The 61114-nt window shown below is 42.6% G+C and overlaps 1 protein-coding gene across 1 annotated transcript; it reads left to right on the forward strand.

Annotated features, from left to right (window-relative positions):
- The first annotated feature begins 32651 nt into the window (after positions 1-32651).
- On the forward strand, positions 32652-60732 carry BFSP1 (beaded filament structural protein 1). Its single transcript, XM_026055959.1, has 8 exons — positions 32652-33022; positions 42636-42696; positions 50288-50383; positions 51351-51443; positions 52144-52251; positions 54857-55077; positions 57630-57715; positions 59786-60732. The coding sequence occupies exons 1-8, from the start codon at positions 32652-32654 to the stop codon at positions 60730-60732; spliced, it is 1983 nt and encodes a 660-aa protein (XP_025911744.1).
- Positions 60733-61114: the final 382 nt, after the last annotated feature.

Genomic DNA, 61114 nt, shown 5'->3' on the forward strand with positions numbered 1-61114 from the left:
AATATTTTACCTGTCCATATTTTGTATGTATTAAAAATAATAAACATGCAATAAGTATAAATCTGGAGAAATTTAGTAGAATGAACTAAGATTTCAATGTACTGTTTTATAAGGTTATAAAAGAAAGTCTAAGAGGAAAACTTGATTTTCAGGGTAATTTACCCAGTTCAATGTAGCACAAAGAAAAAGCAAAGCAATTCATTTAAATCAGAGTTTGGTCCTGTGCCACTCTGAAATCAATCCAAAGCTTTCCCCCCTTCTTCAGGGGTGATAAAATAAGAGGTTTTGTTCGACTCAGCTGAAAAGGCAAGGGCAGTCATAATAGACAAAGGTTTGCATATCATCTTCTTAGTGGAAAGGATGAGGTGTTGGCACTGGGAGTTTTGGCCCACAGCCACCGCTAAGCTAAAGCTGTCTAATGAATATCTACCTCATGGCATGCCTTCTGGACGGCCGCACATAGGTACTTCATCTCAACACCACTTCACAGCCATCATAAATCAAGCAGTCCCCTTCTCCTTCCTTGATGTTTTATAAGTGGTAGAAGTGTGTCGCACGTCCCAGATCAGCTGGAGAAAAAGGCTCAAGCCAGGGCAGCGCAAGGCCGGCCAGCCTTCAGGAAATACCCGGCGGCGTGCAGCGGCCGTGGTGCAAGCAGCTGCGGTGCAGCGCTGAGTGACGACAGCTTCGTTGGCAAGCAACTTCAGCTCGAGCCCCTGCAACCAACAAGCTAACAGGCAGCTTCTCCGCACGGGAGGGAAAGGGATGAGTGAATTAGCCTCGCATGGTGGTAATTAACGGCTGGCTGTGAGAGAGGCCGGCACTTGACAGCTCAGTATTACGGCTGAGGTGCCAGCGCTGCCCAGGCGGGGTAACCCGCCTCTCGTGGTAGTGGAAGTGGGGAAGCACGCTGCTGTTCCGCACTGATCTGTGCGCTGCAGTCTCGACAGGTAAATAGGTTCATTCTTCACTTTCACGAAATGTATCCTTCAGGCTACCATTATGAGGAACTCACTCTGGAGCTCTAACACTGGCTTATCATGAAAAAGTACCCTTAATGCTGGGCTATAAGCAAAATAAATACTCTTATAAAATATAAATGGGAAATCATTTTAGCCCTTGGTAAAATAGCTGAAACAGATTCTGAACACTAAAACTTTGCTTTCTGAAATGGGATTCATTTGAGATCTCCCCAACATGTGCACACACACAAGACTAATTTTATACTGTTGCTGAAATTACCCATATTTAATTTTATCTTCTGTGACATTACAAATAATAAATTGATTAGGGCTCGATCTTCCCTGTCAAAGTTACAGGGGTGCTTTCGCTCAGATTTCAGTAAGAGCAGAACTGAGTCTTATTCCTAAACTCTCAAAATCTCCTCTCAGAAAAATGTAGCTCCCTGCTCAGTAAAAAGAAGAAGGGGTGGGGGGGAGAGAAAAAAAGAATGGTAGGCATATTTTCTCCAAGCCTCACCTCGTTGCTGCCTTATTTTTATCCTTGGGAAATCTCACCATTTTCAGTATAGTTTCTCCTGGGTTTACATCCTTGAAGGCAGAATCAGACGGCATTCATCTTCTATTATGTCCAGATAAATATATTATTTCCTGTATCATAATTATAAAGCACCAGCATTTAACAGGCATCATTCCTTATTATTAACCAGCAGTTATTTTTACCGGTTCCATCATACTACTCATTTTCTTCCTTCACTGCTGGGAGCAAGCGGCACAGTGCAGGAGCCAAGACCCGCAGGACCAGGTGCTAATTTCTGAAGCCGCGGATGCAACGAGCGGCTGGCTGGGTGCAGGACAGCTCACCCGTGACTGCTCGCTGCTCCTGCCTGCTGTTTCCCCGGGGCAGCCCTGCCCTTTACCAGCAGAAGCTCTTCCTCGAGAACATATTTGTCCTGCAAAATGCTTCTCCCCCACCCCAGTCTGTGATTCAGTTACAAAACATATTTGCATCTTTGATAACTGCGAGGACATGAAATACTTGTGTCCCTAACAGCAGGCAGAGGTGAAGTACTCCCTTTCAGAAGCTCCCTATCTCCTAAGTGTAATGAAATCTAATGCATAAAGGGCATGACACCCCCTTCATACTAGATTTCATTAATCAATTTTATTATTATGGAAAGAATAAATCCTTTACACATGCCCTCTTGCTCTTCTTTTCCCATCCCTCGCTTCCAAGAAGGTAGTGCTAGTTCAAATTTACTCAGAGTTAAATACAGTCATAAATCCCACATCCCTTTTAATGGAGCACTGAAGAAGTGAAAGAGAATTGAATTCAAAGCAGTGACCAGAAAATACCAAGTGCTTCTGGGTATTTTTAAGCTTTGTTTTATGGAATAAACAAACATAATAAACATTTCCTGGTGGCCTCCTGTGTCAAAGTGACCGATACTTTTTGTGCTTCTAGGAATGTAAAACTGAAGAAAACATCATTCACTTGGACATTCATTATGTGACTTGTTATTGTATATTAAACATTTATATCTTTAAAATAATGGCCTGGCTATTATCAGCCACAAGATTCCCAGTTCTTACTTTAGTTCAAAGATCAGGACACAACTGAAGATCTAGAAGGGTGACGCTGAATACTTAGGGGATTGTTTTCAGTGGAAAATATTTGTGTTTTGCTTGTGTCACAGAAAACATATGCCTTTTCTTTTCCAGACAGTATTCCAGTATTCATTAAGCAGTGAAGACTAACAGTGCAGTCCTTAATCATTCAAGCAAGAACTGAAGAGAGTGGGTAAGGGTCCGCAGAAAAGCCAAGGATGATGTTTTAATGTATAATCTTTATCTTGCAATTTTTTTTACTTAAAGTTATTCAGAATCTAAAGCCAGGTACCCCACACCAAAGGGAGGAAGGATATGGGGAGGCAGTGGGAGAGAAGAAAAGGAAGCGGTAGCTGAAATAATGTAAAGATACCTTTACATTTCCTCCAAGCTAATGGAACCAGCAACACCTCAGACTGAAACTGGGCTACCTAGAGGCCTTGAAGTCTGGTACACTGATAGATCAGACCTGCTCTGATTTATCGGAGTGGGACAGAGATCCAACAGTGCAAGCTCATGCCATTGTCCCAGTAGAGGACTCATTACCCAGGAAAGACAGCCTAGAAGTAACACTACATTAGACTGAGGCTGCCACCACACAAACTGGTTTTCAACTGAAAACTGGTTTTCAAACCAGTCTAGTCAGCTTTTGGATGGATTTGCAAAAAAAACCCCCAAAAAACAAAAAAAAACAACCCCCCCCCAAAAAAAACCCGAAACACACACACAACACTACACACATACACGCCCAAACAAACAAAAATCCTCACAACACAAAGTTGACCTTTTCTGGTGTTTTCTGAGAGGAGGAGGACATTTATTTGGGAGGATAGACTAGGACTGAGGGGTCCCCAGGCATGAAATGGTATAGCATGGCCAAGGGAAGCAGTGGGATCACAAGGATGGATCATGTTGGAGAAGGACTCTTCCACCTCGAAGAAGCCAAGAGCTGAGCTCAGCACCACCCAGACCCCATGGCGATACCTATGGCTGCACTGATTAATCCTGCCCAAAGTGCTTTTGCTGCAGCAGGTGGGAAGGACCCAGACAGGTCACCTGGTCTGGGTGTCCTGCTTGGGGCAAACAGATCGCCACGATGCCAGAGCCAAGTGCAGAAGAGATGCCAGAAGGAAACAACTAGATTAAGAGGAACTGCAACCACAGAAGCTGGTTTGGCTTAGGTGCGGGATCCGTGTCTGCTGCACCTTCTTTCATCAGACAGGATCTGTCATAGGGCCGCCTTGTCAGCTGCAAAGGTGGGCCTCCTGCCCAGCTCTTTCCATTCCCATCCTCATCACACCACTTACAAACCTGCAGTTGTTGGTCACTTCAATGGCAAAATTCTGTAACTGGACATATTCTCATCTTCAGTTACTATGTGTGCTTCTGCAATGTCCCCTGCGACTTCTCTAAGATAAAGTGGAATTAATCAGTCATGGTTCCCTGACTCACTAGTGAGGGAAACACTGGTTGTGGTACAAAACCACCCATTTGAGAGTGCATGGAGAATCTGAATATCTTCTTTCTCTCAGCACTAATAGGAGACACTGTCTGAGAGTGATACAGTTCAGTGTTTCTTATTCACTGAACACTTTGCAAGGCAGAAAATTTTTTTTTAATCCACCACAGTATTAAAGTGCTCTTTTTAATATGCTGGCTTGCATACTAGAAATGAACTCAGAAGAGATGAGGGCAGAAGTCGCACAGAAGGGAAGGCAAGAACATGTTTATTCATTGCCTGAGCTGTGGATATGCCAGAAGTGTGCTGAAACCTGTAGAGGTACAAGACAATCTCTCTTCTGAGAGCAGTTGAGGGGCAACCTCTCACAGCCCTGTCATTAGGGAGCGTGCAGCTGCATACAGCGGGGCCCTTCATGTTTCCGGACTACTTCCATCACCTCAGCTTCCTTCCACGCAGCCCAGTGATACAGCTGTAATACAGAGCTCTAGGACCCAGCACCCCAGGCACCACTTTCAGCCGAGCTTTCTGCTCTCTGTAGGGTGACGGTGCTATAGTCTCAACAGTACTTCCTTTCACCCCCTTCCTTCTTTGCATAAACTGCCATCGGGACTTCCCGGTAATATTTTAAAATATTAGAAGGGATCAAACACACATGAAGTATTTCTGAAGGAAAGGAAGGGAGCCTGCAGCACTGGTAAAGAAGATGGATTTGACTATCGTGCAACTTGTGCTCTTTCTAAGGACTTCAGCTCATTGCCTGTGCCATTCCCACAATTGCAGGGGACAGCCACAGAATGGAAAAAAAGGTGGGAGAGACAGTGTGGGCAAAAAGGAAAGAGTTCCCTGGGAATATTGCATCTCACTGCCAGTGAGGAGTGAAATAGCAGCAGTTTCTTTCCCAATTTCCCTTGTATTTCACAAGAGCAAAGCACAACCAGGAGTCATGCCTGTTCAGATCCCAAGCCCCAGACATTTCTTGCCTCTACATGGCACAATCCAACACTGCGTCTCTGGTCTGGAATATCAGCCCTGTAACACAGAAGCATCAGAGCTCACACCCTGGTTTCAGATTTTGAACAAGCTCAAGATTTATGTAGAGAAGCAAAGAATAACATTTGGACTTCCAGAGCAGACTCTGCTGTAGCACAGTTTTTGCCCTCAAGGGTTACTGCTGCTCCATCTCAACAACCTTTTGCATAGGCATAGGCTCTGAAGCCAGCATTGCAAGGAAAGGGCCAGGGAACAACCAAGACTAGTGGAAACCAAGCCCCAGGGAAACAGATGCTCTCTGCACGGCCTGTGCTATAACACTCTGCCATCCTCCAGAGMAGAGCCTGAGGAGAGCTTATCCCAGGAAATGCAGCTCCCATTAGAACAAAGAACTTAGAGTCTCCAAACAGCACTTTTCTGCTATCTTCTTCCCCTTCACCCAAATATATCGACAGAAACATTGATGGTCAGAAGTCTCCTCACCCTCCATGCTCACCGTGCAGCCACAGCTGCTCTGATGTCTGGGAGGCAGAGCACCCATTCCCATGCACTGCGACTGCTTCATCATCCACAGGATTTCAGGAGAAGTTCAGCAACCCTTGCACCCAAACTTGGGCTAATGCTCCAAGGCCACAACTGCTGTTTTACTCAGAAACCTGTGACAATTCTGCTGTCAGCTCTCCACCAGCCACAGATGGGTGGGAAACGGCACACAACTGAATGAACTCTGGATTGCTTAAAGAAAAAAACCTATCACAAAGAGCTAAAGTTTTCTGCCTGCTGCAGCTCTAAAATACAGCCATTCTTGGAAAGGTGAATGATAGCTAATTGTCAAGTACTATGAAAAGAAAAGATCTAGGAAAAGAAAACAGAGCAAATGCATGTTCTTACAATTAGTACAACAGCACAGGCTATGCCTCCAGCTCTAAAGGTACATCTTTAAACTCGCTACACTATACTGTGCACTCATAATACCCAATATATTTAGTCTTACACAGATGAATGGCTAAACTGAACCCGTGGTTCCAGGGAGAACAGGCTTTTCAAGAATCTAATACATGGTCCATACTAAGCTTTCTCCTCTGGCAGGAGTGGAAGAAAGACCGTGTAATGTAATATGTATTGCAGATGTCATATTATAAGCCTTGGGGAGATCCTCTAGAGATAGCATATATAAGGAGAGAGAAAAGGGGGATCTGAAGGGGTTTGCAGTCATTGCTCCAGGTCTCTGTTGCTGTGCCAGTCCCTAATCATTTCAGTAGGCAGCAGGGGCCTTTCCTATAGGGCAGTCTACCCAGGGAAAGAGCCATTACTATTATTATCTATCAAGTGAGTAACAGTGCTATTCTAAAGCGCATAGCGTGCCGCAGATCTTCTCTGATGTACCCAGACAAGACCAATGGGATGACAGAGATCCTTTCCCTCCTCAGCAGTAGGGTGCAGGCCATGTGGGGCTGCCTCCCAGCAAGAGCAGCCATCCTCCATGCTAAGAACTACTGCAACAGATGCATCAACAAAAGACAGGTGGTACCTAGCACATGAGCATTTGATTCAGCTTTCTCCCAACATCCCCACAGAGCAGCTATATAGTTTTGGGGAAAGTGGAAAGGGCCACCAATGGGCCAGTGGTGGGTGGGTGGGAGGCAACTGGGTGGGGGCCTCAGCTGAGTGTCCTCAAGGTGTTTGATGCCTGTTGTTGGCCTCCTTTCCCCTCCAGCTGTGCTCTCCACCCCTCGCAGGTGCTTGCTGTGGCGGGAGCTGGTTGTTGGGGGTGTCCATGGGGCTGTTTAGGCATGGAGGGTCCATGCATGCCTGATGAGCCCACATCGCCCCTGGCATTGCTTGAGGGGTGAGATGAGATGCGTGCAGGTCACAGGGCCTCAGCCTTTCCTCCCACGTATCTGATTATACAGGACTGTGGGCAGTGGGATAACGTCCCAGGGCCCCTGAGTGGTCCGTGCCTCTCCTGCGGGTTGCTGCTGTCACCAGCAGGGTTGCGGTTCTCCACCAGCCCCGATCCTGGCAGGTTTTTACACTCATGCCATAAAAGCAAAAAGTCCATATGAGGTCCAAGATACCTGGCTACATGCACTGTGGTCTTTCTTCCATCAAATTTTCTTCTGCAGCATTCAATGAAACAGTTTAAAACTCCTGGCCTAAACTTCCAAGTTGAAGGGGGGGGGTCATTCCTTCAGGTAGGGAATGCACACATATGGGGTGAGATGCCTCTCTCAAGGAGCAGCTGTGTTTCTGAGGAGAGAGGGCATTATAACACCTGAAAGTGATAGAAACATTTTCTACAACTGGTGTGGAAATGTATGCTAGAGGCCAACCTGATGTCTAGGTTTCTAGAATTATCTTGTTGTGGTTTGCAAGCTGGCTGGATATCTCTCAACAGGAAATAGCATTAAGAAAAAGGGCCTATGGAAGGCTTAGTCAAAGGGATTTTGATTTTATTTATCTTTCCTTGAAGAAAAAAATGACCTCACAGCCACACTTCTATTTAATGAGCAGTATCCAAGAGATTTCTGAACTGTCTGAGACAGAGTGCTGTAGTGACATTAATGAATGGTGTGAAAATCAGGTTTAGCTAAAAGTAGAATTAAAGCAAGTCCGTGCTTACAAATGCCTCATACAGACATGAATATAGTGCTAAAACTTCAAACAAGAATAGGTTTCTCTACGGAGCACACGCAAACTGTAATAGGAGCAGTGCTGTCAGAAAAAATCCTGATCTCCAGCAATCGACCTGTATGAAATGACATCTGCTAAGTGAAGACCCAAGCCACTTTTGCTGGTGCCAGCCAACCATGCAACTTGAGAACAGCAAGCTGCTGTGGTTTGCTGTATCGACAATGGGGCTCGTGTCCAGAAGCATTAAACTAAAGAGCACAAGTCCAGTCAGACAGCATCAGTGAAGTCATCATGGAAGAAGAATAAGGCCACATTGGTCCTGCACAAACACAGAAATACCTCATTAAGAAATATTTTTATTTGTCAGTGCCATTGCTGAGGAGAAAGCTTTTTGTTACATACCTTAGACAAGAATACCAAATGCAGGGTACATTAGGCCTGCAAGTATATAAAACGCTGCCCACCATGCAGCATTTGCTTTCAAATAGTAACAAGCAGTGCACAGCATGATCTGGGCGAGAGTCAAAGCAATGACACATATTAATGCACTTTACTGGTAGAGGCATAAGACTTAAAGCCTTAAAATAGCCTTAAGACTTAAAACAGTGGACGCCTTTTATTTTAAACTGCAAGCTTCCACTTTCTGATTGAAGGCATGATGAGCAAGAAGCCCAAGCCATTGACCCTAGAGATTGTATTTACACTGGCATGCCTTTGGGCAGCTGCACTCAAGCCTTGCTTTGGTGCAGGGTTAATCATCACACACCTCTGCTCACCTCTTGCTTTTCATTATGCATCCATATGTCCAGGTAATGGGTCATATTCCGGTGTTAATAATCCATTCCCCACCAATCTTTGTCTAAAGAGCAAATTGCTGCAAGGTTTCCTAAAGTTCTTTTTCTTTTTCTAAAGTAGAAAAAATCAACTATAAACAAGGTAATTTAAAATACTAAACTTTCGAAAAGGTTAGTTTTTGTAGCACTGTTGCAAAAGTACTGGCTAGCACTTCCACTCCCTGTCCTTGAGAAACTCTGGACAATAGATAAGCAAATCTACTCCTGGCTGCTTATCCAAAATTGAAGGCATGTTATTATTAATATTGCTGTAATAAACAGCAGATATTATACAAAGGGAGACTTTACATAGAGAGATGGGGAGGAGTGAAAGAAAGTGCTTTTTGGAGTTCTTGTCCCCATCAAATAACCGAGGAGACAAAAGGGGAAAAACACCTCAAAGCCACTCTGAATTCAATGCGCAAATAGGAATAGGCTCAGGAACCACATGCTGTGAATTTGCTGTTTGTTTAGTTGAGCGCTGGCTTACATTTATGCTGCAGAGATATGTAAGACAACAGAAGCTGGGATGATCGACAAAGGATGGACATCTGTTGCCAGGCTTCTGACTCAGTAATTAGCAACGCAGATTTTCAGAAGGACTGGGCATCTGACAGCTCCAGCTGGCTTCTGTCATAGTTATTAGATGTTCAAAATCTTGGAAATGTTTTTCAGTCCATCCCTGCGTTTAGAAATCTAAGTGTTGGCAGCAGTTTTCTAAATGCTCCCTGACCCGAAGAGCTCAAGGGCTAAATCAGGTAGCACAGTATTGCTATAACAACCGGTGTGATAAAACATATCGACACCTGCACAGGAACAGGTCTGGACATGAGGGCTTCTGGTGCTCTTCTGCCGGGTGCCATTGGAGAAGGCTGCTCCAAGAAGCTTCAGCTGCTGCTCTTTGTTGCCTGCTTATGAGAAGCTTTCCATTTTAATGCTCTGCCTCTGTCTCCTGGTCCTGTTGCCCTTTTTGTCTGCTTTTGGAGGCCTGGTACTGTTGTGACTGCAGCGAGGTGTGCTCGTGGCTGTCTAGCTTAGGTTGGGTAAATCGTATACCCATTCACCAGGAGAAGAGCCCAAAAGGTCTCCAGGGAGTAGGTCAAAGAGCTGGGGAGACAGCGGGGTCTGGGCGCAGCACTGCTGTGGCCCTCCCGTCCACACAGGCCTGCTTAGCCAAGCTAGATACAGTTTTGGGACCGTCTCCACTGCATGTGGATGCAGTGAATGCATGGTGCGCATACCACAAAGTGGTTCCTAGAGAGCTTCCCGCTAAGTTCGTTTCTGACCTTAAGCCTATTCAACTGAACATTTTTAGCTTATGAGAGCTTAACATGCAAACACAGCAGATGGCAGAATAGCTGTAGCAGTCCTAACAGAGGTTTGTAGTGACTGAAAACCATGAAAGTAGTTAAGCTAATGAGTTCTGTTTGTGTCATAGCMCATCTTCTTTATACTGTAATTTTCTCACAGGCAAGTAGCAATACTTCTAAGAGAAGCCCACCAGGACTACACACCCCGCTACTATAAGAGAGCCAAATAAACCATCAGTCACTGGCATGAATGTCCAGAGAAAGCATCAAGAAGATAGAAAGCATCATTGCCAGTTTTTGAAAGGGTGAAGTAAGAAGTAGATAGACTCTTGAAAAAGCCTTATCTCAAAGATACCAGCAACACTTCAGCAGAATAGAATGAGGAACCAATGGCTGGCTAGACAGCTTTAGGTCATTTATCTGTCTTCGTTATGTATTCCAGACAGAAAATTCAAATATGGTAAATTTCTTAACAGAAAGGGAAGACACTGAGAGCAAAAATAGAATGGCTAATAACTTTTTTTTGCTGTAGATTGACCTGTATGATTTCTTTCATTAAAGTTGCTAAATATTTCCCATTGTAATACCACAGCACATTTGGACCTGCTATAAACTTCAACCAAACTTTAGGCATTTGGGATGAAATTTGCAGTGTGGAACTCTACCCTGAGCTAAAAATTGAGAAAAAAAAAATCTAAGCCAACTGAAGTAAGAATTGTTACTATACATTTTTTTATCTAGGTTTTTGCTTTATGACACATCATCCTCTTTGAGGACATTATGGCTTTTGCATTTAATAGTCACAAAAGTGGCAGAAATACCAGATCTAGACAATGAAAAACCTTGCAAGTTTACGGTCATTCTCTTGTTGGTATCCCTCAACTTAGCAAGGAAATATCTAGTTCAAAGCTCATGGAGTCCCTGAGCAGTTGAAAATCTATTGATGAAAAAGAGCAAGTTATTACTGAGTCTGTGTGGGAAGATATCAATCCACCTTAGCTTTTCTCATGTGAATAGAATTAAAGCTATAATGAATTGTTATGCAATTATAGATGCTGTAGCTCCAGGGTTCTTGGCTTGTGACACTGTTAACCCAATTTCAGAGGTGCAGAGTGCTCAGCTGCAACCCAGGGCAATTTGTTATACCAGGCAGACAGCGATATAAGTGGTTATCCTTCTGATATCTCTGTGGTGGCTTTATCTCCTCTAGCAAACAGCGAGGAACAGAATTCTATTTAAATATGAACTCAGAAATTTTTGAAACAAAAGTCATGGGTTTTGGCACCTCAGTGACAAGACATGAAACCATACATTTACTTTTAAGCTCTTACTGACATTTAACATTCCCTAAATTCTTTCTGAAACCATTGCCTGTAATAATTTCTGAAATCATTGCCTGAAATAAATTTGTTGCTTGCTCCTGTCATTGAGACTTATATTAAGATAGCAAAGGCCAGTTATGTTTTTCAGTATGATGCAGTGTTATCAGAGCTTCAGATCTTAAACAGGAATTTAGTTAACAAGTCTGTCATTCTAGCCTATGCACTGTAAAAGCTGGTTGGTCCTGTAGAAAGAAGATGACTAACATGAGTGAAAAAGATTAATTATAAACTGGAATTACAAAATACATGAAATTCCAAGTATACTGTCTCTCTGTTCCTTGGGCTTCTTAATGAGCCACAACCATAATGATTAGGGTCAACAGATCTTGTGCATATAAGAAGCAACAGCACACATTTAACATTGTCACATCTCAGAGTATAATTGAATGTTAATGCTTATGTTATTAATGAATGCCTTTTTTATGTCTTGCTGGTGTCCTTTTTTATGCTGTGGTACCAAAACTACTGTAAATTTCCCAAAGCAGAGTAGAGGGATTCTGAGATTAAAATTTTTGCTCTGAAAATCATATGATCAATTGCTGAAATGGCATTCAAACAGAGCTCTTTTAACAGTTATGCATCAGTTTTTTCACATCCATCATGCAAAAAGGTTTAATATCCCAAGTATATCAGAAAAAGGCCCTGAACTTAGACTTGGCCATATCAATTTGCAGCAGTTCATTGCTTTAACGACCCCAAGGCACCTCCAAGGTCCTTTTCAACTGTAGTAAACTCTTAACGCTGGAATAATTCCTAATTGGGAACCCAGGTTACTGTTCAGGCAGAGGCCACTGCCGCGGGACATCAGTAAAAGCTGCTGAGATTGTGAAGTCAAACGTAAAGGTCAGGTAATGTCAGAGAAAAGGTTGCTTGTGCAGTGCTGATTTGTTCCCCTCTTCACGTGTTCTCCGTATAGCGCGGCGTGCACCAACACCGCGCAGACGAGCGTCCTGGAGTTCGCCGTACCTGTCTCTGGCTTCCACAGCTCCTGCCTCCTTGTCTTTCCCACTCGGCACCAGTGCTCTTGAGAGCTGGCCTGCCTGGGTCACACTAGAAAGAGGGACCCAGAATATCGTCACCAAGTTTAATTTAAGCCCTACCATCCTGAATGTGGAGTTTTCCCTGCCGTCTCTCCCCCCTCGGTCTCCTTTTGTACTACAACTGGGTTTTTTTTTCAGTCTCTGTTTAAAATGGGGAGGGTGGGAATAGGAATTAAGAAATGTAACCAACTTAACTCTGTTAGAAGGAGAGATAAAGTAAAAAACAAAATTGCTAGACTGAAATCTTTACTGAAGTGTTTTACGCTAGCTACAGAGTAATTCCACTGTCTCTCTTCTTTTGATGTGCCTTTAATTTCAGCTTGCAAAGATTTTAATTAGGGTTATTTTCTTTGGGAGCGAGCAGGCTGCAGACTCTGATGCGGAAAGTCCTGAAGCAGGTCTAGTGGTTCACTGTTAGGTGGTGCTAAAGTCATGGAAACATTTTGGGCAGCGTGACCCTGCGCACAGTCAGAACCGGCTGGTGCCTCCCTTGCCGCTGTATCCCTTGCTCTCTGCCTCTGGGGCCCTGTGCTGGGCCGTGTTCAGCCACGCTCCTCACCCGGATCGGTTTGTTCTGATCATGTGCAATCTGTTTTTTCAAAGACTTTTAGGAAGAAATATTCAAAGCTTTTAGCAATGTGTGTGACCTCCCAGTGAAATTTCAAAGTATATGCAAAGTATATGAGTTTGCCAAAAAAAAGGTTGTTTAATATCTTTATAAAACATAGTCAAAAACAGCATCTCACTCTGAAGATTAGCTGAAATAATAACAAAAAATCTGAAGTGATGTAAGTATTTGGCATTGAGCATTTCAACCTCAAAGAGTTTCAATTTTGGCAAAAATGTAAACAGGTAAAGACAAAGTCCTTTTATAAGAAATATTAAACACCTTTGATAGGAAGTGTTTGCACCTGAGCTACTTATAACTGAATTTCATTAAGTTATTTTATGCAATAGCTCATGAAATATTCACATTGGCTGACATGAGAAGTTTGTCAGATACATTGATAAACTGCTGAAAGACTCGGCAAACATCTCTAACACATCTCTAACATCTAAAACGTCTCTAGAGAGATGCTATGCAAAACAATAATAGTTCTTGTCCTTTCTAACACCTCCCCTAGTTAAAAGGAAGAGATAGTACAGAGCATGTTGATGAAACTGCCAGGGGATCCCATGGTGCACCTACCACTATGAATAGAAAAAATTCATGCAAAATGAAGACTGGCAGAAGATACAATCAGCTTCAGAGTGGAAAGGGGCAGAAATATGCATGGGGCAGGGGGCAGTGGAGAGACAGGAAAAGAGTAGGAGCTGAGAAGTAGCAGAAGACAGGAGGTACACATTGACAGATTTTATTATTGGGCAAAATGGAGTTGGGGACCCTGAGGAGCAAATCTGTTTCTTTTTTCATATGTATAAAAACAGCCCCCGCCCCCCCCCCAAAAAAAAAAAAGAGTATAAATGAAACACACAAAAATGCCTTGCAGCAGACAGAAGAGCAGAAGGGAACAGACAACTGATTAGGCAGTGGCTTCATGCATGCATCACAAATTGTTTTGAGTCCGTCTGCACAGCAGTCACCCTGGAACAACACAGTAGTTTTGGGCTATCTAATTGCCATGAAAACACTGACAAGTTGGAGGATATTCTGGGAAGAAAAATAAATACTTTGAGAAGGCTGAGGGAGGCTGATCAAACTGATTCGTGACACACTACTGAGAGAGAGCGAAGTACGGACTTTCTGAATAATCATTGCAAAAATGGCTAGCAATGAAAGACCTCTGAGAAGATAGGCCTGGATGGCCTTGTCCCTTTCCAGTCAAAAAAACATCAAACAGCATCACATAAGCCACACTGGTTATCACCAAAATGGAAAGCGGAGACGGCCATCCCTCCTCCTAGCTTTGCAAAGCCATGCATGGCAGGGTCAGTATGTTTCTTTCCCAGTAAAGATTTGGGAAAGAAAAGGGCCAGACTGCACTGGAAGCCCAGCACACCGTTCGCTGAAATCCAGGCCAAGCACAGCCTAAGGGCACGTAGCACTGAGTGATGAGACGGAAAGGCATGAACCCATCTCTGATGTCTAGCTTGTTACTCCAGCTGCCCAGCACCAAAGGGCGGCATGTTTCCTTTGCAAAAGTGATCAGGCCACCACGCTGCCAACATTGGTCCGTTCTGAACAGGAGCATCCTCTTTAAATCCAGTCAGTGTTTTCTTCACTGCATGTTAACATCTCAAATTACTTAGAGCTTTTCAGTACCTTCCTACCTGCTTTTCTGTCATCACTTCATCAGTTTGAAAGTGTCTTAAAATGAAGTTATTTCCTGGAGGAATTCTTGCACATTTTTCCCCCAGCAGTTCAATATTCTTATCTATTATATTCATTGTCAGGGGGAAGGTGATATTTCTTACATGTGTTGATCAATTTAAACTATTCTTCTCCTTTTTATTGGGGGGGGGAGGTTTAGTTATCCACTAGCTCCTGCCAAGTTCTAGCATTTTACTTTTCTAGAATTTTGAATTTTTCTCTCTTTATCATCATCCAGATATTTGTTTTTCAGATAATTTGTTCCTGAGTGCCTCTCTCAATCTTTACTTGACTGTAAGTATGTAACAGCATTGTTGATTATTGCATTTTTAGGTCTCCCCTTCTACATCAAAAGAAAACAATCTTTTGCTAACTCCCTCCACTGTCTAAGAAACAAAGGAACCAAAAATCAAATGAGAATTGTTTGAAGTATGTCCTGCTGCAGTGACATATACGTTTAGATGTACATTCATCAAAATGCAGGCCTCTGTCATGAGATGCATGGCATCTGTCAAGCCATGCAATAAGCATCTTGCACTTCATATGACTGTCTATATATCRTCCTAGGGTTAAGGGGTTACTTTCCAGGGAGGACATAGAGATCAGATTATTCCTTTTCTCTCTGGAAATCTTTTACATTCATGTAAAGATATATGTGGAAACTGTTATTAGTCACCCCTCACTGCTCTGAACATCCAACAGTCAKGCATCATGTCCCAGTACGATGTTCACCTTTCTTACAAGCAGGAGGGTACTGTTGACTCCTATTGAACTTGTCGGCCCTTTATCACCATCAGTACTTTTCTGCAGAACCGTCAGCTAGCTTCTTGCTCTTCATCTCACGTTTGGGCAGATGATTACTCCAAACTAAATGTAGCATCTTTACATGTTCTTTTTCTTGTTTTTTTTGCACTTCTTTTTCAGTCCGCTCCTGCAACTTGTCAAGATTATTCTGAGCTTTGTCCTAAACTGGCCTAGAAAAGTACATGCAAAATGCACTTGAAATAAGAAATTCAAGGAGAATCACCACCACGGGAAAGAGGAGTCATTTTTAAAGGGTAGATGGAAAGCCTAACAACAAAGATAAGAAAAACTCAGCAAACCTAGTAACTAGGGAGCCACAGTTGATGAAATGAAGTTTCTAAGTACAATATTTATATAAACAAAAATAAGAAAACAAGAGGTGGCAATAACAGGATACATCATCAGAGAAGAAAGATCAAAACCGCAGTCCATCTGCATTTTTAATTATACTAATTAGAAGTTAAGAAAACAGAAATAAAAGCTTGATTGATGGAATGTGCACTTGGAATGAATCAGGATAGACATGAAAATATTAGAGAGGAATGACATTTCTGAGAAACTTGCATATATTAGCTTTGTTAATGAAGTTTGGAGTCACGGTAACATTCTTCTGCTTCATGAGAGCTTGCTTTCCGTGGCTTTTCTAATTGAAATATGTTCAACCTTTCCAGCAAACAGACAGCAGAGGAAAAATGAAACTACTCTGATGTATGTTTATTGACAGCAGTACAGATCCAAGATATACTAGCGGAAGAGGACCAAGCCATGTCTTTGCTAAGCCATAGACCATGTAGTAAAGAGCTTTCTTCTAAAAGGAAAAAATATCTAAACAAAGATATGGTAAAATAAATACCATGAAAAATAAAGGTAGATGACTTGAAAGTCATGTCTACAAGATCACTGATGTTGGTGTATTTTCACTGCACAAAGTTAGTATATGCTCTAGAATATTTATATTAATATATCTTTCAAAAGCAATGATCCAATTGGCATCCTTCCTCTCTAGCTGAAAAAGGAACATCTGCTGACTTCTGAAAGAAACCAGCATACAAGGCCCCCAATGATACCTGCAAGAGAAAAGAAAGCACTAAATAAGGTGTTTTCTGGCTTGCAATTCCTAATTTATGGAACTATATGCTGTTTATTGTTGGCAACATTATTACTTGTTTTAAATAGTTTAATTTGTTGTTATTTGAGGTTTGCTTGTTCTTGGGAAGGAAAGGCATCATTATATTAGGAAGTAACTGGTGAGGAAGCAGCAGTTGAATGATTTAGGGAAAGGCTGTGAACCAGTTTCTTCTGCAGAACAGCTGCTTTGGAAGGGCTTTGTCCTATGCACTAGAAGGCAAGCTCCAGATCTACTTCCATAATAACCTCTATTTTTCTCTCCTCCTTTTCTGAACTGTAAGTGTGTGAGCAAGCTTGGAAAACATAGCTCCAAAAAATCCTCACTATCATTTCACCTGAGGCAACAAAGCACCAAAATGATACTACCTGAAAAACAGAGATTTACAAATAGAGATATCAATAGAGATATACTTGTGTTATTAAAGAGACACTGGAAAAAAAGGGAAGGCTTAAATATAGGCAGATTTTTCTTTTAACAGAAATCAACAAAAAACTTTTTCTCCAAAAAAAAAAACCCCACCTCAAGTAATTTGTGCCTCAAGCCTTGAAAAGAACACAGTGGCAACCTAATCACTGATTAGAAGAAAACCGAATCCCATCACTGCCAGGGTTATTTAACAGCTAGGACGAGGCAGCCCTGACTACTCATTCTCCCGCACTTGATATGGGCTGAAAAGCAGAAGGCATCCTTATGGGTTCCACATTGCAAATTACTCTGCAGACCTCTGCAAAGCCGATTTTCACCCTAGCCGCTCTGTTTAGTGAGACACTCCTTCGGTCCCTTTTGTAAGGGGAAGTGAGAGCATGTCCTTCATTAAGGCTATTAGATGAGGGACCTTTTCACTCCAAAGGGGTGGATAAATAACAGGGAAAGGGACAAATAAAAACACACAGAAGCACAAAGCAATAATGGAGGCATGAATGAAGACTAAAGCCCTTCAGCCAGTAACTGATGGGGCATTAAGAAACTACAGGTATAGCCTTGAAGAGGGTCAATCTGGACTTTGTAATACAGAAGAAGGGGGGGGGGGAAGACAACCATGAGGATTTGGGGTATTCGGGGAGGACGATGCAGAATTAATTAAGGAATGTTTAGGGGAAGGGGCAAAGGTCAGGAGAAACAATTACCATGAACAAAACTAGCCATAAAGGGGCGTGTGTCATCAAAGATGCCCTGTAAATCAGCTTGTGCCGTCAGTAACACCCTGTATTTCTAGCAGTCACTACCTATTAGCCCCAGAGTGACACTGGCCTACCCCTTTGATGTGACTGAGCTCTGCTTCAGAGGCAGCTAATAAATCAATTGCAAGGGAAATGCAATCTGCCAGTGTGGACATGCTGCTCATTCCAAGCTCATTCGGTGGTGGCCTTTGCGGGGGGGAGTGGGGAGGGGGGTGGGAACAGAAAAAGATAGCAATTACCTGAAACACTGCACTGTTTTGTGCATGCTGGACAGGACAAGAGAAAGGGAACAGCAAAACCCAGCAATTTCTGCAGCGGCTTGAATGCAGAGCAGTTTTGCTTTTTACAAGGACAGGAGTATTTGCCATTAGAGCTAGTCTCGAACCATGACACACGCAGTAATGTGGCGCTTAGAAATGCATGGAATAGCTGTTTTGTGGATTCTTATGGATGTGAAGTCTTCCACACAGTGGCGGACACCAGTCAGCTTTACCCAAGGCAACCCTGGGTGTGGTTCGAGGGACAGGTCACTCCCAAACAGCAGCGGGATGTGACTGCACCAGAATTGGCTCTTTCCGCCTTACACCACCCTCCAGCACTATGTCACCACGCTCTGGAGCCTCTGACAGCCTCATGCTCTGCACCCGAATGTGTGCAAAACATAGCTTGGTTTCATGCTATAAATACGACTCTGGGTGGCTTGCGACACACCCCTTGCAGGATTTCAGATACTTTCAACTGGAAAAAACATATTAAAAAATTATATCTCATGGCACTCACACGTGGTCTTAGGCAGCAGGCTCACAGAAAGGGCGCCAGTTCTTTCACAAACCATAGAACAGCTGCAAAATAAGAAAGATTACCCATAGTGACATGTGAAAAAATATTTTCCATGCACAAATAGAGTATTTCCCTGTGTCTTTACCAAAAACCACCAACTAAACCTTGACACACCTTGGGATTATTTTGCTCTCTGTGGTGGAGAACAGGAAACTTTGCTCCTGTTAAAGGCAGTGGTAGCTTTTGCATATGTATTTTCCTTTTGTTAGTTTTGGTCTTAAGGATCCTGTGTTGGAACGGATGCTGGCAGCAATGAAACCACTCCATGTTAAACACTGTGCTTCGGCTTTGCCTCTCTTATGCAGATCTAGCTGAAAATAGTCTTATGACCAAAAAGGTGATCTGCAGAGTGCACCTGCCCACAATTTAAATAAAACCCAGGAACTGGAGCCCACTATTTTTCCAGGGTGAGCCTGGTGTTATCGCTCACACTGTAAAGTCCCAAAGTGTCGAGCTGGAACCAAGCTGGAACACAGCTTGAAGTGTTTACGCAGATTATTTCTTCCGGGAGCTGTGCATACCAGAGACTTCACTGTTATCGCCAAAACACAGTCCCTGATCTGTTTTCTTATTTTCCTTATATTACCCTTACAGGGTAAAGTATTATTGCATTTTACCCTACTCAAAAGAACAAACGGGGGCAGTGCACACGAAATCTCTATATATGTTCAGGCACAGTTTTGCCATCCTGGAGCTACATTAATTTACATTATAAGACATTACATTGCAGCTAGCTGGACATAAATTGACAGTTAGGCATAGCTGTGGGCAACTGGCTTTTTGTACACACACGCAGTCCATAATTTAAATAATTTCTTATGCTATTTTGTTGTCAACTGTGTCAGATTTTTAACATTCGGAAGTCATTCAAAATGAAAAGACACATACAGGGGAGTTTGTTATAAATGTGCCTCAAGATGCCATTTAGAATAATTATGATGCTCCAGCCTGCGCAAACCTTTCATGGTGAAGAGATAAATACACTTTATTAAAACARGAAATGTCCATAGTGGAAGCCAAAATTAAATGACTGCAGGAAACAACAGAAAAATTACTTCTTTCAAAATTCAGTGCTTTCAGATCCATAGCATCCACAGCATAATTTTGCCTAAGCACTGGATACTGAACTCAAGAGAAATTAGTTAAGGAAAAAAGTACAACCTGTCAATTATATATGAAAATCAGCATCCATTACTCAATAAGATGCTTTGATACTGATTCTGTAGGAGATGCTTCAAGATCAGGCTATGACTTGGAAATACTCTCTGAGTTTGTTGACTGCATGCTTCTTTTCCTAAAAAAACATGCTATACTCCAAAACAGCTTTTATTCTACTTGCAAGAGAGAAACTGGCTATAGTGGATAGTGGAACCTTGTCTTTTTGTAGCTTTTGATTCTGTCAATTTCCCTTCTTTTTATCATTCAAAAATCTAAAATCCATTCTTCAGAACTGCAAATCTTAAACAAGTTAGGAATATTATGGAAATAAATTTCAGTCACTAATTTTTAATCTTGCTTGGAAGCTCATCTGGATACAAACCTAAGGAAAAATTTTAATCCATTTTTCTGTTCACAAAACCTCTTAATGGGGCCAGGAACATGGGAGAGAGCTATATCACAGAGGATCTCTGCAGAACTCCTACTAATAACTGTTCTGTAGTTTCTATGCATCTTATGGAAAACTGGTCTTACAGCTTGATACTCTTCTAGCTTCCAGATAGAGTGAGAAAATATTTGCAACGATAGAAGGGATAATATGGAGCCACCAGTTCAGTTCAAACAGGACCCTGTTTGTTTGGAAACATTCAATGAAGCCATTAAATAAATTACATGGGCTTTGCCTGACCCTGGTTACCCTCACTGGGCCTGATCTAGACCCCGACCCTTGGCTTGGCCCCGGCCCTGTGGCAGTGCCCAATGCGTGGGGCTGGGCCTGCCCCCGGCTGCCCTTCTCCCTCACAGGGCTGTGCAACAGGTTCCCACCACCGAGGTGGGACAGGTTCCCAYGGGCTCCCAGGAGCTGCCAGCCCTCGTGGCACCTTGATGCTCAGCTCCYCAAGGCTTCTCTTCTTCTTCCACTTCTGAAAATGGACATTCATCTTGTGCAGGGCAATGTGGCTACATCCTGCCACCACTTCCCATCACTGCGGAGTAATAGGAAGGGCTGTGGGAGCCATCAGAGGTGGCGGTTTGCAGCGTCCAGTTGTTGACTGGCAGTGACTGGCAGGCATCTCTGTAGTGGTGTGCTGGGTCGCGCTGGCTGCTCAAATCCTTTTCCTGCTGCAACAACAGTGCATTCCAGTCTTCTGAGCATCCAGAGACTCACTGATGTCCCAGCAGACCTGGAAGAGACCTTGCAGCTACCACAGTCTGAATGACCAGCTAATATGGATGAGCATAGCCTCACCTAAAAAGATGCTTTATGGCCACGTGCCAAGAATTGACATACCACAAATATGCAATAGGCTGAATATTGGGAGCCCTGATTCAAAATATTGCTCAGATTAGTGAATTCCTTTCTAACTGGCTTCAGGGTGATGAGTAGTGAGAGACAGTGAGGCTTGGAGGTTGGAGGTGAAAATAGCAAGAGTGATCTAGATGTAGCAAAATGATACACGTGAGAGGCTGCAGACAAAAACAGCCAGTCCAGCCCTGGGTTAGAGAGAAATTCTGAGTTCTAGAAAGCAAAGGATAGAGTCAAAACAGAAACTGCATAGTCTTAGAGCAAAGAACACATGGTGAGGTAGAGAGGCGTATGCTAAAAACAAGTGACCACAAAAGGATAAATTAGTGCAGACACCTCAAGACAACTGGCAACATGTTACTTGGATGCCGTCTATTCAGATGTGAAGAAGGAGTTAGAAGATAAGGGAGCTATAGATAACAAGCGACAAGCAGTGTTACCCCTTTCACAARGACAACAGCAGTACAACAGTGACAGCCAGGACCAGGATTCAGTGAGAGGAGCAGCACCTGCATCTACAAACTCCAGCTCTGCAGGGCCAGATCCTTCCCCAGGGAACTGTAATCAGTGGAGGCCATGCCCGACAAGTATGACAGAAGAACTGTACCTTATACTGGGGAACTACCAGCAAAATTTACAGGTCACTGTCCCCCTTATCTCCCTTGACTCCCATTCTCCCTCCACAGCAATGGAAATTCATATCTTCCTGGTACAGCTCTGCAGATTCTCCCTGATGCCTTGACTCAAACTGTCAGATGTCAAAGAGAAATCATTGGAGAGCTGGAGACTATTTGTGATGCTGTGGAGAGAATTTATCCCAAAACACATCTCATCACGTGATACTTGGTGTCCTTTCTTCCACTTGTCACTGGGGATCTCTCTGTCCCAAATACACCTCCTTTAAATCATGCATAAGATTTCATAGCAACAACCACTTCCTATATTTGTATTCGGAGGTCATAAAATAACACAGTGTTTGGAGGATCTGGCAGCAAACTAGGAGTAATTCTTCAYGACCAGGGCCGGAAAATGCATGTTCAGTATTTAGAAAATCTTTTTTGAATGGTGATACACTGAATTCAGAAAAAAACCTATAACTAAGCTCCTTTTGTCAGCTTTTAGTATAGTTCAGGGGGAAGTTATTTCATACGGTTCAAAAAGACTGCTCATAGCACAAAACTTTGTTCTATGAAAAATACTTGGAAGTTAGGCAGAGTCARTACAGGAGGCTACTGAGTAATGCCACAGTGAACACCGAGTGGCATTTTTCATGCTTTGGAAACCACAGGTCACAACATTAGGAGCGTTGCTTGTTGTTACGGCGCCTYGCTGCATGCTCAGTCTGTCTGCTTTTGTTCAACGCAGGCAGGACAGCGTTGCCCTTCTGAAATAGGGCCTCTCCTTGACTGAGATCTTGACACTGCTTCCTTATTCCTCAAATATAGCCTGCATCATATATTTAATCTGACTTGAAGGATCCCAGCATTTTTGCTTTCCCTGCCATCCCCAGAGGACCGAGGATCACAGTCTTTGTTCTCGCCCAGAATCAGTGCTGCTGCCTACATTAATTCTACAACAACTAGTCCCTCACCAGCTGCAAACAGCTTCAACTTGACCCTAGGATTTATCTGCGTAAAGACCTGATCCAATTTGTGCTGAAGTCAGTAGTAGCCTTTCTTGATYGTAATGGCCTGTTTGAGCCTTTCTGTGCACCTTATTAACTGTATAAACATGCAGCAGATCATGCTCTGTGTTWCTGTTTGCAGTCTCAGGCTGGATGATTTGTTATGACACAAGTAGTTTCTGTTTTAACATATAGGACTTTTTTTGTTCTAGAAGTTTTATGGTTAGCAAGTATTCATGGAGCAACTTGTTTTTTACAGTATGGGTCTAATCATGCAAACAAGCAATTATTTTTCTCAACACAGAGCAGTGATTTGAATGTATTTTCACAGTATAACAGGCACCTTGATAAACCCAATTAGAGAAATACTTGTATTCTAATAGTCTACATTTTTCATATGTCTGGTCTTGCAGGAAAAGACAGGCTYTTTTTTTTCCTCCCCCTTAAAGAAACTGTCTTGGTCTTCCTCTTTTTATCTGTCTGGGCATCTGTCTCTGGGGAATCTTGAAAAGGAAAGAAGACAGTGGTGGTTTTCACAGTTGAAAGGAATTTTCTGATCCTGGCTGAGTTCATTTTGGAAGCATATTCAGATTACAGCAGTCTCAGGCTGCTACTCTACTTATTGCAGTTGCAATTTAGAGGCAATCAAGACTTGAATCTTGATGACGGCCACAAGTAACAGCAAGGAAATCTCAGATGACTCAGGCTACAGCAACACTCYGTCACAGGACAAAGTCAGTAAAAACCAACAGAGCACTTAAAAGGCTAATTAGGACAATGCCCTTGAAAAGGCATTTTCCAGTACTGTTCATTGATGATGAAGCTACATAGAGATGAAGGTACACACATTACATTACAAGTGCTACTCCTAAGTTTACAAACAAGCACCTTGTTTGGAAAGTACAGTGGCTTTAAAGTGGCTTTTAGTCAGACAGGCAGTGAGGTATTTAAAGCAGATGGTTCACAACAGGCTGTACTARGACAAAAAACCCTCAAAGTGGTCATTTATTTGTGTGATAAGTAGGCAGCAACTGTCAGACAAGGTAATGAAATACCTCCTGGTCACGTCGACCCTTTCCCATCCTACCTCCAAGTATCTGCACTTCTCAGAAGCAAGTGCAATATTATATTCAAGGACTGACCCCCTGCTCTGCATTGCAGAAGAGTGATTATAGCCTTGCAGATCAGTACATACTGTCTGAAGGTAGGAGAAGAAGGTACCAAGATGAAACCTGAACTCAGGTCTGCTTCTGCTGCACCTTCTTTTCAAGAATATGTGAACTTGTAGGCTGGCCTTTTTCTTTTTATGTCTCTACCTACATGGATAAGGTTGCCTTAAAAGCTGTGCTCTGGTCACTCAGTGGCCAGAAAGGCCTTATTACAAGTTGGGAGGGAGGCTTGCTCTTTATTGCTCTGCAGAGGGACCTGCTCAGGTCTCCTCTGTCCAAACCTTGACATAGCGTTCAGTGACTCTCTGGTGGACACATTGCAGAAAGACAGGGCAGACACACAACGGGAACCACTTGTTTTCAGGACATTATGCAAAGGCTTTGGCAGCTTCTCAGAGTCTCACATGCCATGGTGAGACACTCCCTTGTCCTGCTGCAATAGTACCAGCACTGAATGTTTTTGTCTGGTGCTCCTGGTTGTCCTAATGCACCAAGGGATCACATAGCAGGAGAAGACTGCTGTGCTTCCTCAGTGGCAGGAAGCTCCAATAAGCCTGTCTAGAAAGCACCCCCTGCCTTGCTTTCCACACATGCATGTCCCATAACAGGCYTTGTCCTCACATGTCCTTGTACACTGTGAGTTTTGCTTGGCTACAAGAAGCTACAGCAGCTACTGAGGCTGCTGTGCAGATGTTGTAGCTCTGTGCACACCGTGGGGCAGACATGCTCTGCAGTGCTCCCCCTAGTCCTGGCACCTTGATTGTCCAGACCAGGAGAGCTACTGCAGCACTTTGTGGCTTCCTCTTCCAGTGGAGAGCAGGGCTGGGGGGAGGTGGATAACACCACAAGCTGAGGGTGAGGAGCGCAATTGCCCCAGCGTGTACCCCTAGCTAACACAGAGGAGGAGACAGACAGCCTAAGAGACACCCAGTGTCTCCAGAAACTCACTCTTTAAATATCCAGAGACCAATCAAGACTATCCCCCAAAATCTGAAATAAGCAACTGATGATGAGCATTCAGATGAACCCTGAGAAGACAGTAACGGTCTGGGAAGCGGAGGCCTGCTGAGCAGAGCGCTCRCTGAATGCCCAGGCCCTACCGCCGCTTCCTTCTGCACCAACAATTTACCACATCGACCATTTTCCTCCCATACCTTTCTGGCAAGCTGCCTCCAGCAGGAACGAACCAGAAATAGAGGRGGATTAAATATGACTCTCATTTTTGCTTCAGTGCATGTGGATGTCGTTGGTTAATGCTGCATCCATGGGAAACATCTCCCTGATGTGGGCAGTCAAGGAAGAGGTGAGCAAGAGACTTTGTAAATGGCAGTATAACACAGAAACTCTGAAGAGCTAATGTTCTTCCCCAATTTACATCAAACTGATTACTTTCTTTCTGTTTTTATAGTATGCAAGTCCTTTAATCTGTCTCATGCCATAACGACAATAACAAGCTGATTGCTGTATCATTATTTCAATCAACATCAACAGCAGTGAACAGATGCATTGTTGCATCAACAATAGCAGAGGTTTCATTTCTAAAATATATTATTTAGTATTTTACTCCAGTCACAGACATTATCTTTCATTTTCTGAACCTTTAGTAATGGAGAGCTAACAAAGCACTTTATAATGTTTTCTGTTTAATGGCATTCATGGTAAACAGGACTGAAAGGCAATACTAGCAGAAAGGAAATAATTTTGTTTTCAGCTCTTATGTGCTCAAAGTTCCTTAATTTGTCCTGCTACATCTATTGCAATGCAGTAACATTTTCCCTTTAATTTTCAGTGAAAAGGAATCAGGAAAAGGGCTGAAGAAAGCATTCCCCATGGGCCTGGTGGCTTTTTTCCACCTTTTGCGGTGCTATCAGTTTTATTGTTATCTGCACATTCTCAGATTCCTGCTGGCAAGACACAAACCTCTGGTTTGTTTACTTCTGCATATCTGAGTTTGTTTGTTTGTTGGTAGACTGCTTTTGACAGCTTTGAGAGGTTGAGTCATTGTCCAGAAAGACAGTGTAGGTTTTAAAAATTGTTTTTCGATTTATAACCTGTCTGGTTTGCTCTCATGATGGTTTACCAAAGACAAGAAAAATCAGCCTCTCTCAGTWCCTTTCATTATACATTTGCTACCAGAGAGAATTCAGGCATCTTATCTCGTTTTATTGACTTCCAGAAACTTAAGGCAGGAATTCTGTAGTTCTCTACTAATATTCAAGGAGAGAAAAAGAAAAATCGATGGCATGTGTTTAAAATTCCCAGTCTTCTCTACGCTGAACATGTGTAATACTTCATTTCATTTTGGGTCTGCGGTATTCAGCTCCAGCATCATGATCAGACATCAGTGAGAAGTGTCAACTAGTAACTCTCCAAAGCAAGCGAACACCTCACCTTCCCCTCTCACCCTGCCACGGGCAATTGTTCAGCATCTTCAGTACTTTCCAGGACTCAGGTTTTTAGGATTCGCCTCTGCTGGCAGCAGCCAGCAGCGATTGTATATCCCCTTTGGCTCTTGTCTTCCTTGTTCATTCACAGGTACTTGGTTACAGAAACGCCGATTATTGCCTACAGGGCTCAAGTGGATTCCGGATTAAGTTCAGCTAACTTTTCTCTCTTCCCCCCCCCCCCTCCTTAGGAAACTAAACACAGAAAACACAGCTTCCTACTCTGTTTTTTTCTGGGTGGAGGGAGGGGCTATGCTGTTTACCAAGCACACTATGTCTTTTATCTTTCCTCGTACTATAAACTCTTCAGGAAAAAAACTGCCTCTGTTTTCCCTCTTCTGCAATGTGAAGCATGTTATTGGCCCCATCAAAATTAACATACTGAGTACAACTTTTTTCCTCAAAAAAAGGAAATGGAAAAACAGTGACCTTGCAGGGGAAAATTTGGGTTGAAATATTTCATTTCAACTAGACAGTCTGAAAACTAAGGAATGTTCAAAAGAGTTATTTTGTTCTGAAGTGCCACAAAAATTGTCATAATATTTTACCTAAAATTTTCTGAGTCACGTCTTACACAAATTTTGCTTCTACAAAATTACCAATTTTTCTGGGCTGCCCCCAGCTGCCCTGGTCCCTCGCGGGGCGGTGGGACAGCCCTGGTTGGCAAGACCCTGCCCTATTGCCACTGGCAGCCCCCGCACCTCCTGCTGCCCCAGCACACCCGGAGCCACCAGCCTGCACAGCCCCCTGGCACTCTCCTCATTTTAAAAACTGCAAATGAAGACCAATTTTCAGTTTGCATAATAGGCTGCTGTAGCTGAACTATCTTTATGGAGAAGTTTCCTATTTGAAGTCCCAAACATTAGATCTCATTATACCTCTTCTAAATTAATCAGAATCTGTCTGTCAATCATAAATCTTCTTTCTTTCTTTTTGATAGCTATGGACTTACCAGCCTCCCCCTTCACATTCTCTTTGCTGAGCTACGTGGGAGCATTTGCTTCTTTCAGATCTTCTTTTCTTTCTGATGGCTCAAAATTCAGCACAATCTGCTTTCGAGAACTTAACCGTTTCTGGATGAAAAGGTGGCAACATTTTCTATATACTACCTTCTTTTAACACATCCGCCCCAGAGTCAGGTTCTAGGCAACGACAAAAATGGGTTCTTTTTTATTACTGTCATTTTGGCAGATGTTTTCACGTTAATTCTGGGCTTCTAGAATACAATTCCCTACTCTGTTCTACTGGCTCTGTTCACCAAGGTCTTACTTTAGGTTTGCATGTAAAAATGTATCTTGTTGAATCCAACTTTACAGCATTGGGACTATAATATCAATTACATATCTGATTTATTTTTCTTGATACCATGTACTGGTTTGTATTACATTGTTATCCTCGGACAATAGAAGTCCCATATTACTTAGGAACAATAAAAATAGAAAATACTATTCCACAAGAGCAAAAAAGGAAAAACATGAGATATTTCAAAGGAAAGTGGGGCTTTTTTTGGTTTGTCTGTTTTGTTCGCACTGGTCCCAAAGTGGCACTTTCCTATTACAGAGATCTTATGATAAAGCCATACTCTAGCCCAAAAGTCAGTTTGTTGCTCTTCTTATATGATTTGTGTCCTAACTAACGTGGTTACTATAGCATTTTCATCAAGGAAACCTTCAGCTGCCATATCATCATACAACATCTGGTGCTTAACAAGCAAAGTTACAGGACTTTATTCAGTTACCAAGCACCAAAAAAGTTTCAAGGAATACTGGTAAATCTGCTAAACATAGTTTTGCAGAGCCATAGTTCAGGGTTCATTAAAAGTATGATTTTATAATCTGTATTTTTTCTTAAACCTCCTCAGAATTTCTGTTCACACAAGAATAAAACCATCAGCCTTAGTATGGGGCCTTAGTATCAGCCTTAGTTTGGGGCGAAGGAAGCTGTGCAAGGGGACCAGAAGCTTTCCTTCAGATTCACGTGGCACTCCAGCAGCAGAGGTTTGGAGGCAGCCTGGAGGTAGGCTGGATGGTGTGCATGGTGAGGATCAGGCCAGCCAGTGAAATGAAGGCACAGAATAACTTGTCTGAAGATTATGCCTAATTTTGAATTTTTATGCAGTCATTACCTTGCTGTCTCCTCTATCCAATGTATTAAAAAAATCACCTTTACATTAAAATGGAAAACAGAGAGAGAGAGAGAAAGAAATCAAGGTTTTGAAATGATTTTCATTAAAAGCTGTCACAAGAATTCATTTCTGCAGTGAAAGCTACAGACTATTACAGTGACATCCTCCAGTATCCCTACTATTTTTCAGGGACTTCTGTCAAGTTCTTTTCTCTATTTCTTAGCAGATAGCTGCCCCTTCTGCTTGCTGGCAATGATATATCTGACTAGCTCTTTGCAAAAGGAAGCAGATACCCAGGTTGCTGCTGCCTTAGAGACCGGCGTGACTCTGCCTGACCGGCAAGGTAGGAYGGTCAGGCAAATATCTCATTTTTGAGAGCAGTAATGTTCAGTGTTAATTGATGCTGGCGTTAATGGGCTGGGCTTAGCACCAGTTGCTTAACTCCACCGGGGGAAAAAATCACGAAAGCAGGGTGTAAGTTGGTATCCAGCTGCACTGCACTGGAAATCACGCACCAGAGATTAATTCCTAAAGCAACCAAATGCAAAGACTGCAGACAAGAGAAATGAGAGGGCAGCTCCCATAAGACTGGAAGACACCTCCTAAATCATTGTCCAGGCCCTGAGGGCACTCCCAGTTCCCCCATCCCTGCCCACCCCCCAGACCTCCCCCCCATCTCTGCCCAGCCTGGGGCTGCCAGTCCCGGCCCCGCGGCGCCGCAGCAGTGTCGGCTCCAGCCCTGCGACCACCCTGCCTCTGCCCAGCTACACCATCCTCCTCATAACTCACCCATATCCTGCATGGCCCCATTTAAACCCATTATTTCTTGTTCTATTYATCACAGACATGAAAAAGAAAAAAAAAATCATTTTGGGGGGGTACTGGGCTCTTACATATTTGAAGATACGTCCCCTTTGAGTCTCCCTTAAAGTTAACCAGCCCTCATTTGTTTTATCTTCCTCCTCAGCTGGGTTCACAGAGAAGTTGTGCTGGGAGGGTCCCTCACCGCAGCTCCTTCCAGGCACCGCCTTTCAAGGATCAGTTCTGAAAATGAAGAATAACTTCAATTTCCTTCTAATGAGACTTTGCCACGAAATGACCGTGACCCRTTTCATTAGCCTGCACCGCCTGCGCTGAAGCTTGGTTCTGGGCTACAGGAATATTAAACTCGGGGCTGAAGAATCAGTCCCTGAACAAAGGAAAATAACCCCAAGAGACAGGAATGGCAAACGGAGTTCTTCAGCTGGAATATACTGGTAGAGCCCCACTGTTGTCTGTGATCAAGTTATAGCAGCTAAACAGATAAGCCAACGAGCTGTTACATTATCACCGAGGAAATACTAAGCTTGGAGGATTATTTTGAAAGCCCCGAGCAGGCTGTCTGGTAGAGCTGTACAGTTTGTTGCCTGTTTTTGACCCACGGATGTCAAAAGGGTTTTCCTCCCTTTGAACAGGGATTTAAAAGTTGTATGTTCAGCTTGAAATGCCAGAAACTAGACCTCTGCCTTCTCAGAGCCGGAAAATCGACCCACACTTTATCAGGCAATTTTCAGAGCAGAATCTCAGCTGTCGGCCTGACAGACCAGAACTAAAGCTGTACCTGTTCCTAGCAGAAAGATAAGGTTCAGTTTGGTTTGGTTTATTTTTCATTTGGTTTGATGTAGCATGAGAAACTCGTGTTGGCTTAGCTGAGCAGCAAGGAATACCAGCAGGCTGATGGTGCTGTCAAAATACGTTGATATAGTGCATAAGGGAAATAATCAAGTCAGACGGCAAGGGAGTTTACCAATAGAAGCAATCAAAGAAGAAACAAACCACCCACTTTAACAGGGAATTACTGAGCTGTGCAGCACTGGGTAAACACCTGTTTGGGACTATGATGATGAATCGCCTAGCGCATTTAAACTGCAAAAAMTAGCCTTTGGATTTCATTCTCACAAGAACAGGATATGCATGTTCTGGGGGCAAAGAAAGAAAGGTACAAATTGTTTATGTTCTTTCTTATTTATACTGCAGGCGTTAGATCAAAAAGATTACAGGATTTGTACAGARCACTTTTGTATGCGCACCCATTTAGACCCAAAAAACTTTCAAGCAGCAATTTGTCCAACTTTCCGTTAATGGGCAAATGGATAATCTTCCAGTCTGAGTCATCTCTGAAGAGGATGCCTTTGTGTGAAGGATGCCTTTGTAAAGAATTCACCTTGGTGGTCCATTAGATGAGCCAAATAATTCAGTGCATAACAGGAGCAGCCTGAGGAACCACACTTTAAAGATGCTATAGCAATGAAGAATTTCTTAGTAGAAAGGGTGGGGTAAGTTTTATTAATATAAGAGGGCATGGCAAGGGTGCCCCTCCAGGCAGATCTCTCTGTTTAGGGACACTGTGGGTCCCTACGTGGCCTCTGCAGAAATCTTCATTCTATTTCCTGAGGAATTAAGGTGTGCGTTCARCATGGAGTCAGTGCTGCTTCTAGAATCAACCTGCAGCAAATGCCATGCCCAGAGACGGACAGGATAGTACTGACGTAAGTTATTATTGTACTGAAAGGGTACCTAAGGCCTAAAAAGCTCTTGCCATGAAAATACACTGTCCACCAGCCAGCAGAATCTACTAGCTGATCTCTTCTGGAAGACTAGCTTTGTAAAAAGCTCAGCAACAGCTACATTTTTCTGCTAGGCAGGCTTGTCCAGCTCAAAGAGAGCTGCAAATACTGACGTGTTTGTTCTGCACAGAAATCGGTGCTTTCAGGTCCAGAGAAACTGCTACATAAAGATTCCAAGCATTTCTAAAAAATCTGCCCCTATTTTGCTGTTTATATAGTTCTGATACTGTACGTGGAGCCGAATAGTATAGGTGCAATGCCTGCTTTGATTTTTTTCTGGAAGATTATTTGATCTTTCCCTGTTGCACTTCCAAATAGAAGACCAAATTTTGAGCAGAGCTCAGACTGGGATAATAGAGTAACCTGGCTGTACTGTCAGAAAATATGTCACTGTACTGTTGGCAGGGTTAAGGATCCAATCCTGCACAGGATAATTTGATGTAAAATGGGGGAGATGCAGCAAACTTGTAATAAATTTTTTGTTCTTTTAGATGAAGATACAACAACACAGAACCCAGATTCTAGAGTCATCTGAGCAGCCAGTTTCTTTCTTATCCTTTGGCATCTCTGTTAGTGATGCCACTCTCCATTAAAGTTCAAATTAAGATTCAAATTAGATGTGTCCATTAAAAAATAGAATGACTTTTGCATAAAGGAATTACTAACAGTGGTAATCTCAGTATTGGACTCTCTTGATGTTGGGCTTTCTGACTGTGAGAGTAGGGGCACTTCTGGAAGAACAGGTGCAAGAAACAGTATTTTGCAAAGGGAAAGATGAAAAAAACATACTAAAGGATATGCATCCAGCACTTCCAGAGAATTTAAAGCCCTCTCAGGGAATGGCATTGCATGAGACACCATTACAGTGGGGGGTAAAGAGAAGGAAGAAAGGAAGAAGGAAGCAAGCTCCCCATGGGATCATAAGGTATGTGCACCAAGTCATATGAGAGGACATGATATTTAGCTGTCCCCAAAGAAATTTACTTCACAGCAGGGCCAATTTAAGCGTGGGGCTTTTAGTACCACCGYGTGTCTCCTGCTTTGATGCCCTTCACGCCTGGTAGAAATAACCTGCAGAAAAGGCTGAGGCAGAGAAGTATGAGGTGTGAATCAAATGACCAAATCTTACGCTTTGAGCAGGAGTTGCACTGATTTTTTGTACACCATAAATTCCTCCTAAACAACTGCAAAACTGTCAGAAAAAAATTAAGCTGTTCAGTGTGACGGTCATCCACTCATGACAAAAACCTGGCTCAGCAAAAGGACTCCATACGCTGCCTTATGACAACGAAATGGAACAAAGCTCTCTCCCATAACACAGCCATGAAAGGCTTTGAGCTTGGCCTCTGAAACTGCAAAGCACTCGTTTTGTTGCCTGTGGATAAGATTTTAATCCACTGAGCAAAAGCTGGACATTGCTCTCTTTTATTCTGGCCATTCACAACTGCAATGCTTGAAAAGAAAACATCTCCTCCCCCTTCCCTTTGCTCCTCCRAACTGCTGACAGGCCCAGGAAAGGCAGCACCAAGGCGGAGCTATTGGGTTTTATTTAGTTCAGTGCAGCGGATGATGCGTTTAGTGCCACAAACTGCCCCAGAGTCAAGTCCTAATCACCTGGGGGCTGATTATGTTCTTTTCTTCCTCCCCAAGCCCCCCAAACATATTTCCAACCCGAAGTGGAGAGACAGGCACCTACACCAGAGGGGACCACAGGATCCCACAGCCATCCTGAAGCCATGCACAGGAGCAGTTTCCTTCGCGAAGTGCGCAAGGAGAAGTACGAGCGGTCAGATACCTATGATGAGCTGCGAGGAACCCCCGAGTTCGACAGCTTGGCCCGGGCCCAGGGCCTGGAGAACCTGCAGGAGCTCAATGAGCGGTTTGCCAGCTACATCAACCGGGCCCGCGTGCTTGAGCAGCGCAACACTATCCTCCGGAAGCAGCTGGAGACTTTCCAGCGCATGGATGAGCTGGTGGGCTTGGACGAGGCCTTTGCTGGGCAGATTGAGTTCAGCCGTCAGCGTATGCGGGAGCTGTCATCTGACCGAGCCAAACTGGAGCGCGAGAAAAAGGACGCCCAGCGCATGCTTGATGAGTACAGCAACAAGTAAGGTGACTGGCGCTACGGGGCCAGTTTATCTCCCACGGTAGCTAGCAGATCAGAGGTACCCACTTCATACAGGCTCCTTCTGCCAGCCTCTCGGTCCAGCTGGATGCATCTCTGGGGGAGGACAGAGAGGTATTCCTAAGCAGTATTGCTTTCAAACGCTAACAGGATAGGAGCCCTTGCCCAGCTACCCAAGGGAAAAGCTGGCTGATAGTAGTATGCATTCAGTAATCAGTGAGAAAAGGTCAGTAAAAGCAGGCCAGCATCAAGCAAATGATGCACAGCTGCTTGCTTGAAATCCCTGTGCTTGAAAGCAAGTAAATCCTTCAGTGGGAGCCAGGGCAGTCACCTGGGGAAGGATGTGGCTCTAGACTGTAACAGTTCATCATCCTTTCCAAGGCAAGTGAACAAAGAAAAATATGTGGTATTGTTTTCACAACTCTCTTTGTCATAAGTATGGGTTTGTTTGTTAGCTGCTTCTCTTGCATGGATGGTGTCTCTTCACGTTCAGACTTGTAGCCCACAGCCAGATCGTGTAAGCCCACAGTGGACGATGATGTGCCAGGACTTAGGGAGCTCCAGTTCTGCATTTCATGAACTCACTGCTACAAGAGTGGCCAATCTCCCGCTCCTGCCTGCAGCAGCAGGCCTTCTAAGAGGCACACGTAGGTTGCTGTCACTCATTCGCTTTAGGAGGATTGTGCTCTGAGCTGCAAAGAGGAGAGAACCTGATTAGAAAACAAACATGGCTTGAAGTGAGCCTCATATCTGAGCAGCACACAGTTACAAGAGCGCAAACCATCTCCTAGAACATGTAGGAGGACATCTCTGAGAAGCTCTTACTTACAGGTACTATGAGGTACCTGGGCCAGTTTGTGCATCTGGATGTTTAACCTTTATGTTCACTGCAGATATAGGATGAGAGGAAAGTAAATAAACTTTTTCCTGATATTGGAAGATGATTTACCCCCATTGTCACATTTTCTTCACTGTATCCCTCTATTTTCTTCTCGTGCTCTTAAAGCAATACTTATAGGAAGAGATTTCCCTTAACTTTGTCTCTCTTTAACTTCATTGGCAACCTAAATCAAAGAGCAGGGGCCTTAGGGCTTGGAACGTATGAGTGCATCCAGAGATGTACAGTCCGTCCTCTTCAGCAACATCTAGTTCTTGCTGCCATCACTACATATCAAGTCACAAATGATAGGGTCAACACCTGTTCTAGTTTTGGCAGTGTTGCTTAATTACACAACAAGATTTGGTAAGCGTTGCTCATAAAAGGATGGCTAGGGGTGGCTGCTCATGGGAGAGAAGGGTCTTGTCTATGTGTTTCTTACGGGCCAGATTTTTTTTTCCCAAACTTCTATGTCATTAGTCAAGCCAGGCACTTTTGATGGTATGGAGGCTGAAGAGGAGTTTTTCATCCTTCACACCAAGGGATGAGGGGTGAACTCCATATAACATGCTATAGCTTAGACACATTTGTCACTGACAATGTTGGGAAGCAGAAAATTCAAATACTTTCAAGAAACACAGTCTTGGTGGAAGTTCAGCCRCTCACAGGCAATCCTCACCAGACTCACCAGAAACGTTTTTAATAGAGTAGAAGGTGAATCATCTGGAACTCTGTCTTACTGCTGCTGAAATACAAGTCACTCAAAACTGTGGCCCTTGTCTCCATTACAGACTTTCTGTCTGACCTTGGCCACATCGCATGACTTTTTGGTCTGCTCCTCCACTGACATTTCCTCTGCTCTGAACAAGTAAATGCAAGAGAGCTAATATTTTCCTTCTCTGTCTCCAATCATTTTGCTGGAAATAGCCAGAAAAAAGGATGTGAGATAATTGACATCAAGGCCATCTGTGTCTTTAGGCCATGGTTTGATGATACGTTGGTATCAGCAGCCATACAGTCTTAAAATATTCTCATCCTATCCTCCCAAGCCCTACGCACTTCTCAGCTGAACACACCACCTGCTCCACTGTGCCRCCACAACTATTCATGGGACCACCCTAAGATTTGAATCAGGAGAATGAGCCAGCTAAAAAAATAAAAAAATAAAAAATAGTATCTCAAATCCAGTTCACCAGACTGCCACACAAACAGCCCAYGGGGACTCTGAGCTATGGCCCAGATATAGAAATACCAAACTCTGATCTCTTTCTCATTCGAAAGTAGAGAATAGCACATCCAGGTGCAAAGAGACTTAATACTTGAAATGGTCAGCTGTTAGTGATCACCTAACTCGGTGTTAGCGAATAATAACCCGATTATACAGTTTTGTATTCAAATAATTATGAGCATGAAATTCAGCTATGAACCAATGCTGTAATTTAACTGTCTACTCTGATACYTTTTCATACATTTTTATTACACAGTGTCCATGAGATTTTGACTGAATTCAGCACATGAATGTCTAGCTGCATATTCATTGAAAATATGTGCATATATCAAACTGTACAGAAATATGCAGTGGTCGTACATGTGTGAGCAAAAATGTGTTATCTGTGCCTGGAGTATTTCAGGGGGAAAAAAACAGTGCAGTGAAATACACAACTCTCTCCATAAGTTAAAATTTGATTTCAATAGCTTGTCTGAAACTGACACGAAAAAATTAGCAATGACGATCTTTTAATGGATTCCTGTTTCCACCTGAGCGTTTTGTGGATTAACTTAACTGCCTGTATACTTCCCCCATTAATAGGATTAACTATCTGACACACAGTCATTTACTTTTATTACAGAAGCTTTACATGAGTTCTAAATAGGTAGGGAAAAAAACAGGATAGAGAAAATGTGGGGGAAAGACAGTCAGAGAGGAGGATATCTTTTTTTTAAAGTGAGATTTATGACCTGTTACAGTGGTAATGAGTGACTTAGAAAAACTGGATTGTGTCTGGTCATGCAGACTGAACATGTGCTGCAAAACATTGGAAGCAAAGTATCAGATCGAAAGAAATAATAATGTGTCCTACTGAACATGTACTTATCATTCTGGCTGGAAGAAACAGCTATGCAATAGTCCACTTAACCCATTCGGGATAACATTTACTTGTTAACACTGCTCTTGTGACAAGCTCTTCAAAAAGCACATAACAGAGTTGCTGCATATCACTGATTTTATTTCTGGTCCTGGGATGTATGCTCAGCRGCAGGAAGCAAAGGTGGAAGGTAAAAGGGAACTTTGGCTACCTCTAAGCCAACAAAAGTTAGAAGTTAAAAATTAAAGTTACACAGGCACATTATAACATAATGGCAGTAGCTCCTTTTAAACCAAATTGCATTCAGATTACATCATGAAGTGAATTTGGGGTTTGTGTTTGTTTGGKTTTTTTTCTCCTGGGAACTGCTGAATTTGATCTGAAGACAGACATGAAAGTTTCCTCAGTTTGAAAAGAACTGGTTGGTTTCTGAGTTGCAGGTATGAAAGCAAGGCCAGCGCTCTGACATTCTGCACTCTGCCTTCTCACCTGTTTTTAGCTCAAAGGCATTTTGATGCTTTGCTTTAGGTTATTTAAAATTATAAATAAACTATCTAAACAAAATATGGGAGAAATAATATTCCGTGATGTTTTAGGGCCTTGCCACGCTACTGAAATCAGAATTATTCCAGTATTGAAGATCTGCTTAAGTCTCTATGCAGCTTATCCCCCATGCAAAGGGGGGATGCAGGGATCACTAACTCGTTGGCTTTCTATGTAGGAGTAACTTTATTCAGTAAGATGTTATAGATGGGTGATCATCCTAAACTGGAAACCCAGACAGGACTGTGAATATATGCACAATTTTTATTTATTTATTTAAATAGTATTTTAAATGCAGCTGCAAGTTTGATCTTTAGAAAGTCCCCTGTACTTCTCTCTAGAATCGGTGGCCTTCTGCAGCCAGACACTTCACAGACACCCTCTCAGTCTGGTCTCACCTAGAGTGAAAGTATAGTTGGGACGCTTTCAAATATATCAGGGTGCTATGAAACTGACAGTGACTATAATATTAGAAATTTAGAAATATCCTTTATTTCTAATGGGATAAAGTCTACTATGAGGTAAACCGACTCTTCTGTGATACACAACCTGTGTAAAAACTCCTAAAAATGGCTCTGATGCAATTATATCTCTCAGAAGATGTCCCTTCAGGTTCTTTTGTCCCTGTTTTTAAATAGAGAGAATAGGATTTCTTCTAAGTAATAGGAAATGCAAATGTTTTCCGTAGTCTATTTTTGATATTTTAAATATCAAATGTATATTGTCTTATGTGAAAATATGAAGTATTTCTTCCTTAAGTGTGAGGTAAGAGAGCTTTGTTCACAAGAGCGTAGTTCTGCAACTGAGCTAAATAGACTAAAGCTTCTGAAGTGCTACAAACCAGAAATTGTGGAAGAAACATATGATCACCACCTAAACTAATCCATTCGGTAACAGATAAATGTAAATATGTGCAGGGAACCTTCAAGTGAGTGGGAACAGGAAAGCAGACATGTGGCATATGTAACATGCATTGAAGTTCTCTACTGAAGCTCCCTCTAAAACTCATCTTCCTACCTGGGCAATATGTTTTCTTGTATGCTGAAAAGCTCACCACATTATTACATGTAAGATAATGTCCAGAAAACCTGCCAGGGAATGGATGTACAGCAAGCCCAGCTGGGAGAAGACAAGAGTTAGGAAATATCAGAAACATCCACTAACAACCAAAGTAACATTTTTTAAAAACACCTGAACGGAACACATCAAAAGCCATTGAGGCACATCTCTATATGCAACTCGTGGAAAGTTTTTGCCAAAAGGTTCCTGCAGCCCTTCTGTACCACAGAGGAAATCTAGGCTCAGCAGCTCAAAAGTCCTGCATAAACAAGCCATCCTGAGGCCCAGATGTTACCTTTCAGATTTTAAGTTGGCATCTGAAACTTCCAAGTTCGCTTGGAAGATCCGGGCCAACAACAAATGTGATGGTCACAGCATGCTCTGCAGAAATGCTAGCTCATGAGGCCAGCTCTGCAGAGAGGCACAGCGGTGTGACTGTTGTCAGAGAAGAGCTGAAGGTGGTGGAACACTTTCTGTTTCAATGTGCGGAGGTGTAACAGGAGCATAATTCTAAAACTGAGTATCACAATAGAAAGCTTCTTGCTCTAAAACCTCTTGGTCTAAAAGCAATTAAAAATTAATTATTAAACGAATATGCCTGCCTTGGTAGGAAGAAAGGTGTGGCAGGGTAGTACTGTCCTGTGTAACCTAGCTATCTGATAACACATCAGGAGTGGATAGAGATGATAAATGGATAGAGGAATCAAACCTGCCTGGTCATATGCAGGACYTTGAATGACTTTGCTGTTTCCCTCTCATCCCAGCCCTATATTTACACCACTGTTAAGTACACCAGCTCCATCAGGCTTTACTGTCCTGAGCCACATCTTGTGTTTGCAGTTTGCTGAAGTTGCTTTCTACTACCCAGGTCTATGTTCAGTAGACAGCAGATGGTAGTTTCACTGTACTAGCAAGGTGTGGGTTTCTTGATTCATTTTGAAATATAGAACATCTACTTCTTGCACACTAAGGATTAAAGGAATCTCTTAGAGTGGTGCATTGTGTACCTGTTAACTGGCAAATGTCTATGCCTTCCACTAACGCGAAGAATTTTAGCTCTTGCATCCCATTCTTCTATACACATTCACAATTTGGGAAAAAGATTTATAATTTTAACTAGACCTTTTAAAGCTACATTTAAACACAGTAGGGCCTGGAACTACTGTGTCTGTAAAATTAAATATGCATGAACCACTGGAAAGTGGATCTGATGTTCAAATTTATTTTTAAATCCTCTGTAGCCATTTTCATAGCTCTTCACATTAACATGAATAATTCAGACTATGTATCAGTGGAGATTTCTTTCTCTTGAAGTTGCAAAAAATATTGCTAGGAATTGTTTGGATGCAGCTCATGAAAGGACTAATTATGCTAATTTTATTGAGCTCCATTATTATAGCAACATTATATCTGTCTGTGGGAAACTTGAAAGGATTGTATTTCTCTCTCTGTGACATCCAGAAGGATGCTGGAACCTAGATGTTAGTGCCCTTGACTGAACAGGTTTAATTAACTTCAGAAATTAAAAGTCTTACTAATCGATCATTTCATTTAAAATTCATTCAGTGTTAATCTTGTGGGGTTTGTATGTAATATAATACCCTGGAAGTTGCTAGATACAGAGACTGGCCCTTGGTTGCCCGGCTGGCATGTTTGGATGCCAGGCCTCCTCCTGACCTAGCACACGTGGTGCTACGGCCCGTGACAAGTGCTCCGAAATGTGTCCTGGAGCGTCAGGCGCTAGGCAGCAGCGAGTGTGTGCCGACACATGAAGGTGGGGCTGAGCCACAACAGCCCCAGTCCAGTCTTGGTGCTGCCACTGCTTCTCTGACTGCAGCAGCCAGGGGCTAACGCCTCCCCTGCTCCCGGGTCCACATCACGGGGAATTTTGTCTCGGGTTTCGGCAAGCCAAAAGAATTGTTATACTGCTAGAAGGTTTCAGTAAGGTTCAGTGGAGAGGTAGCATTTAGGTACCTCTTTATAGTAATTGGACTGCGAACTGAGTATCTGGCCACGGAGCATTGCTAGGATATATTGTGACCGTTTTTCCTTTGGAGGCAAGCCAGTCTGCATTGCGTCAGAGTCAGGGCCTGAATGAAACTGGTCGTGTCCAGTCCGCATCTCTCAAGAGCAAGCCCAGTCCATCTGTCAGCTGAAGAGAGGAAAAGGTGTTTACAGGCATTGCTGGAGCCTTGCCTTCCAAGCGGAGAAGAAGTCTGGAGCAGACTTCCCTCCCGGGTGCCCCAGTGTTTCCACGGGGCCAGCACCCCTGCCTACACAGGGGGCTCGGGGGGTTGCCATATAGCTGTAAACCCACATGTGCTCCAGCAGAGAGCTTTTCAGTCAGAACTATTAACCTAGGAAGAGGAAAGTGAGGTAGTTTGAACCTTTAAAGCTCTGTTCCGCTTTGTTTAAAGCAGGCAGCCCCCTCCGCTGCCCTAGTTCTCGCGTGTGCCAGAAACAATTAATACTCCTTTTCTGAACCCAGTAATAAAAAAGCATCATCACACCTTAAAACTACTTGCCTAGGTAAGGGGCACTTAAAAAAAAAGGCAAATGAACCAAGATTACAACTTTTAGCAGATGTCCTGTCCCTGTTCCGTGTTAACAGTGAAGATTTTGCCCATTTATTGTTAAATATTGGATCAGCAGCTCTACACCTGTCACACTCCTCTGACTGCAAGGCCTCATGGCTTTTAAGGTCCAGTTAAGGCTGACAAGCGACCATCTAAGAAAAAGAAGACCTCTTTTAAACATGTCTTGTTAGTTACTTGAAACTTGAAGTTTAACTTGGCTACAATTTGTTCACTTTTGGAGGGGCAGCCTCCAGGAAACCAGGGATTGTGTTTAAGTACAAATCCCGTGCACTTTTTGAAGCTGAGACACGTTCTCATGTGTCGGTATATTTGGGCTGTGGGATAGAAGTAACAGCTGGTGGAGAGAGAACAGAGCAGAGTTTGACTTGCAGCACTTCTCCTTTGGGATACAAGTGGCTTGTTGTGCTCTAAGGGTCTTTAACCAAAAAGTCCAGTGGAGCATTCAAAGTAATTAGCCATTGTACTTGTATACGTTTCAGCTTGCAGAGGCATGCACATTGCACCGTGAGATCTCTGAAGCATGTCTAAAAAGTCCTTAGCCCTTTTACGCTGAGCTTGTGGAGTACATCATTGAACATCACTTTAAAACAATCTTCCTTTAAAGGATAGTCACACAATGCTAACTATATATACATCTCAAGGCTGCCAAGTGGATTTATGGCTTTGTGACAGAGCAGTTATTTTGGTTATTGAGAGTAGAAGAAAGGATTCCTAAAAACTTCAGTCAGTGAAAGAAATTTCACTGATGACCTAGCAGCTAATCAGATTTGAGCAGGCCTGAATGACATCAGCCCTGAGAGTTAGACCCTGACTCTATTGGGTGGCTGTATCTTACTAGGGATGTAAACCCAATCTTTCACTGTAGGTATGTATTTGATTTTCATGAGCTGCCACAATCTGCTTCATTCTTGCCCAGCTGCCAGAATGCATCTATTTTAATGAAGTGCTTACTGTCAACTGCACACAAAAAAATCCGTAACATCAAAAATTTGTTGGACGTCACCTACTTAATAAATCACAGATACAAATGCAGTCTCACTTTAGAAGCTGAATATCCTTGGTTTTATACCTTGGAAGCAAACCCTGTGTTACAACAATTTGTCCAAAAGACATTGGTTTAGATCATTAGAAGCTGAAGATCATCTTCAGTCAAAGAAGTCCAAGCAATCTGCATATACCCAAGCTGTAAGTTGTCTGAAAACCACTGATTCACTCATCTACAAATGGAGACAGTGGCAAACAGATATGGCAGAGTTATTTCTTCATGACAATCTTAAATACAAGGGTGGCTTGGCCATTGGAATATCTTATCTCAAATGGAACATGCAGGGCACACATGATGGGTAGCAGACCTCTTCTGTTCAGCTTTCCCAGCCGTGTTGAAAGACACAGGAATAACAGTGGTTGTTCATTCTTCAGGCTATAACAATAAGAAAGAAGAGAGGGTAACACGACTATTACAACTTTCTCCTTGATCTGTTCAGTCAATGAACTAGAAGAGTTGACTGTTGACTGGAGCAAGTTTCTCAAAAGCCACTAGAATGTCTGGGCTGCATCAAGGACTTCAGAAGACAGACAAGGGCAAATTTCTTTTGTGGTAATGATTTAAAAAAATTAAAAAAAAAAAACAGTTTGGAAGTTTCTCACTCTTTCCCTAAAAGGATTTCCTAGAAGATAATTCTAACTAACATACAAATAGAGAACCCTAATTCTTAAAGACTATGTGTCATGGTTCCTCATTTCAGAGAGAAACACAGGATACATCCATTATTCACTCAATATAGAAATCTGCACATTTCACACTTCTTATGAACATTTTATGAATGCATAATATTTGGTTAAATGCACTCTTTGCTAAGACTTGCACATGATTTTAACCAAACTAAAATGTGAGTTGGTATTAAAGAGGACAAAAAACTTCATCCTCAGACTAGCCTAATACATCATTATTCATATACAATCAATATGTGAAATTGCAACTTCTATGTTTAATGTCTCTGCCATTAAAATGGTTATTGAACAATATGAGGAACACTAGAAAACCAAGTGCAAAGTAATTATTTGCTAATGTGCCAATGTAGCAAATACCAACATAGTAACCACTGATGAATGGCAATGACTGTAATCCAATATTAAACCAATACATTTTTATTGTAAATAATTTACTTTCTGGAAAAAAATGATAGTAAATGTATGGCATTCTGTTGTCTTTTGCTATATAAGCGGAGTATAAGAAGGTAGTCAGTTCTGGAATTGCACTTAAAATCTGGGACCAAAAAATATGAAGCTAATGCATAAATAAATCTTTTGGGCCCTTTCAAGATTCATATTCTGCTTAATGTGAAGCATATATTGTGCATGATATTACAGATGAAAATGCAGTTTGCAAGAGGATAAGCCACTCAACTTCATCTTCTTTGTCCTGCTTACAGGTATAAAAATGAATGTGAGTATCAGCAGAGGCTAAAAGAAACCCTTCAACGCCTTAATAAGGTGAGTCTGGGAAATGGAAAAGAAATGGTCTTCATCAGTTTTGCTGCAAGATATTTTGGGAATATGGCTCATTTTTTTAGACAAGCATTTCTGAAATTTTCTCTCTGTCTCCCCAAACCCACAAAAAACAAGAGCCATGAAAGGCAATTCCACCCCACCTTACTGTATCCACATCAGATATTACTGTGTGCACAGAGCCAGGTTCTCAGTAGCATTCAGAAATTAGAGTAAGGTAAGGCATGAGAATTTGGGATCTTTCCTCATTTTCCTTTGAAAATATATCTTTTTAGATATGCTTACTCTTCAACGGCTGGCCAGCAGAAGCACTTTTTCAGCCGTATTTTCAGGATCATGTTTTAATGGGTGTTGGGTATTTATGACTGCTTAGAGACTTTTGAGAATTCTTGTTGGTGCTTAACAGCATTTTTAAGCATCCAGATATTTTTAGTTTAATCCAATCTGATCACTAAGCAGACTCTTTTCTATCATACAGCCTGTTGCCCTACAGAAGCCTATGGAATACAAGTTAGATTCAGTAACGTGGTCTTTAAGTTGTAATTGCATCTATGAGAGTTGGTAGATTTTGGCTGTAAGGTGTGATTATGATACTACCAAGAGGAGAGTTCTGTTTTAGAGAGGTGCTGCTGATGTCAGCAGAACAGTGCAGCAGTTCTTTATAATAGGACAGATCTGGTTTTAGTAAGGCGCTGTAATGAAGAGACAAACTTAAGGTAAATAGCAGATCAGGAGAATGGATTTTAAACTTCTTTCCTTTCCTAGCAGCTGATAAGCCCTCTGGGCTTCTTTAAGTAATGCTTTATTTACCGGTGACTTCTAAACCCATGGCAAGCCTTCATGACAAGCATCACAGAAAGACCTTCCTCCACTGAAACCCTTTTAGTTGCCTTCCGGTTTATGCCTCTGGTTCTCAGTGGGACAGTTTTGGTGGAGAAAGCAGAACAAAGACCTTTCCAGAGTCAGTAGGTAGCATGTGAACTGCCTAGTGGGGAGAAACAGAACAACTGAATTTAAAGCATCAGTGTCAGCAGGATAGAAAGCTCCATGCAAGTATTCGCAGAAGAAAGATATGGGCCAGGAGCCAGCAAAGCAGAGGAAGGAAATAAAGAAGGAAACTTGGGAGAATGTTTCACTGCCACTTTTCCTCCATTTCTAGTTTTGTCATAATGTTTCTGCTACATATGGGATCTCACACGCATACTGTCTGTATGTGTATAATGTGTTTGCTCGACGCAGGTCATTAGCCTAAGGAGGGCTATCAAACCCTGGCAGTTTTTGGGACATAGGCAAGCCAGCACAGTGGTTAGTAATATATACTCCAGACAAAGCTATGAAGACAACATGAAACCTCTACAGCAGAACAAAGCTTTGCCTGTAAATCCTATGTGCCTACATCTTTCCATTATTCATATGACCTTCTAATTAAGAGTATTATGCTTTCCCTGCCCTTAAATTAAATAGACTTATTCGGTTCTTCATTGTTGCCTTCATTACTCCCAAATTACATAGAATTCTTTAATTAGTCATTGCTGCCTTCCTTTCACTAGAGAAACCTCACTGTCTTCATGACAGTTGCCTTCTTGATTAGCGTAAGCAAAAATTTCAGGAAGTGAGTCTTCTGCTCTGACTCTCCCATTTGCCTGTTTCTTTCTCCTACTCATGGGTAACTATCTGCAGCACGAAGAATTTAACTCCCAGTGTAGGACCAAATATGTATTTGCAATGGTGCTCATGCCTCATTACTTTGTTGAGTATAATCAGGCCAGGGATCATTGCCCTACAGGTATCTCCCAACCCCTATTTGCAGATTATTTATAATGATGCAGTTCAAAATAGGTGTTATATTTTGCATGATAGAGGATTACAGATTGGTGGTATTATATTAAAAAAAATTTTTTTTTTGCCTTTTCTGAGTAATAAGAATATAATCAGTTGCAGATCTACATGGTCAATACCATGGCCAAGAGGAGGTACTGGTGGCTGTTTTTACATCACCAGTTTACCCTGTTCTCTGGCTAAATTAGCTGTGTAAAGGCCTGCTTAGTGTATTCCTGGAACACATTTTATCCACATAATCTAACACTTTAGTAATTGATGAAGTTTTATTACAGGTTCCACAACATTTGCAGAAAAAAAATATTCTGGAATAATAATAAATTATAAATAAATTTAACAGTGCGGATGCAGGCAGTTCAATACCAGGTGACTTCAGTAGTGGAGAGCTGAACATGTTTGATTTGCTAATATAGATGTAGCCTTACTGTCTAACACCTTCCCGTGAAACTGAGAGAGGAAACTGCTGAAGGATCCCAGCTGGCTCCCATGCCCTGAATCCGGGCGTTTGTTCTGTGAAGCGCAATGTTATCAAGCTTCTCGGTGAGAGCGCCAGCCGTTCTGACTGCTTGCCTAGAATCTCTTCACACCAGCAGTTTGGTTAATCTTGTTCTCAGGGTGCCAGCTAAGCCTCTACATCATTAAACAGTGTCTTAAAGAGATCCTGACAGACGAGGTATCGTAATGGGTGCAGTACTGGCCCACACAGGCGCATCTTTGCTGCCTGGCTCACAGAAAAGCACCCACTATTTTCGTAAAGGTTTTTACAAGCAGCCGGCTTTGAGACATGAAGTTCTTGCTGCCTGGGAAAGGTTTGCAGGAGAGCACTGAGACTGTGATCTCTGCGCACAGGGAACAGGGTAAGAGCATTCCCCGCTGGCCTGCAGCACAGCCTTTCACGCCTTGCCGTTAATAGCTGCGGCGACGAGTCAAGGGCCTGCTCTGCCATTTTTCCAAACACTGGGTTCGAGGCCTCTGCTTGTGCAATCAGTGATGTATTGTCCCGGCAGGCTGCTAGCATTTTATGCCAATTTAATACTGCTGACTGTGTAAGGCGCAGTGCAATGAAGCTCTAGTGGAGCTGGCACTGCATTATCGTGCGAATCAGCACACGGGAACGGTTTGGGGAGCTGGCGCAGAGTATCCAGAGCAGAACATAAATTTCTTCCTTGCTGGCCTAATCTGCTGAGGGGAAACAAAAAAACCAAACCAAAACAAAACAAAAGACTGCAAAGCAAAGCCATAAAGAAATGTTAGAAAAAAAAACAGGCGGGGTAAGGCTCACTTATAGTACTTCCCCGCTGCCAGCAGAAAGCCTAAATGAAGGCCAACATTGACAAATATTTMAAATGCATATACCAAAGGTGGATGATCCGATCACTTGTTTTACCACATCTCTTTTTAGGAAGCACGTTTTTCACTGCAGTTGTTCACAGTCTTTAAGAGGGATAAAGAAAAAAAGAAGCAGAAAAGGCATTCAAGGTAGTAGTGTAACAAAAAAACACTCAGTAAAAATCCATGCTGTTTTAAAACAGAAATTCACAGGGAAGACTTCATGGAGCAGACAACAAACTTCAGAAGCCTTTGAGCTGATCTTTTTTGTCTTAGATATATTAAGTGTGTGATGATAGTAAGGGGGTGCTCTGTGGCTATTTAATGGCCAGATAGAGAAAGGTGCTGCTAGTGAGGTGGCAGACACAGAGAAGTACAAAACCTGGGTAACTTCTGCTTCTTTTTTTCTACTCATGTCATGGCATAACATTTGTATTCATTACATACTGATGAAAATCTTTCCTCTCCCCTTTATCGCCCTCCCCTAAGGCTTGTGCAAGTGGTTATTTTGGTATGTGCATGCACACTGGGCAGCACCCAACTCTGTACAGACTCCTACTGGTTTTGATGATGCAGCACATGGTATCCACAGCCCACACCCTCAGCCCTGCTCAGGACTTCATGAATTTTTCAAGAAGACTAGGGACCAGTATGATCTACYGCATAACACAGCTTTAGGTTATCACCACATGGCTCCCGCATTGATTTTGGGACCTAGAGTTGAAATATCAGTGTCACTTCTTCAATGTGAAATTTGCAAGTTGACTCTTGCTGAAGATCTGGCACATGTTTAGGTACCTTTAATAACGCTTTTCTTACTCAGAAGACAATTCCTCTCTGCATGGATTTGAGTCTACACATAAAGATAGGAAGAGCCCATTTACTATTCCTATCACGAGTGAATACCATATTGCCAATACGCACATCTAACAGTCTGGAATGTGAGTGGAGAAAACATGTTAGGGCACTAAGCACCTTTTTTTTTATAATTCTTTTTCTTTCTTAATGCAGAATCAGTACCATGACAGAAGATAATGCTGGTCATGTCGAAACCTTGAAGTCCCATGCTTCTCAAAGCTCCTCAGTCCCTTACTGGATGTGGTCAGCCCTTCCCAGCATTAATCCTCAGCTTCTAATCAGGTTTCCAAACAAAAAAGAAGCTATAACACCCTCTGGTTTGTTCCTAGCTCAGTGAAAACATGAAGAGTGATTTTGAGGAGCTGCACTTTACTGAACTAATCTCATAGGGAGAAAAATAAATAATAAAAAGCTCAAAGGAAAGTTTCCAAACCAGGTCTGTGAAACTGAGAAAGCCTGATTCATCTTCATTTGCTGTTAGCTTTTATCTGAGAGAAGAAAGTTATATTAAGTCTTCTATCAGTTCTATTTTCTACAGTTTGTCTTTCATCTTTGGAGTTGGGAAACAATTACTGGTGGAGTAAATAGAGATATTTTTATTTCCCCTGTACAAATGGCAGGAGCTGTTCTGCTTGAACAAAGCTATTTCAGTGACTTGTACTTCTTTATAAATAAAAAAAAGTTTATTTTAGTGTTTCCTTCTCCAACAAGCTCTAGGGATCCTSCATCACTGGTATTGGCCAGTGGACGCTGGTAGTGGGCCTCTTGGACATCCTGTGAGTTCTTAAAATTATTTTTTGAGGCAAATTCACCTGGGTATAAAACCTGCCTGCTAGAAGGGGTAGCTGGAGCTGGTGGGTTCATTTTCATGACTCCCCTCGGTCAATTTGTGGCTAAAGAAAGGAGGATTAATTTGACTGCCTCAGGSATAGCTAACAAGACCTTGAGCTGCTGGTGGTTTATCCAAGGCTGAGGCTAGGCTGCCTGCTCAGACTCTCACCAGACAGAGCCCCTGCTTTTGGTACCTCAGTACTGTGGGGCGCTCAAAGCCTGCCGTACAGATGACTGATTGCCGGGTCATTCCCTGTGCCGGGCTGATGTCCCGGACAAAGCTCAGTGATGAGGGATGGGTATGAGTCATGGGATTTCCACAGATGTTTGCACCAACATTTTGTTCAGGGCAGGTGCACAACCCCCAGATATAGCTTAGGCACAAAAGTCCATCTGATTGATTAACAATCAAGCTTCTGGAATGCCCATAATGTGTGACTTTATCTCAGGATAGAAAATGGGGCTTAATACACCAAGTGTTGTCTACCTGTGTTTATCAYTCTTGCACAAATCCTAGCAAGGAAGCCATTGCACAAGTAGTTTGCTTCTTGCTACACATGTAGGCAATAAGTCATCATCGCTGGCTAAGTTTCTGTTTCAAAAGATGTGCTGGTGATTTGATATGTTACTAAGGATTGGTAATAATATCTTCTTGGAGATGGAAGTTAAAGTGCCTGGCATTGTCACATGTTAGCTTTCATACTTCATATYTCCCATCCCTCAGTTTGTGCTCAAATCCCATACCTGGGTGTGTGCAATTCAAGTCATAGATACAGAGACTTTAAGCAGAAGGACAGATGCTGGACAGAACACAGCTGGTTTCCTGCAGAATGCCTAAGATGTGACAGAAATATGCATGTACAAATATAAACTCAAGTTTTTTCAGTTGAAGAAGAATCAGTCTGGAAAATCAGAAAGCAATGATTCTGCACAGATCTAAGGGATTTCTCTCCCATAGTAAATGCTTGAAAATGCTGCTTAATCACATAGATCAACATTTTGGAATCAGCATCTAAAACAGAATGTTTTTTTGTAAGTTGAGTTAGTAGTAAATACTGTAAGATAAAGAARAAAAAGTGTAGGCACTGTACTGTTTGATACAGAGCATCGTTAATGAAGCTAGTCTATTTGAAGCAGAGAAAAAAGCAGAAGTATTTTTCCCCTTTGAAGAAACATTTGGAAAGCTGAATGCTGGTTTTGCTTATTACATGCAGAAACAGTTGCTTATTGCTAATATCTAAGGATTTGGGGGCTCGCCCCCAAGTCACGCAACACTCTCATTGTTGCACTGATCTTTCTCTGAATAGGATGCCAAAGGACTGCAGCAAAGCAGCATGCATTCCTGATGACTGGCTCAGAATTTTCCGGTCTGGATCTGGCTGAGTTAGCTTGTTTGCTCACAATGCAGTTGCTAGCTCTAGAGCAGAGTGAGTCCATGAATGGCTTCATAACGTGTCAGCAAGCGTGGCTAAGAGACTCAATAGCATAATGAAAACAGCAAACAGCTACACATTTTTTAATAGTGCATGGTGTGCACGTGAAAGAAGAAAAATCCCTTCCTATCAGTCATATGCTGTGCCTGTATATTTTAGTGTTTAATTTGCAAACCATGATCCATTCACTGAGACATATTTACAGATGGTAACCGCAAGTAGGTTATTTTAAAGAGACACCTTTAAATCTGTTTTTTTTTTTTTTCCTTTTTATCTCCTGTTCTTAGAAGCAACCTTGAGGGTGACACTGGCTGAACTCTTTCCTCCTTACCCCAGGGGTTTTTGTTTCTGCCCTTGTTTTAGGTTATGGCCTTGACATTTTGGAACACCTTAACAGAAATCACAGAACAGTTGTGGTTGGAAGGGCCTTTAAAGATCATCTAGTCCAACCCCCCTGCTCAAACAGGGTCACCTACAGCAGGTTGCCCTGGACCCTGTCCAGATGGCTTTTGAATATCTCCAAGGATGGAGACTCCACAACCTCCCTGGGCAACCTGTGCCAGTGCTCTGTCACCCTCACAGTAAAGTTTTTCCTTATAGTCAGATGGAGCTTTCTGTGTTTTGGTTTGTGCCCATTGCCTCTCGTCCTGACACTCGGCACCTGATCCCGTCCTCTTTAGACCCTCCCTTCAGATGTTTATACACATTGGTCTTCTCTTCTCCAGGCCAAAGAGTCCCAGCTCTCTCAGCTTTTCCTCGTATGAGAGATGATCTAGTCACTAGGCCTTAGTGAAGGGCCACTAAGATAATTAAAGGACCAGTCTGGATCTTTATCACTGATTCTTTATTTGGGATATTAAAAAGGTGTCAAGATACATCCACTTCTGTCATATACACTAGAGAAATCAGTGCATTATTCTGTTGATGTCATATGTTCCAAATTCATGCACCATTGCAAACTTTAGCCTGAAAAACTGGTATTGCATAGTGTCTATTAYTTGGCTTCCAGCACTCATGAAGCATATGGTAAATATATTTTGACAATGCCATTACTAAACTGTATTATAAATTATATTTGAGCAGAAAAACAGTGTGTAAAATAGGAAAACACAATGTATAAAGTTCCTGTTGTTAGTTGGTTTCATGGTGCTTTTTTCTTCCACTAGGCTTTAATTCTCTATGCAGGTTGTACCCATGTAAAAAGAATCATGTTCTGGATATGTGGCTGCTGTGTTCTTGGCTATCCAGCCTAAGTACTGAACGTGTCCCCTGTATCTGCATTGCAGGAAGCTGATGAAGCATTGCTGTGTAACCTGGAACTGCAGATTGAATCCCAGTTTCTGCAGGATGACATTAATGCCACAAAGGATAGATACAAGAAGGTAAAATCGGCTGAATTTGCCATTTTCTTTAGATGTTCTTTCTAGAGAGATGTGAAGCTTTGCCCTTATTCATGATCTGTTCTAGTGGCCAATTAAAGCAAGTCAAATATGTGTTCTGGTGGGTAAATACAGTGCTATATAATTTCACTGGGCACAATAGCTGCAGTGTGGGATTCGAGCCCAACAGGTAGATGGTTGCAGATCTCCAGACTGACTCAGGGACCAATGTCTACAGCTGCAGCAACATTATGAATCTGTTGACCTATTATCATGATTCAATCCACTTTGCTGGTCGAACTGTCTTGTGTTTCATGCTAAGCAGCCATTTCTTTCATCAGTTTTCCCAGTTTCTGKGCAGGGACATTCCAGGTAATAAGTCTGTGGCTATATGGTTAAGTTGCAGCCAACTTTAATTAATACAAGCAGCCCCTTCCTTCTCCTTCCTGAGAGAGTTGTGGGGTTTCATATCAGGCCAGTGTCCCATCTTTGCCACTCTTGAAAGAAAAGACTCATTTGGTTCCTGTGGCAAACCATGGAGTAAAATCTGCTCCAGCTTCTTGCTGCCTGTGGCTCCAGGAAGGACTGGAGAGACAAGTCTTGGTTTTGCTGAGCATGGCCACAGTGAGAAAAGTCTTTTTTTTGGGACCATTTGCAAAGATATTTGTGGTCATCATTTTGAAAATCTCTTCTCAAATCACAAATCACATAATCTTTAATTAAGGATGTGAAACATATTGTCTTTTAGCCAAACATCTGTAATATACTCTCAGCATGATTAAACTGTTAGCACACATGCATTTGAATTCAGGCCTAGAACTGCATGCAAAAACCCAAGTCTGAACCTGACCCAGACTTTTATATGTTGAAAGAAATAAATAGCAAGAAATAAGCCCCAGAAGTGTAGAACATTGAAAAGAATAACTTGTTATAGCAATTTCTAATGTAAATGATTTTTACTTCTCAACAGAATCTTATGGAAATCCAGACCTACGTCAACATCTTACAGCAGATCATCCAGACAACTCCTCRTGTGTCCCCTATAACTGCTGGCCTAGCTGAAGTAAGTTTTCCAGTCAGTAAATACATGCTGCACAGCTGGCACTAATTAAGAAAGAGTCAATGTTATTCCTAAAGCATCCCAGATCCTCTAGCTAACRCCCACTCCAAGATGAGTAGGGAACTGCAACTGTAAATATTGAATACTGAGTGATCACAAGAGAAAAACTAATTGTAGCTTGGAAAACTGAAGTGATCAGGAGAAGAGAAACTGCCGTTAGTCAAGCGCATCCCAGGGTATATATTAGCCCATGCTTAAAACGTCTAGTTCAAAAGTAGCTGAAGTAGTTATGCTTCCTATTTGAGGAAGAGGTGGCAGGAAATATGAGTATGTACAGTTAGAGTAGACCTTGTCCTGAGGGGACAAGATGTGGTGAAAATTTGAAAATCAAAAAAATTGGTACAGCCTGGATGACAACTTGGCAGATTCTCGCCAATGTAAGTAGGTATGCCAAGAATATTTATTTGTGTGAGAATCATATGAACAGCTATTTCTATAGGATCTATTTTCAGCAGTCACGCTTGTACAGTGCTGCCATTTGATATTTTTTATTCTTAAAGTTATGCCACAAGGGTTTTCTTGAGGTCTGATCCCCATCTTTCTGTTTGTCTTTATGGTTTATTTCCAGCAGTAGAACTTCTTTAGATGCTTTTAAAGAATGCAACATACTTTTTCCATGCATATTGTTGTTTTTTTCAATCAGGAAAAACTGATAGCTGAGAGGAGAATCCCCATTCTGCAGAGTCAGCTGGAGGAATACAAGACCATTCTTTGCCAGCTACAGACACAGAAATATAAACTGCAGACAGAGGTACCGTCATAATTGGCCATACACACTACTATGACTCTCATAAACCCTATTGTTCCTATGGCCACACAATACAGCCTGTGTAGCCTATACTGGGGTCTTGGGAACACAAATGACCTGGAGACTTGGAGGTGTGTTTTCTTTTTAGTTTTCAGGTGTTTGACCCCCTTTTCTCAGTGGCCCAAATCATTGTTTTTATATGGTCAGTCAGGGCTTTGTGATAGATGTAGCCACAGTGAAGACATCTTCACTTTGGCAGATTAGCTTGTGGAAGAAGGTTTTCCATCATGACTGGATGCCTGAGGGACAGTGTCAGCAAGGAGGCTGAGGACTGAAAAGTCACACAGTGGCTGGCTCTCACTTACCTTTGCTCGGGCTGGAAACATACTGGCAGCACAGAGAAACTGGCCCCTTGAAAAATGATCAGGGAGATTCAGACCTCTGTCACATCCTTTCTATCAGTGCCACATTGCATGTTGAGCTTGATGTGAGAATGTCTGGGTGAGATCGAGTAGTCTGCGTGCAGGACTGACTTGGTAATCAACACTGAATGTCCTTTAAAATGTATGTCAAGCTACATTTGGCATCCTGTGTTCATCCCTGTCGCTAATACCTGCTAAATCAACACCTGACCTGTGCTTACAGACTACCAGCACCAAAAAAATATGCTTTTTGCAGACTGATGATTTGCAGAAAATGACTGACCAAAACTTTTTCTCTTTGCTCCTTTCCATCTCCCAACTAAACCTGCTGTAAACCAGCCTTCTTCCTCCAGCCAGCATCTTCTAATGAGAGYGTGGTACAAGCAGGAGGGGAGGTGGGAGAGAGACACGGAGTAGCAGCTAAAGGCTGTAATGGATAGAAGACAGTTCTGCACAATGGAGAATGTCAGATCTACCTCCATGCAGTTGAATGTTTTTTCAGGAGATGGGGTGGAGAATCCTTATGCCCTGCAAGTGCAGCCACCTTTGTACCTTCAGCTTTCTCTCCTGTTAGGAGAGGGTATACTGGCATAAAACACCGTGTGGAGATTTTGGACTCCTCTGGACAGCCATAACAGAAGCTCTAACTTCCTGAGGGTAACCTTTCTAGCTAGGGTACACAGGGATGGTGCTGCCCCTTCATCTTTTCCTCTGTCTCTTTTTCATGTCTGATGATCTGGTGAAAAGTATGCATRCACCCAGGGAAGAGCAAGAATCTATACAGTGACAAGTGAGATCCAGGGGAGAAAATCAACTTTCAAAAGGCACTATTTGGGGAATTAATCAGGCTAATTTCAAAAGTGAATCTTAATGTTCCATTTAGAAAAAGTTTATTAATTGATTCATTGTAATGCATCGAGATTAGAAGAGTGAAATAACTTCACAAGCCRATGACTTGCTTATAATGCTGTAGACTGGATTCAGTGACTGAGGCATGCCCTAGGTCCTTTTTTCTCCTGCTTCTGGGCATGAGAACCACATTGCAGAGAGGTTATAGAGCCCACCTTTTGACCACAATACACTAGGAGGGTCTGGGTGCACTCTTACACTGCAATATTACCAAATTAATGTCAAGGAACTTAGTCTCCTAAATTTAGGCTCTTAAAAGGTTTTTGAAAATCTTGCCTGTAACATATAGAAATAAATCAATTGTTAAAGAATCCATTAGCTATTTATTGCCCCATTAGCTTTTCATGAGTACATTTCTTTAAAAGCTGTCTGAAAGGGGGAAAAAATCCCAAATGATAAAGAAAGTATAATAAATAGCCAAAAAGAGCAGAAGAAAATGAGAGCAGAATTACACAGTCCAAAGTTTTTTCCCTTGCTTTCACAAGAGACTCATCRCCACCTCCTGGTTAATGTACATCCTTATGGCTGGTGTTTGGGCCTTGCAGCACAGAAGTTATTTTTTTTTAATACTACACTCAAAAAGGCAAGCTTTAACTTCAAAAGGGAAGCTTTTTATTTAAAGAAATTCCTCCTTAGCCCTTAGCGCTTGGTCTGTAGACCACAATTAAGGAACAACTGGTTTTGCCRATGCACATCTTCCTTGTTAAGAATTTGCTGCACGCTTCAAGATGGGAGGTTGCTCTTTTTCCTCGTAAGACCCCCCCACGTGCTCTCCGGCTGCTGCGGTGAGCTGCAGTTCTCGTAGTGGGACACCAGCCAGCTCCCTGCTGCACAGGGAAGGAGACGTCACACAGACGTTTTTCTGTCCCCTGGCATGATTTCTGGTTCATGCTGATCTTRTAGTCTTTATTGTGGAACAGGAGCCTCGGAATAGGTAAGTTTGTTTTTTTTTATGGATTGTGAATGACTAAACAAAAGCCCTGAAACTGTCTCCTGGCTTCAAGAGCGCAGCCTCAGGCCTGGACTTTGGAGCAGGCTCACGGGAACGTGAGAGCCATTTGAGCACAGTTTGCTGAATCCCTGAGAAAGGCAGCTTCAAGCAGTCCTGTGATCACATATGTATTGTAGTAATCCGCTTCCTCGTAAGCTGAATATCCTGCTTGCTTTTATCTGGATAAAATATGTCTTGCCTTTAACGATGATTCTAAAATACGTATCCAATAGGGACACCGAGTACTTTCAAACTGTTTCTTTCCCCCACCAACTTTGTTTACCAGACGGTCATGTTGGAGCAAGTGATTAAAAACACCCAGGAGAGTTATGACGACGAAATTCAGCTCTACAATGAGCAGATCGAAAACCTTAGGAAGGGGATAGAAGAAGCTGAGAGGATCTTGGAAAAGTACACAGCTGACTGTCGCCAGTTGGCAGTCTATCAGCAGTCCCTAGAGAACGAGCTGGAACGGTACAAACGTATCATTGAGACCGAGGACAGCCGGTAAGGCTCGATTTCTGTATTCTGCCCACCTACAGCACATTTCATACCACTAGTTTTCCAACGAAAAGCACTGAAATGGATTCGAAATCCATTGAAGTCACCGTCAAGGAAAGGCTTAGTGCCACTTTGTGCTTCTCCTTTCCATAGTCTCCTTTTCATGTACTCTCCCCGCTTCGGTGCGCAAGGGTCAGGTACAAATGACAGCAAATTGACTGCCCTCTTCACTGCTAGGAAACTGCAGCATTACAGCCCTCACAGATAGCCCTCTGCTGCGTGGTCGCTGCACCTCTCCGGTCACACTGGGTAGCCCAGCATATACAACTGCAGCTGGCTGCGTGTGTGTATTAGGGAGTCTTGCTGGCACGTTCCAGGCAGGCTCGTCTTGCAGGGCTCAGGTATGGCAAATGTTTTGTATAGCAAAGCACTCCTCACAGCAATCTCAGTCTTCTTCAGGCAAGTAGGGGAAAGGATAGAATAGAAGAAATTTCCAGGGATTCGAGTTGTGTTTAAGTGAGACACAGTTTACCGAAGGGAAACTAGCACCCTCTAATGTCAGCCATTAACATCGCAAGAGGAAACGAGCTCACCTTTCACAGCAGTGTGCTGTATAGCCTGGGCAGGCAAATGCAGGAGAATCGGACCCCTGAAGGGCCAAAAATGCTGCTCTGGGTGATCCAGAAGACGCAGGAGAAAAAAATTCACTAGTAGACAATGCAGTATTTCACACGGGTAGATTAACGCAGAGAAATAGATCATTTCATCTAACTTTTGGCATCTGGTTTTGGACRCTAAGCTTTTTAATTAGGAGTATCTGATCAGGGTAATTCTCAGCACTTAAAGTGAAAACATGCACACCTCTCCTGACTGTGTAAGGAGCTTGCAGTCCTGAGTTAGACACACAGATCTAGATGTGAGTGTCTACACAACATGTATATCCTCCTTCCAAAGAAAAAAAATTCTCTCARTTTCTGGATCTCACAGAGCAGACTGGAGAGGCCATGGGTATAGTAACTGTGTTTTGCATGTAGCCTGGACTCTCATTGTACCATTAATATCACTGACGCCTCAAATGTTTTCCAAAGGAGACTGGTCAGTTTTCATCTGATCCCTCTGAAGTCAGGCATTTGCAGGAAGCATTGAAAATGCTCCCAAATGTCATATTTTATTGGCTAAAATTTGCAAAGTCACAACGTGATCTGGGGAATACAAACAGTGACACTTCCAAAGGGTTAGGTTCTTCACGGAGGATTTGTCAGTCCTTCATTCTTTGAAAAATCAAACCCATTTAAGATGTCTCAGAGAGGACAGGTAACCCTAAAAACCTTGGCCATAGGAGAATCTAGATCATATTTTTTTTTCTCTTGGAAGGGAAGTTGCTCTCGTGGTATAGAAATTAAGCAATAGATTTTCAGCTATGTTGGAAACTGGATGCGAGGGCAAAGGATAGTGTATTTCTTCCTGGAGACTCAGCCAGCTCTGGGTTGAAATGCAGAAGGAGCCATTTCTCTTCAAAAGGTCRCTGAAGAGATCACGATTGAGCTTACAGACTTGGCAGCTGCACCTTTGCGTCCCTTTCATAGTACTGGACTGGGTGCTGTTGCATAAGTGAACCAGCGAACTGAATCACTTTTTATAAGCCAAGATTTGTTCCATTCAATGGCAGGCTCAAAAACCACAGGATCTCACATTGTGGTTTCTGATTCCTTTGTCAAAGAGGAAATCATCAYGAGATTAGCTTTTTATTGGCATCTTAAATCTTTCTTCTCATTTTGCAGAACTTAGGGACTTGCTAAGACTTTTTTTGCCCCCTTGTCAACAGGATACGCTCTTAAAACATCAAAAAGGAAAAATGAACCAGTGTGTCTTTTTTCACTGACTCAGTTATCACCTGTGTYCTTCTCCACTAACACATCAGTGGTATTCTTTTACAAAAAGGGCAGCGAACTTCCCTGGGGGTCCCACTGCTGTCTTTAGGAGCTCTGCGTGGGCCCGTTTGCCTGGAGCTGGAGTAAGCGAGTGCAGAGACCACCTGGAACACGAGAGGGAGCTTGAGTAAAGGGAAAGGCACAGAGCACCATCTCGCAGAATCTGCTTGAAGGCTGTTGGCTGCTTTCTCATTTGTATCAAAGTATATGACCATTTCATCTGGGCAGAGCATATGATCCACGTTCTTGCCCGACAATCATTAAAGGCATAAATGGGAGGTAGAGGTACAGAACTGGCTGACCTCTGAGAGGCATGAATTGCCTGCTTGCCCTTTCAAAAATCTTCTTGTCCTTTCAAAATTGTTTGGTAATGACAAATCTGCTGCTATAGTTTTTTTGTTAACTGTGTAATTTGCCCAATGTAACAGAACATGCCTGGTCTTCTGCTGGTGGAAACCAGYGATGTTGATTTTCACCAGACAAGACACAAGCTCACATCATGCTCCACAACTCCTCACCACAGAGGAATGAATTTATTTAACCTTCCTGCTTCATTTTGTGCAACTTCTCTTGCTTTTGATGGAGATGAGGGGGAGAGGTCTGACTGATGCACATCTTCTCCATTAGGTTAAATTCTGCCATAGCAGGAGCTCCAGTCACACTCTTCACACAGATCTATAGACCTGTCCAGCCTCAAGCTCCAAGGGGAAGAGGTAAACCTGTGACATGTTTTCCTGTGTCTGTCAGGAGTAGCATTATTGTATTTTAAGCTGGATTTTCATTKGTCTCCCTTATGAACACCAGCAGTGACAGCCTGACTCAAAGCTTGCTAAGTAAACAAGACCATTTCAGCTTACCTCAGCTGGCTTTGGGACAAGCTGTCAAAGGCCACAACCACAAACAAAGCCATTTCTTCACTCTGTTGACAGGCTAAATAATAAATTGCAAAAGTAAGCAAAGTCAGAAAGACACCTGAAACCATAGAAAGAGCTGTTTTTGTGTGCTGGCTTGTTGCAAGTTGTTGTTTCGCATCTTAATAATGTGAAAACAACATCAGGTTGTTTTGCTGCCTGCTGGAAGCAGGCAGAGGACATTTTTCCGTGCTATTTATGTGCCATGGCCTGGTTTTGTCTGAGTGCTGTTTAATCTATGTTGTATGATTGCTTGTTTATAATTAGGATGTTTGTAAACTTGCTGACCAGTAAATGGCCAGGACTAAAACAGAGAAGATGGTCTTAAAGAGGAGAGAGGCTTCATAGAAAGGTGGTGTAGGTAAGAACATAAGGCATGACTTAATATAACATAAATTCAAGGACCACTGGGGTTTACTAACACTGAACCACCCCTGAGAATAAGGATAAACTGTCTTGTGTCAAATGAGGGATTTTTTTGGAGTGCAGGTGCAGCTTTTCCAAATGTTCCTTGGCATGCAGCAGTTTTAAATGAAATGGTTCCATAATGCACAAGGCCAAATCCTCAGCAACTGTAAATAGCTATTGTCCTGCAAAGCCAGTGGAGGTATGCTGTTTTATACCCACTGAAGATTCAGCCCCTGTCTCTACCTACACCTCTGCTTATTACCCACAAGGCTAACAGGGCATTTTATGTGCATTACTGTATCCATGACATTGGACAAGTGCAGCTGCCTTCAGGAAAGCATCTTAATATCTGTCTGTTCCTGTGTTCCAGTAATGCCCAGTATCAATCTCTCTGCCTCCCTTTGCTCTAGCTGTTCATGTCATGGAAATCACTAGCCTTCCTGTGCTCCTGCTGCTGCTACTGAAGTAGCATGGGGTTTGTGGTTAATGACTGCAGCAGGAAATCAGAAATAATGGCTGCAGGCAAAGGTTTCCTCTCCGCGTGGGCCTAAATCTGCACATCAGTGTTCAAGCAATGCCAAAATATAGCACCTCAGAACTGCACTCAAGCTGGCCAGCTACTTTATGCCCCTCTGTTCCTAGGGCCACTGGCTGTCACCTTGTCCCGCCTGATTCACCTTCCTGCATCTGGCCATACCCAAAATTGCCATGACAGGAGATGCCTGGCTCAGTCTTAGCCCCACTGGTATCCCAAACCAAGGCATTCTCCCACTGTGGGAGGTCCTGTAGGTGATACCCTCAGAGTGCTCCTCAGAGAGCCAGACTTCAGAAAACAGTGGAAGAGATGGTGACAACGCTCACCTTTCTGGTCAGGCCTGGATCTCCCACCCAGCAACCCTGCGTTCAGTGGGAAACTTTTAAATATGATTTTACTTTGTTTTGCTTTGTTTTTTTTACCCTTAACCCAAGCAGCTTCTGGAGTTGTAACACAACAGACAAGCTATTTCCACTTAGTCCTACAGCTGGGATATGACTAAYATTGGGCACCTTCAGTATCTATATTAGGAGACTAGTTTCTTTGTATAGTTAATGGAACCAAACTCTGCGAAGATGCCTGAGAGGAAGGTGCTGAGTCCTACTGCACTCTCAAGCTCTAAATGTACCTCTTGAACATTAATATAGACTTGTTAGGTGAATGTTTTATACAGCTGCCTTTTTTATATGCAAAGTTATCATGTCTTCAAATTGTGTATGGAAGCAGCTGTCTCAGATGCAAAATGGCTATGTGGCCATGGGGGCCCAAGCAAAAGAAGATGCTCTCTAAGGTGCAAATGGAAGATATGCTCACATTTGCTGTTTCATTCAGTACACCTACAGTCAGCCATGAGGGTGAGAGATGGCTTTACCCTTTGCAGCAACTGTGTTCAGTATTGTTTGTTGTTGGCTTTGTTTCATTTTCTCTAGATATCACCCAGGCTATGCAAGATATTGCCAGTGCAAAGCCCAGACAAAAAGCTCTGACAAAGAAAATTTCCAGGAGAAAGGAGATCACATCTAAAGATATAACTGATGGTCTCTCACCTGAAAAAATGCACGAAGGAACTCTGGAAGGTTTTGACCAAGATCMGTTTGATTTTAAGCACAAAAGCACAGTCATATGTGAACCTAGGCAGGAAGGATTCGAATCTKTTGAAGAAGAAAAGGTCGCAGAGGATATACCTGATGGAGCCCAGATAAGTAAAGCCTTTGATAAATTGTGTAAGATTGTGAAGGAGAAAATAAAAGTCCATAAGAAACCAGAGCCTAAACCTGATTCCTACGCCAAAGGGCGTTACGTGCTGGTAACAGGGGAAGGAAGTTATAAAGACCCTTGCTTCTTGTCTTCCTCCATCCCATCCGGGGGAGGGATCACAGTTTCCACTGGCAATGGGAAGGTAGCAATCAGTGGTGATGTGGCGCCAATACCAGAGCTGCCAGAACCCACCGAACCATTAGAAAAAGAGAAAGGGGGTGTCTATGAAAGGAGGGAAGAGTTTGCATACCCAGAAAAACTGAAAGAAGAAGAGAAAGAAGAAGTGCTTGAATGGGGTAAAAAGCCAACAGGAAAAATTGAGCAAGCCCCAAAATATCCAGACATCTGCGAGCCTGAGACAGTCCCTTCCCCTAGTCTGATAAGTGTAGCAGAGCCAGGAGTCCTTCAAGAAGTGGAGTACGACAGAGAAGATAAACAAGACCTTTTGTTCAGGGAACCAAGTTTGCCCAGTTCCCTGAGCTATGAGAAGGTGGAAGTGGTGGAGTCCATTGAGAAATTTTCAGATGACAGAATTCAGACTTACGAGGAGACAGCAACGATTGTGGAGACAACGATAGAGAAGACAGGCAAGAAGAAGCCAGGTGACAAAGGCTCTTAAGTGACTCACACCTTGGATAGTCAACTTGTCTGGCACAGTTATTAAATGACACATTTTTTTTCCTGACCGAATGATAAAATAGTGAGATTTTTGCTGTTTGGTATGGAACAGATTGATACCTTGATGGCAGTTCTGTCTGATATAGGTTCACCTTTGGTGTAATGATCGTTAGAACGCTTCAGGGCAACGAGCAATAGGCACATTCTAGGCATCTAATTTCATGATTAGGACAAGTTGAAAGTTATTATTACTACAGAGTTGCCTGACTAAACAGAAGTATTCAGGGCAAATTTGCCACTTCCAGTGCATATTCCTCTGCTGCTCCTTTAGCTGCCATAAGTTTCCCCATCTCTCAGACAGCTGCAAATGTTAACTTGTGACA

Source organism: Apteryx rowi, unplaced genomic scaffold (assembly GCF_003343035.1).
Source record: "Apteryx rowi isolate R43461 unplaced genomic scaffold, aptRow1 scaffold_128, whole genome shotgun sequence".
Taxonomy (NCBI): Eukaryota; Metazoa; Chordata; class Aves; order Apterygiformes; family Apterygidae; genus Apteryx; species Apteryx rowi.